Raw genomic sequence first — 72,089 nt, forward strand, 5'->3', positions numbered from 1 at the left:
CTATTGTGCAGGACTTTCTAAAAAAAGAAGACATAGTCAGCAACATACTGACCATCTGCAGAAAAATCTGCACTAATTTCGGCCATTCTTTTAAGGTCCAGAAGTAGTCGAGGATCATTCAGTGTGCTGATACATTACCAGTTAACTCCCTCATACAGGAGGCCTTTAACATTGGAACTCAACTTACCACATGTTACAATGTCTGTTTGAGCAGTACAGATCAATCACAGAGTATGTCCTTCAAGGAGTAGTGGATGCAACTTAGAAAAGCGTGACAATGGAGGTAGACAAATGGACCCTAACCAAATGCCTGACACAAATGCTACTTCCTTTTGAGGTTTTCACACTGAAAGTCAGCAAGGAGGGCAGCATGGTAAGCCAAGCTATCCTTTTGTTGCATCTGCTACACGACTAGTTAAAAATGGTGAAGCAAAGGTTCTCTGGTGACCACAACAACGGAGAAGAGCATGAGTTGGTTGAGTACTTAATCCTTCACTTAGCTGTTAATCCAATGCTGCATAGAGAGATTGTGTCCTCCAAAGAGTACATCTGTGCCACAATAGTTGATCCACTGTACAAAACAACTACTGCCCACATTCATTTATTTTTCAGAAGGGAATTTTTCACTATAAAAGATGTGGATGATTTAGCAACCTAGAGACCTGGAAGAGACACGGCTGGAAGTTAGAGTCCCAGGCAGAAGTTCTGTGGGTGGTGGTGCATGGCCGTTCTTAGTTGGTGGAGCGATTTGTCTGGTTAATTCCGATAACGAACGAGACTCCTCCATGCTAACTAGTTACGCGACCCCCAGCGGCTTGTAAATTGGCATGTCTTGAACATTGGCATGAAGTGTTTGAAATTGGCAAATTTGAAGCCCTGACCAGGATTGGCTACCATCAGGCCTGTAACACGAGAATTTGAATCAGGAAATTATAACCTAGAATTGCCTGTTATTATGTTGAATTTTATACAATCCAAACTACAACGCATAATTGTAGCATCAAAGCAGTAACTTTATTGTGCTGTTTAAATATCCTCTCATGTATGAGGCGGTTGTAAATTTGTGTGTATACTATTTTGTGATTTTGTTGGTTTTGTGTTTTTTGTTTATTTTTGCGTATCTACTGGTATGTTGCTTATGTTTTCATATATGTATGTTTCTTTTAGGTTAGGGGGTTGTACTATATTTTTTTGGGTTGATTCTATGTTGATTATATTATGTGCGAACTGAATGTTTAATTAGCTATAATAAATATCTAAATTGAAATATATTGTATGTTGTATATTTGAAATTAAGATTTCCATTCCTATGTTTGCTATGTTAATGGAGAGTAAACTACGTTAGACTCATAGTAAAGCCTTCAACCTCCAGAGAGGGCAGTGCTGTTGTCTTTCAGCAACCAACACCACCATCAGCAAAAACACCAGCAACAGACGAATCAGCCCAAACTCCTGCAATGACTTGGTATCAAGTGGAAGGGCCTAAGTTGATTGCAGAGGCTAAGGCAATAGAGGCTAAACAAGTGGCAGCATCAATGACCATTCAGAGGATGGCCCAAGACTAGCTGGATGACCCAAAAGAGGTCTATGTGGACCAAAACCCATTTGTCTATTGGCGGGGCAAGATGCATCAAAGGACAGAGCTCAGCACCAATGGCCAGAGCTCAGCAGGCTGGCAATAACATATCGGGCTTATCCGGCAGCCAGTATGTGCGCCGAGCATGTGTTTATTTTGTCACAGTTGGAAGGACCAGTCTCTCTCCTCAAAACATGGAGATTGAACATGATTAAAATGAGCCAACACTTCATACCACATGATTACACTGTTCCTGAAATACCACAGGAGGAGGATAAGAGTGATTGGTCAGACACAAGTGCATTGCCTGACCAACTTCTGGGTGACCCCCTGAATTTAAGTATGACCTCTACTTCCTTGAATAAGTAGGCCCCCATAGAACTTTAAGAATATGGTGTTAAGCTGCTTTGCCAAAAAAAGGATATAGCTAGAGGCACATTATTTTCTGTCTTACTTATGCAACCGCCACCATTTATTCACTTGCATGGCCATCTTGAGGTTGGACCAGTGTCTTCAAGGAGATTGGAGACAATGCCTCCCTATCCTTCTTTTTTTCATTCCCTAGCAGGACTGCCCCAGTAAAGATCATTATTTTACAAAACTCCCAATGTGTTGCTTCATGGGAAAAGAGGAGATACAAATTACAGTGCGACAATTGTGTACCACCGTTTTTGGATTGGAACAGTTAACTAACTATTGCACCAATGATTGATATATTATTGAGTGAGTGTGAGTGATGATGGTTCTTGTAGTGGCAGACAGTGAGGGTCTTTAACTAATCTGTAAATTTGATTTTGATAATTTACCCTGTTTAATGGCTGATGGGTGATTTGTCTGAAGGAGATTGTCCCTTTCACTTTTAGCTAGATTTATTTGCTTGGTCCACTCCTTGCTGTATTTTGCTTCTGGTTCTTCAGAGACTAGACCATTCAGTTTAGTTAACAAAGACAAATCTACACAAAATGCTCAAATCCTTTTGCTTTTCCTGCTCATCAGCAGCAGTGCAATACAGGTCTATCTATTTGGATCGGGAGTCAGACAGATTTGTTCCTCTGAGTCAGGGCTCCGAGTAACAAATGGGACTACCTCAACAGCAAGAAGAAGGAAATTATCTACTTCAAAGGGAAACCTAATCAACATGATGGTGACTCTAAGAGGCGTACTTAGCCCTATGTACAGGAGAGAGGTGGGTGGATTTCGGAAGTGCTGAGTAGTGTGCTCACGGAAATAATGTCAGACTCCTTTATTATATGGTTGTGGTTGTGGGGGCTGTAACTGGAAACATACATGTTATTATATAACATCATCAGGATCACATGATTGAGACCCTTGGCTAACAATTATGACAGTTGAGAGATTCAACAGCTGGGTACATGCATCTACTTGTCTGGGATTGATTGTAAAATGTCTTTCACTTCTCACATATTCATACATGAGTCATCATGAATGATTGCAGCAGTCCATTTTCTTGCTCTTACTCTTGGTCCACTCCCCAGGAAGCTTACCTTCTGTCCTTCTCATTGACTCCACAATATTGTTACTATTGTACAATCCACAGGCCTCCTTTTCCCCTACAAGAAAGGTGAACAATCCACAGCACTCCAGCTTACCTTAACAATACAACCACAGCACTCAGTTTAACAAGACAACTGACAATCATAAGGTCGTGTCTATGAATCTCAGACCAGTCCTTCTTGTACTCCAAAATCTTCTTTTATTGTGAATTGTCAATCCCATTTATATTCCAGTACAATTCTTCATTTCAATTATTCACACTCGCCAGCCAACATATGGTTTGTCACAAAGTGACTTTCTCAAGGCTGCAAAGTACAAAAATGAACATGTGTACATAAGCCTAGTATACCTAATTTTCATCTACCCTATATCATGTTTTGGCAAAATGGTGGAATGCCTACACCAAGTGCGACCATATATCATATTCCAACAAGATAATGGAATGCCTACACCAAGTGCGTGCATTAACATCATCCTATGTTTATAACTTACGTGAAAACAAGTAAGAAACACCCATAGTGCCAACTTAGCCAAAATAATTGTGAGTTCAACCAAGTAAACAGAATACCTAGATCCACCAAACCCTGTGATATAGAGCAGAGAAAGAGTATCTCCAGATCCAAATTACTAACCAGCAAATCGGCAAAAGTCCATTATCATAGGTTCAAATCCGTAATGTAGCTCCTGTGTGCGTCAATATATGTATAGAATCAATTATTTTTCAAAAGCGAGTCTAGAACTGTTTACCATCAAAATAAATAGTGCATCCAAAGTTATAATTCAAGGGCCATTATACGCTCAGTGACCTGTCAATGAAAAAATGTGTCTATTACTGACTACCAACACCTAACGGCAGCATATAATACGTATCATAAAACCCCAGAGTAAGTGGCGTGACTCTAACAAAAATATAACTAGACCACAATAGGTCAAATAAAAAGCCTCTAGTAATGAGCAGAGAACCCATACAGAACATACACGAGTCATTCAGTGATTTTGTGTGACCTCACTTGTATCTGAACTTTAGTATACTACTCTTCACTTAGTCTAAGCATACAGACGCCACGTCTTATCATGTGTGAGTCTTCCTGTCAAGTTCTACTGCATCTTTCAGGAACCATTACAAACCAGATTCCCAGGATGTGCTTAAATAGACTCAGCCACTGCAATTGAAATAGGACTACTAATCATACCAAGAACGGTGGCCATCTTGAAGGGGGGAAATTACACTCAGTACCATCAAAGCAATATCATTAACTACCCCAGTCTTAGTGCAAACAACCAAATTTGTGCTGCAAATTCTACTGCATCTAATTGCAAACCATTACGAACCGGGTCTCCGAAGCATACTTAGGTAAACATGTCTGCGGAAATTGAAGTAGGACTACTGATCATATCATAATGGTGGCCATCTTAAAGCAGGGATATTGTACAAAACATCACCAAACACTGTCTTTAACTAACCCTGTCTTGGTGCGAACCAACCAAAACCATAGGTGCGTGCAGCATGCAGTAAATAAGTGCTATATTATTTATCAACAGTGATGTGATACATTCAAAACAAATCCCAAGATCACTATACAGCATATATATATACCGATCTTAAGAACTACAAATATATATTCTTGTTAGTGTACATCAAAAAACGGGGGTACATTGTCACAATTATACAAACAAATTTCAGGAGAGAAATTTTGTGGAACATGTTGAATGTTCACTTTGGCACATAACTATATTGACGTAAACATTAGCAATCTACTTAATTGCAAATTCATATACCCAAAACATAAGGTTACAAAGTTCACTCAATAAACATATGGAACCCACATATCCAGAATGCACAATCAATTATTCCAGGAATACATGCAATTCCCTATACACATTTAACCCCTGATCCACAGCCCGTAATTTAGTAATCCATCTAGCTTCCCTATTTCGGTCACCAGCTCTCAGATGGCCGGAAATATGTGTAAAGCCATGAAATCTAATGTTAAGGACTTCCAAACTTTGATGCATCACGTGGTAATGAACAGCTATGGGGTAATTATGATTGTTATTACGAATAGCTCTAACATGCTTTTGAATCTGTATCTTGAGTGGACGGATGGTGCTACCCACATATATTTTTCCACATAGGCAGATAATACAATCGACAATAAACATAGTGTTGCAGTTGATGAATTGTTTAACACAGTGGATCTCCCTAGTACTGTAAGAAAATGTTAAAGTTCTATTCAGTGCAAATTGACAGGAGATACACCCTCCATATTTGTAGAAACCCTTAGGTCTCGTAGGCAGCCATATGACCAGTTTCTTCTGTGTGGTAGGAACAATATAATTGGGACACAGTCTCTCTCTCAGGGTAACAGGTGCCAGTGTTGTTCAAGAATGCGGTATACTTATGTACTCACCAAACTGTATCTGGTGACCATGGATTAGTAAGGTCTTGAGCTCTTTGGACAGAATTCACTCCTTAGCTCTAGAAATCACACAATTAGAGTGCCCTCTATTTCAAAATAGCTCCAATAGGTCCAACTCCCGGTAAAAAACCTTATTGTCACTACAGTTGCATCTGGTGCTGGACATTTCCCCATACAGGATTGCATTGATTTGTGCACTGGGGTGTGCACTCTGTGCATGTAAAATAGAATTGCATCCAGTAGGTTTCCTGTACATTTTCGAGAGTATCTTATTCTCCACTACATATAAAGACATATCCAAAAACTCAATCTGGTGCATACCCACATGATGTGTGAAGAGAAGTTTGTAGGTATTATTGTTCAGATGATTTATTAAAACATCCAAATCTGAATTAGTGCTGATCCAAATGACTAATATATCATCTATATATCTTCCCTAATATAGGATATATTGCTAAATGGCTGGTAGACAGTCCGTCCACAAATGTTGTCTTTTGAAATGACCCATATAGAGGTACGCATACGAGGGTGACAATTTCACCCCCATTGCACACCTTGGGCTTGTCTGTACCAGTTACCAGAATGTAAAATACATTATTTTCCAAAACTAGACGTGTAAGATCAATCAACATATTTGTGCGTTCATATAAGATTGTGTCCCTATTGGAAAGTGTAGTGGTCAGTGCCTCCAGACCTTTCTCTAGAGGGATTGATATATACAATGACATCAAAACTAACAAATTTGCATCCCTCTGTCGACTCGACATCTTCTAGCTGACATCAAAAAATCCATAGTGTCATGGATGTAGGCTAGCAAGTTACTTACCACAGGCTGTAAGAACAAATCAATATATTCAGAGATTTGTTCCATCGGTGATCCGATCCCAGATATAATGGGTCTACCTGGGGGACATTTGCCAGTCTTATGCACCTTAGGTAGTATGTCAATACATGGTGTGCATGGTGTAGTGTTAGGCATGTATTTATATTGAAGATCAGAGATGAGGCAATAATTTTTCCAATATGTAAGTCTGTCCCCACCACACGTGTAACTTCTACTAGTGGATAGCCCATAAGATGCACGTATGCTTCCCCATCTCTAAGTTGTCTATCACTTTCTGTCAGTCAAAGAACTTTATTCTGCAATTGCCATAAAAGTGCATACAAAAAACACGTATTATGAATCAATAAATATTATAAAACACAATAAAAGCTATAAAACAAGTTCTAAAAGCACCGTGTAAACATCCGCTCTAAATCCCCTTGGCATGTAACAAATAAATAAACTATAACATAATTAAAAATCGCAAAGCACAAGTTTACAGATATTGTCTCAAAATAGAAATCTCTCACAAACATATAAAGATTAGAATAAAATAGTCCTATTCCTAATACTTAAAGAAACTGTAACAAAATGTAATACAAGGTGACAGGTTTGAATATCTAACAGTCTCTGAAAATATAATAGAGCTTCCTTATAGTGGATAGGTCTAAGATGACATAAAATGGGTAAGATAAAAGTCTTTCTGGGAGCAGCATATAAAGAGCAAAAGAGAACCTTTTTTAAAGTGCTCTGCTTTGACTTGGAATCGCAGGGACAGGGTGGTAGATCCTTTTTCCAGATACACGGTTCGGGAAAGGCTACCTTAAAATGAATCAAATTAAATCTAAAAAAAGTTAAGAGAAAGGATTTTTTAGTACTAGAAAACCAGATCAAATAAGGTTCAAGGCTTGGAACAGTTATAATCCGGGTATATGAGTCAAAAGTTTTCAAATTCAGGGAGCTATGAAATCTCAACTCTGATATATGCTCGTAATAGATTGACTTCAGGACAGACCTAGAGTTTGTGGTTAACAGATGAGGTTCCTCGAACATATACCTAAGCCCTAGCTTCTCAAAGGAGTTTCGCAAAAACGCAAGCCAGGGGATCCTCTTTGAGTTGTCCAAATGTAAACAATCAGAGATACAGTCTTGGACAAGTTTCGCCACAGGATTCAGCCAGCATCTAATCCAGAGCATTAGAGGAGCAATAGAGACCCTATCCTCTAAAAAGCGTTGACCAGTTTCCTCATGGCTGAGGATGTTTGCTATACATTTTGGAACCATCAGTAGTCTATGCAGGAATATATTTTCGACCCTTTGGAGAGAGAGTATTTTATTGTAGCCCCATACTCCTGCTCCGTATAAGACTGCTGCAGCACACTTGGAATTATAGAGTGTTTTCATCTGTGCAAGGGGTCTGTGACCTAATTTACTGGTAAAGCGAAATATCGCTTCGTTGTTCCTGGTCAACTGTTGGAGCTTAAAATTAATGTGTGTCTTCCAGGACAAAGAGGAACTCATATACATACCTAAATAACAGAAATATTTTACCTTATTTAAAGTATGTCCTCCAATAATGAATTGTTTAGACTTTGTATTACGTGGGCCACATGTCATAACAAAAGTCTTAAGGTAGTTTACTTTCAGATCAAGGTTCAACATAAAATTATAAAATAGGTCCAAAAGTCCCTGTAAGCCATTTGCAGTACGGGCGATTAAGACTGCATCATCAGCATATAACAAAACTGGAATCGGTCTCTGGCCCATCTTTGGTACATCCTTTCCATGTTTTACCAGCGAATCGTAAAGCCCATAGATATATATCAGAAAAAGAAATGGCGCTAAAATACATCCCTGTCTTACGCCCCTTTTTGATGGAATAGATGGAGTTCTCTGACTATATGAGCCAGTCTGAACTGAAATTGTTAAATCTGAATGTAGGCGTTTAATAAGCTCCAAAAGGGACGTATCGCAACCTAAAGCTCCCAGAATTTGCCATAGCTTTGACCTATTAACCATATCGAAAGCACTAGTAAGATCAATGACTGCCAAATGAATAGACTCTTTTTTGGCTGTCACGTATTTACTGAGTATCAGATGCAGATTTAGAACTTGCTCAGTTGTGCCAACGCCGGGTCTAAAACCAAATTGAATTGGGGATAAGATCTGGGCCTCAGTCACCCAATCTTCTAGCCGGGATAAAATCACACTTCCTAAAATCTTTGCCGATGAATCAATAAGGGAGATTGGTCTATAACAGGAGGTATCTAATCTGTTTCCTTTTTTGAATATGGGAACAATGATAGTAGATTTCCATGAAATAGGTATATTACTATTTACCACACTATTCAGCACATTTGTGACTAAAGGACACCAGAGGTCAATTTCAGATTTAAAAAGGTCAGCAGGGACCCGTCAGTGCCAGGAGCCTTTTCCTGACTTAGCCGATTAATGGCGCTTAAGACCTCATAAAGGTAAAAGGTAAGGTCCAGGGCCTTAGTATGAGAGTCTAAAATGGAATGTGCAGTAAGATTATCTTCTGTATGCAGGATATCATTGTCATCATTTCCTGGGCAAAATACTTTCCTAAAATGAGTCACCCATACATCCTCTGTAATAAAACAATCATCGGCCTTGGTATTGTTGTCGGAAAAGTAAGTGTGGTTTATCACCTTCCAGAATTTAGAGGTGTCCTTCATGTCAACGGCAACCTGAAGATCATCCCAGGCCTTAGACCTAATTTCTGATTTCCTTTTTTCGAGAGCTGCCTTATACTCGGCTCTAGCAAGTTTAACTAATTGGCGGGAGGGGGGAACTGCTTTAAAGCATCTTTAAGTTTTTTATGAGCAGAAGAGCAAGCAGAATCAAACCATCTATGGGCCACTGGCCCCTTCAGGGGTCTATCCACCTCCAAGTCACGCAAAATATTAATATTAATACTTAATGATTCAAATTCATGAACTATGCATTCAGGTTCTAACTGCTGAGATAGACACTTATTAATAGAATCAAACCTATTTCTTAAAATGTCCTGATTAAAAGATTTTGGATTTATTTTATCCCATTTTAGGCGTAAACCGCAATTTGGATTGTAAACGGTACTAACTCTCAGACTTTTGTTCTTAGGAACCTTGTTAATTTTTTAATCCAGATTAATGCTGAGGGGATTATGATCACTGGCGCAGTGAGGCGTGATCTCAAATTCTTGAATAAGATGATAGTCAGAGGAGCCAATAAGTATATAATCGATAATGGTCCCCTTCGAGTTCCCTGTAAAGGTTGGGATATTACAAGCATCAGCGGCCAATTTCCCTGTAACGTGTACCAGGTCATACTTGCATATGAAATAGTTTAAGGCATCTCCTTCAGTAGTGTGAGTAAAATGAACAGATGACTCTCTGCCTTCATCTGGGAAGGCACACAGTTCCGTGAGTTCCTTGCTACACAGAGGGGTGTTGAAATCGCCCACCCATAGTATAATGAGATCACTATCCTGTAAAACATTTGATGAATCAATAAATTCTGCTGCCTCTTCCAAGTGTCCCATAAGAAGACCTCGGGGGATATTATTATAAAAATTTAGAATCAGGATGTCTTTTTGTCCACTGATAGATACTAGAACAGCCATGAGATAAGGGGAAGACCAGATTAAGGACGCGTTTAATAGAGGGAGATGTAAGGATACCAGAACTAAAAGGCCGCAACGTGCTCTCCCCGATGGGGAGGTTATAGCCGGCTGACACAGAGAAGTGAATCCATTCAGAAGGAGCGTATCCTTAGACCATGTCTCCTGTAAACAAATTATGTCATAAGAAGAAATGAAGCTCCTCCAGTCCGTGTTGTCAATTTTAGACCGCAACCCCGCTATATTCCAGCTAAGCAGAGTAAGTGGTCTAAACCCAAGACATGGGGGGTCATTACAACATTGGTGGTAAAAGCCGCTTACCGCCATGCAGAAGACCGCCAATACACCGCCGCGGCCGCGGAATTCCGTCACAGCAATTATGACCCACAGCTCGGAATCCGCCGAAATTCAGACACCCACACAAGTCCGCCACACCAAAGGTCAGTGATAAACTGGCGAAAACAAAACCTCCACTGTCACGCCAACAGAAACACGCCCATGCTATCACGACCCACGAATCCACGCAGCGGTCTTTCAACCGCGGTATACCATTGGCGGTACACACCGCCGCGCTCAAAATACACACACATCTCAAAAACACCGCCACATTGGACAATTCGAATTACACACACCTGAGACACATACAAACACCACTCCCACACACTCAATACAATATAAAACACACACCCACATCACCCACAAACCACTACGACCAAAAATTAGAGACGACAGAGAGATAGCACAGCAATAGACAACCCCACCACACAGAGGCACACTCCATCACCCATACAATATCCACGCACAAAACACCCCACATCACCACACTCATCAACACATACACCACCCCACACATCACTAACACCACCCCATGTCACGCCAAAGACACCCCAGGTTTTCTGAGGAGGAGCTCAGGGTCATGGTGGAGGAAATCCTACGGGTAGAGCCACAGCTATTTGGAGCACAGGTGCAGCACACCTCCATAGCCAGGAAGATGGAGCTATGGCGAAGAATCGTCAACAGGGTCAACGCTGTGGGACAGCACCCAAGAAATCGGGAGGACATCAGGAAGAGGTGGAACGACCTTCGGGGGAAGGTGCGTTCAGTGGTCTCCAGGCACAACATTGCGATTCAGCGGACTGGCGGCGGACCCCCACCTCCTCCCCCACAACTAACAACATGGGAGGAGCAGGTCTTGACCATCATGCATCCAGAGGGCCTCGGAGGAGTCCGTGGAGGAATGGACACTGGTAAGTCAAATCTTAACTATCATATCCCCCACCCTACCTGCATGCTATCACAAACCCCCACCCTCACCCTGTCCCCTATCACTCCAACTCCTCACTAATGTACTAACAACACAAACCACACATCCCAACACCAAGCATGACACAACTAAGCATGGACACCCAGCACTTAAGCATGCTCACTGCACATACCCATAACAACCCCCCAACCATCATCATACAAGCCCCCACACAGGAATGCTTGCACTGGGGTACACGCACACCCACCCATTGCACACCATGACACACACACATGCAATAATCATGCTCTTATACCCCTGCAGGACCACTACGTAACGTCACCACACAGGAGGGTCCAGACATCTCCACCCCACCCACAGAAGAGGCCCACAGTGACAACAGCAGCTCTGGCCAACTGGATCCAGATGACCAGCCTGGACCATCGTGGGCCTCGGGACAGTCGGTTCCCCTTGCACAGGCGCAGCCCAACACTGACCTTCCACCCTCTGGTAACACCAACACAGCACCCACCCAGCGGTCCCATACCTCCGTACCCAGGACACGTCAATCAGCGGTGTGTCCACCACTACAGGGAACCCAGGGTAACCCACCACCCCAACAACAACAGGGACCTGGGGGCAGTGATAGTGGGCACACGGTCCAGGGGACGGAGGCACAGGAACACAGGGGAACTGGAAGGGCTGCTGTGCGACAGGGGGCGGACAGGCCAAGGGAACCCACTCTCCACGAGGCCCTCTCCTCCATCATGGGAGCATACCACCACTCCCAGGAGACGATGGCTACGGTCCTGGCCAAGTTTCAGGAGACCCAGTGCCCGCAGGACGAACAGTATTTGGGGTTCAGGGAGGAGCTCAGAACCATCAGCTCCGCCCTGGGCACCATCGTAGGGGTGCTGAAGGACATACAAAAGACCATGAGGGACACCGTGGCGCTCAAAGGGGCCCCTGACACTAGCATGGAAGATGAACTGCCCACCACCTCCGCCGGCGCTAGTGGACAGGACGCCCCGCCACAGGACCACCACACCAGCACCCCACCCCCTGCAGACGGACAACCACCCCACAAGCGCTCCCTGAGATCCAGGAACAGGACAGAGCAAGATGACAAGACCCCCGCCAGGAAATGAGACCACCCTGATTGTCCTCCCACTGTCTCACTTTGTTACCCTGTCCAGATTGGAACTGCCCCAGCTCCACTTCCTATGCCCATATGGGCAGTGCACCTGTGTGACTAAAAGACTGGACTCTGCCATGGACATTCCTCCACCATCACCCATCACCATTTTGCCACCCCCTCCAATAATTAGCACCTCAATAAACACCCTTGAACCACAAAACAATCTGGAGTCAGTCTGTGATTTTGAAAATGTGTATTAGCAATGACAGTGACAAAATGCGTTTTCAAATGTAATGCCAACATACCTATGTCACACATCACAAGTCCATGAAGGATGCAAGCAGATGACACACGTTGGTAACCACACCTGTGAAACCGTAATGGAAATGTACAACTCAGTTACCATATACTGGTTGAAATCGACAGACAGGATAGAGGTAGAAGTGTGAAAGTGAATGTAATAGTAAAAAAATTGTTCTCACCTGTGTGTCACTGGAAATATTGCTGTATGACTGACTCCCTGTTGTCTATGTCTTCTTCCTCAGCTTCCTCCTCATCACTGTCCACAGGCTCCACAGGCTCCACAGGCTCCACAGCTGCCACAACACCGTCATCTGGACCATCCTCCTGCAGAAAAGGCACCTGGCGTAGCAAAGCAAGATTGTGAAGCATCAAGCAGGCGATGATGATCTGGCACACCTTCCTTGGTGAGTAGAATAGGGAACCACATGTCATATGGAGGCACCTGAACCTGGCCTTCAGGAGGCCGAAGGTGCGTTCGATCATCCTCCTAGTCCGCCCCTGGGCCTCATTGTAGCGTTCCTCTGCCCTGGTCCTGGGATTCCTCACTGGGGTCAATAGCCATGACAGGTTGGGGTAACCAGAGTCCCCTAATAGCCACACGCAGTGCCTCTAGAGTTGACCCATCACATACGGGATGCTGCTATTCCGCAGGATGTAGGCGTCATGCACTGAGCCAGGGAACATAGCATTTACCTGCGAGATGTACTGGTCTGCCAAACATACCATCTGTACATTCATGGAATGATGACTCTTCCGGTTCCTGTACACCTGTTCACTCCTGCGTGGGGGGACCAGAGCTACATGGGTGCCATCAATAGCACCTATGATGTTGGGGATATGTCCCAGGGCATAGAAGTCACCTTTCACTGTAGCCAAATCCTCCACCTGAGGGAAAACGATGTAGCTACTTACGTGTTTCAGCAGGGCAGACAACACTCTGGACAACACGTTGGAAAACATAGGCTGGGACATCCCTGATGCCATGGCCACAGTTGTTTGAAATGAGCCACTTGCAAGGAAATGGAGCACTGATAGCACCTGCACTTCAGGGGGTATTCCTGTGGGATGGCGGATTGGTGAGATCAGGTCTGGCTCCAACTGGGTACACAGTTCCTGGATTGTGGCACGGTCAAACCTGTAGGTGATGATCAAATGTCGCTCCTCCATTGTTAACAGGTCCACCAGCGGTCGGTACACCGGAGGATTCCGCCATCTCCTCAAATGTCCCAGCTGACGGTGCCTAAGAAGGACAACAGCGACCACAGAGTCAACAAATTCTCAGGTATGTACCCACAGCTACACAGAACACAACACCAAATACTAAACTCCTCCTGTATGTGTGTTGAGTGTAGGACTAGGTATGTGTGACGCAGTAGTAAATGAAGCCATGTGGGCCCCTGAAGTGGCGGCTGCCTGACCTCTAAACTGGGACAATGGGATGTGAGGTAACTGCGTTGGCGTTGTACACCGTCGCGGTAGGCGGTCGTAGACCGCGGCGCAATGCTGCATTGGTTAACATTGGACCCTATGGGTCCTAAGAGCCAATGATGAATTGCACCGGCGGTGATGATATGCACCGCCGCGGACGTCACTGCCGCGGACGTGACCGCCATTTTCTATCTGTTCAATCACTCGATAGCTGATCTTCGACAGGAGAGGACCTACACTGCAAGTGCTGCTGTGACCTCGGTCTGGAAGAGACAATGGCTGCTGCGTCTGGGGAAAGGGCCCCTGCCTTCACTGCTCAGGAGTTGGAGAAGCTCGTGGACGGGGTCCTCCCCCAGTACACGCTACTCTACGGTCCTCCAGACCAACAGGTAAGTATCAAGGGAGCACATTGTATGGGTTATGCCTGGGTGGAGAGGGCTGAATGTCACTAGGAAGGGGGCAGAGTTCTGCGACCATTAAGGACTGTGAATGCATGTGCCACCTGGCAAGGGTAGGGATGGGGGCCAGTCACTTCGACGGTGCAGTTGGTAATGACTTCTCTTCTTACCTTGTACATAACATGTAGGTCAGCACCCACCAGAAGAAGGACATTTGGCGTGCCATCACCAAGGACGTCCGGACCCTGGGGGTCCACCAGAGACGGGGCACCCACTGCCGTAAAAGATGGGAGGACATTCGCCGCTGGAGCAAGAAGACGGCGGAGGCTCAGCTGGGGATGGCCTCCCAACGTGGGAGGGGTGCCCGTCGCACCATGACCCCCCTGATGTTCCGGATCCTAGCGGTGGCCTACCCTGAGTTGGATGGGCGCTTGAAGGCATCACAGCAGACACAAGGGGGTGAGTACACTCTCATTCTGCGGACTTAGCGGGGGAGGAGGGCTGTGGGTTTCCCTAGGCCAGGGCGAGTTCCATAGGCTAGGCCCCTTCGTAAGGCATGGCCCTGTGGCCCACCACCCACCTCTGTATAGTGCCAAGTACAGATATACATACCCCTGTGTCATCTATGTGGACAGATGACACGTATAGCCATGTAGGCCATATCCCAGAAATTGCATCTGTAGAGGCCAAGAGCACGGCGTAGTGCAGGGGGCTGCTGTGTCTGTATTGTCCGGCAACGGTAGCGGTAAGCCATGCACTCAACCTGTCTTTCTTCTGTTTCCCCACCCCTTTTTGTGCTCTCCCTGTTCTTCTGTGCATCAGCATCATCAGGCGGAGGTATAGTGGCACCGGAGCACGAGGGAGCTGCATCCCACATGGCCATGGAGGGCCAAACCACGGACTCCGAATACACCAGTGGGACGGAGGGCGAGGGGAGCTTCACGTCGGTCACCGGATCAGCAACCAGCGACACGGACTCGTCCTCCGATGGGAGCTCCCTTGTGGTGGCGGCACCATCTGTGCCCCCCACTTCTACAGGTACAGCCGCCACCCCCCCTACCAGCAACGCCCTCTCAGCAGCCCCTCAGCCTTCGCTCCGTGCCCGCTCACCCAGGAGGGTGGGCATCACCTTCGCCCCAGGCACCTAAGGCCCTGCCCCAGTCACCTCTGCTGCCCTCAGTGAGGAGGCCATTGACCTCCTCAGGTCACTCACTGTTGGGCAGTCTACCATTGTGAATGCCATCCAGGGTGTAGAAAGGGAGTTGCAACACAGTAATGCATTCCTGGAGGGCATTCATTCTGGTCAGGCTGCCCTTCATCGAACCCTGCAATCTCTCGCCTCAGCACTGATGGCAGCCATTGTCCCTGTGTCTAGCCTCCCCTCTCCAACTTCCTCCACCCAGACCCAATCCCCCGTACCCCAGCCTATCCCAAGCACACCATCAGACCAGCATGCACACACCTCAACACCCAAAAGTGGCTCTGGCAACCACCTCCTCTTCCTCCACTCCCAGACCCCCTCCAGCTACCCATCCCAGTGTTCGTCAGAGACTCTTCCTGAGCAACGTTGACCTCTTTCCCACCACCCCCCCCTCCAATTCATAGGTCCCGTAGTAGCACCTCAGCAAAAAAAAGTCTGGTTCCAGTGGTGCGTGTTAAAGGTCTGTGGAGTGCACTGGCCACCAGGGCAGCCAGTGTGACACAGAGCCAAAGCACTGCCAGTCCACCCCCTGTAAAGCACCTTAAGTTGGAAAGTGCCCAACGGGAGAGGGTGAAGACTCCTGCCGGCAAAACAGCTCACAAGAGTCCTGGGGAGAGTGCCGAGTCAGCTGTGAGTCCTCCCAAGGTGGTGAAGGGGCAGAAGAGGTCTCCAAGGTCTGGTAAGAGCAGCACGGCGGAGAAGGCCGCCATCCTCCCTGCCGGCCGGGACGCCACCGCCAGCAGTATCGTCACTGGTCCGGAGACCACAGCCAGAGTCAGTGCCCTGGAGGGCAGCAGTATCGTCACTGGTCCGGAGACCAGCGCCAGAGTCAGTGCCCTGGAGGGCAGCAGTATCGTCACTGGTCCGGAGACCACCGCCAGCGTCAGTGCTCCGGAGGGCCCCGGCAGCCACAGCCCCGCTGGGCACTGAGGGACCGTCATGCCACACACCGCTGCACAGGTCAGAGACAGCTAAGTCAAGCACCGCTGAACAGGGCAAAGACCGCCATGGCAATGCACCGCTGAACAGGTCAGAGACAGCAAAGGCAAGCACCGCTGAACAGGGCAAAGACCGCCATGGTGAAGGCCGCTGAACAGGGCAAAGACCGCCATGGTGAAGACCGCTGAACAAGGCAAAGACCGCCATGGCACTGCACCGCTGAACAGGTCAGAGACAGCAAAGGGAAGCACCGCTGAACAGGGCAAAGACCGCCATGGCAATGCTCTGCTGAACAGGTCAGAGACAGCAAAGGCAAGCACCGCTGAACAGGGCAAAGACCACCATGGTGAAGACCGCTGAACAGGGCAAAGACCGCCAAATCAAGAATCGTTAGCCCATGTGCAGCTGGGACAGTGACGGAACTGGGACCGTCACGGGGAGCGTGATGCACTCTGGGCACCAGTCCCCCTCCAGAACCAGTGGAGACCTGCATCCACTCCATCTGTCCTGCACAGGATGAAGCACTCGGGGCACCAGTCCCCCTCCAGAACCAGTGGAGACCTGCATCCACTCCGTCTGTCCTGCACAGGATGAAGCACTCTGGGCACCAGTCACCCTCCTGAACCAGTGGAGACTGTGATCCACTTGAGAGACTGTGGCTTTGCACTCCCCAGGATAAAGCAGTGGGCAACCCACCCACTGTAGAGACTTGAGAGACTGTGGCTTTGCACTCCCCAGGATGGTACAGTGGGCAACCCACCCACTGTAGAGACTTGAGAGACTGTGGCTTTGCACTCCCCAGGATACATCAATGGGCATGGAGCCCCGTTGTGGATCTGGCGTGGTGCAGTCATCCGGCTGAGGTGCCCCCCCTTCCCTTCCCCCTGAGATGCCTGTTGTATTTCTATCTGATGCCCCTGCAGTGTTCTCTCCGTTTGTGGACAGGTATCTAGTGTGGGCCTCGCCCATGCATTGTGGGCCCAGTGGTCCACGGACATTGATATGTGCATACCTGCAGTACTAATCGTGATGTATGATTTTTATAATGTTGATATATATCTGTATATCATTGGTTACTGTATTTTGATACATTACAAAGTTTGAACTGATTTCCTTTTGTCTTTGCATTCATCCAGGGGGTTTTGGGTTGTTAATGTGCTGTTTGGAAATGCATTGGTGTGTGTGTTGTAGTGGGTGAGGGTCGGGTTGGGGGTGGGGGTGTTGCATGTGTGTGTCCGTGACTTTTGCCTCTCCCCTCCCCTATGTCGTAGGTGCAGTACTCACCGTTGTCTTCGGCGCCTACGTTGCTGGTGTTCGTAGAGGAGCAGGAAGACAAGAGCAGGGAGTATTTGTAGTTCCGGCTCCATGGTGGCCTCCTTCCTCGTGGAGTGTGTAGAGGTGAGCGTTTTCCCTTTGAAATGTCTGTTTCTGCCGTGTTTTTATCCACAGTGAATCCGCCCCGGAAAAGGTGGCGGATTGGCGGGTTGTGATACTGTGGGCGGTACATTGTGTTCCGCCTGTCTGTTGGCGGTGACCGCCGCGCTGCTTGTCTGTACCGCCGTGGCGGTCGGAGTGTTAAGGTGGCTGTCTATGTTGGCGGTTTCCGCCACGGTCTTAATTCCCTTTTTTTTCCGCCGGCCTGTTTGCGGTATTACCGCAACTTTCACACCGTCCGCCAGGGTTGTAATGACCCCCATAATCTACTTCCTCCATTTTTTTTTAATATCCGACCCTCCTCACTCTGCGGACCATAAGGATCTTATCATTATGATGAAAATTAGGTTTAATATTGGATTTCAGCCAGTGACCAGCTTTCCTGATTAGGGATTGGGTATCTTCTGTTTTGGGGCTCACCAAAGGGGGAACATTTGATAAAACCAATACATACAGATTGCAGTCTGGGGGTAGATGTAAAGAATCTGCATGATTTGTAGATTTATTATGACCCATGGCATGCAACCTAGAAGTACAAAATTCCCTGGTCGGGCCCTGTACAGAGTCGTCAACTGGGTTTCCTTGTCCTGAAACGCCCTGTAGAACAGGCAAGACATTTCTTGCTCCTTGAGATAACAGAGTAGATAAAGGGTTGGTTTGATATGCCGGATCTTGGCTGTGAGATTTATCTGTACTTCCTAACCCTGGCTTGAGAAAATGAGATAAGGTGCTAGTCAGGTCACTGCAAAAGCAATCGAGCTTCCTAGTAATCAATGTAAGGAGTTTAGCCTCTAAGGTTGCACAGAAAGAATTAAGTATAGAGTCAATAACACTTGTGATATCATCAGAAGCATCCTTTCTCAAAAAACATTCAGAGGTGGAAGCCAGGGAAACTGGGGGGCATATTTATACTCTGTTTGCGCCGGATTTATGTCTTTTTTTTTACGCAAATCCGACGCAAAGCTAACTCCATATTTATACTTTGACGCTAGACCTGTCTAGCATCAAAATCCTTTGAGTTTGCGTCATTTTTTAGCGTGGACACCTACCTTGCGTTAATGAGATGCAGGGTAGGCGTTTCCACGCTAAAAATGACTCTAAGGCCTTTGCGCCTTATTTAAACTCCTATGCAAAAATGACGCACAGGAGGGGGCTGGCCTTAAAAAATGATGTGCAGCCTCATTTGCGTCATTTTTTAACGCCTGGTCAGGGCAGGCGTTAAGGGATCTGTGGGCTCGGAAGGAGCCCAGAGGTGCCCTCCCATGCCCCCAGGGACACCCCCTGCCACCCTCGCCCACCCCTGGAGGTCACCCATGGATGGGGGGACTCATCCCAGGTAAGTACAGGTAACTAGAGGTAAGTATATATTTTTTTAATTTTTAAGTGGCATAGGGGGGCCTAACTTGGGCCCCCCTACATGCCACTGTGCCCAATGGCCATGCCCAGGGGACAGAAGTCCCCTGGGCATGGCCATTGGGCAGTGGGGCATGACTCCTGTCTTTGCTAAGACAGGAGTCATTTCCATGGTGGTTGTGCATCATAAAGTGACGCGAGTCAGGTGAGCGTCATAATTTTGACTCTAACCTGACTTGCACCATTTTATGACGCACAACCCACATTATTTCCTAAGCCAGCGCTGCCCGGTTCGCATCATTTTTTTTTACGCTCACCAGGCAGCAGCGCCGGCTAGCGTCATTCCATAAATATGACACCCGGCTGGCGCATTGGAATGGGGTTAGCCTGCGTTATATTTTTTTACGCAAAACTGCGTTAGCGCAGTTTTGCGTCAAAAAGTATAAATATGGCCCTGGGTCTTTAGCACTTGAGACCGAAGGGGTGGGTGTTCTCCTATTAGGGCCCAGAGCTTTATTAGTAATTTTAGACTTTTTCCCGGCTCTCCTCTTCTTCAGGGGAGGAGAGTCAGCCTGAGAGCGGGAGCTTTCCAAAGGTGGTTTATCAAATGGAGTAGAGGAGTTGTTTAAGTCTGTGAGAGGAAATATATCTTGGTCCGACTGTAGAATACTACAAGACGGGGCCGGTAGTGAGGGCCCGGGTCTTAAATTAGTGTTTATATGAAAAATAGGTTCCAAAGGGGGCTGCTGAGCAGTGCTTTGGACAGCCCCAATCCTTTCCTGTACTTGCTCTAGTTCAGATTCAATGGCCCCCATCACTGTAGATAGGTAGCTGGTAATGGAGGACTGAAGAGAGCTGGACCCACCTACCCCCTTTTGCAAATTTATCTTTCTCTTCCCCATTATAGGTGACTAAGCACCTTTTTCGACTTTAAAAAGAGAAAGTTTTACCACAAAACCGCAGAACTGGAGGAAGAAACGTTAGAGGGGGGGCCCAGCCCGGCCTCTTCCGGTCGATGACGGGCAAAGGACGGGCCCGCCGCGTGCGTCCCGCGAGCGGGAGCGCTGAGTAGAAGTTTAAAGGGCTCCTGCCCTTCCTTTCTGCCGCCTCCGATAATGTGCGTCCCGCAGGGCGGGAGCGCTGAGTAGAAGTTTGAAGGGCTCCTGCCCTTCCTTTCTGCTGCCTCCGATAATGCGCGTCCCGCAGGGCGGGAGCGCTGAGTAGAAGTTTGAAGGGCTCCTGCCCTTCCTTTCTGCCGCCTCCGATAATGAGCGTCCCGCGAGCGGGAGCGCTGAGTAGAAGTTTAAAGGGCTCCTGCCCTTCCTTTCTGCTGCCTCCGATAATGCGCGTCCCGCAGGGCGGGAGCGCTGAGTAGAAGTTTGAAGGGCTCCTGCCCTTCCTTTCTGCCGCCTCCGATAATGCGCGTCACTTTCTGTCATATAATCTGATTTATTCCTCAGAACAACATTGCCTCCTTTGTCCGCTTCTCTAATCACGATGTCCTTATTCTGGGTTAACGTGTTCAATGCTAAGCTTTCCCCTGGACTGAGATTATCTCTGTTCCTTTCCTGTGACCCTTATGTTTGTCTTCCAAACAGTATAAATCCATAATGATTGCTTTATAGAAGACTATATGGTTATCAGGAAAGAGAGTAGAAGTATATAGGGATTTGGATCTTAGTCCACCATCCATCTCCAAGTGGACCGGATATTAAGATGTTCCATGATGCTCTGTATACTGGGTGCATCTGTGTGTTCTAATGAGAGAACCATTTGGATGTCCTGGATATCCTTAATAGTTCGATTGCGTTTGGGAATCAAACCCCTAGTCCTATCTGTAATGTCTGGTTTATCCATGAAATATTTCTGTAACTTCAAACGTCGAACAGATTTGAAAAGATCTATATGTATATCCTTACAGTCTGGTCTGGAAGCACAACAAAAACCCAGGCCTTTACTTAAAATATTTATTTCATCAATAGCTTCATAACATTAGAAAGCTTGATGACTTGTACCGCATCCACATTGTTCACAGATTCCATATGGGGAACGGATAATATTTGGGAACATGCTTTCATGTTCTCAGGTTGCGTGAAACCAATCTTGTGATCATTCCCTCCCTTCTGTCTAAATCTTTTGTACTTTCCTCCCCTCCTGGTTTTGTGTTTAAATTCAAATTGTTGTAATTCTGTTGAGTTCCTTTTCTGTCTCTCCAGTGCTAATAAAAAAGAAGAACTGGTATCCCCAATTTCATTGACTGTGTTGGTAATACCCTCTTCTTGCAAATCAGCCCCCCTACTAAAGATGCTGGAAACATCCGTCACGCTATTCAAGGTGGACGTATTGACTTTACTAGTCTTAGACTGTACATTAATTCTAACATCATCAAATTTGTGAGAAAACGTGAAAATAGGACCATTACGATAGTCATTGTCATCCCTCCTCAGTTTCCTCAATGTTCTATGTTTAATAAAGAGTTTGTGCACATCGAGAACCTCCTTGAAAATATTGTAATTCTTCTATATTTCATCTGGCAAATTCATTCTCTTAATTTCTTGTTCCAAATCTGCTATATCCGCTAGAAGTTTGTCCCTCCTCCTCTCAGCATGTCTAATAAGAATATTCATCATCCAAACTGAGGATGATGCAATTAGGTGCTCCTATTCCTTTAGGAGGTCTGGGTCCCGATCATTACCTTACCAGACTGGTTCATCCAGGCACTCAAGAATGACATTCTGGGAATTTCAAGAAGAATGCAGATGCACCACCCATTTTGGCATTTATATAAAGTGTCATTTTTCTTTTAACAATCTTAATTTTTAGAACTATGTGGGCTCACTCCTCCATAATTTGTACTTTTCAAACCTTCATGACAGAACATTTAGATATATAATAACTTGGGTCTCTGAAGCTGAAGGACTATTGTTGCATTTAATTGAGCTGTTGTTCCTTCTGTTCCACCTACAACTGATTTGATGATGGTGTGCTGCTCAACCATCAACCTGATGAATATTGTTGTTGTGCAGAGTTTGTCTTTGTCACACCTTTCCCTAAATACCCATTCCCATCCATTCATCAAGTCCTTAATCTTCTTCCCCCAGGCTGTATTATGGGTTTAAAGTGTGACTTATGAATTTACACAATAAATGAATCACACACTTGGTGTGGCAGATGTTGTGAAAGTGAAACCAACTCACTTTGGGATCTTCTCTTACATGAGCAATAACACATGGCAGCCTCACTAATTCACCCATGAATAAAAGGGATGCACATAATATAACATTATTCATCAACATCATCATTAAGACCTTGTTTATTGTGTTCTTCAGAGCTTACCCATCTCCTGTTGACTCCTCCTGTATCGAGAATTTCATAAGTTTTGCTTTAATTGTTTTAGTAAATTAATTGAATACTAGTTCTCCGTTGCTCATAAGTTACTACTGCTAGTTTTTGTACCAATATCAGGTCTTTGTGTCACTGTGGCAGCCTGGTCTCAGTCTTTGATAAGTTATGATATAAATAACCCACTAACTCTGAGTTTGCTTTCAATTTAGTTGCCCCTTATATCTAATCCTTCTGAATAATCCTTCCATTGGAGTTCATCTAGTTAGGAGTTGTTCCTCCTCTGGATGTCTTCACTGTGAGCACACTTGCCTGCTACTACTACCACCAACAATGGGAATTCACCTAGGGAAACCCTGCAATAAGGTTCTTCAAGATTGAGAATAGTAGCAGCCATAACTTCATCTATTCGAGAGAGCTTAGAATCAAACTGAACTAGTTTAGTTAGTAACTTCTACTGAAGATTAAGATTTTAGAAAATAGGCATACGCATAGACATACAATAGGGTAATAGGACAGAGACATAACTAACCGGCATACACTTTGATAAGTCCCTGGGTGCTGCAAAAATGATTAACGTTAACATCCTCAGGCAATAAGACAGACCGAGTCTACACTGTGTTGTTTCCACTCTGGTAGTGAGGTATTTGTTTGGATATAGGCAAAGTAAGTAACCTGGCAAATATTTATATGTCAAGGGACTTCAGAATCAGCCAGGGAATCTCTAGTGGGAAAAGTCATTGTACAGTATTTAACTGCTCAGAAGGTTGCTCCTTGTTAATTAAAAAACTAGGATGCGCTAAAAGCAGTGCAAAAACACCAGACAGACTGCCATCATATAAAGTAACTTCTCATTTGCTCTCTTTACAAATAAAACACACCCCTCCACCCATGACAGGCCCGCCCTTCACCCTGAGCAAATTAAAACATCTCCCCAGTGTCCAAGACCAAAGGTTCTTGCCCCAACTGCCCATTCTGATGCCCATCCTCTCCACCCACAGCAAAAGTCCCTCTGTCCAAAGAGAATATGAAAAAAAGAAGGCTCAGAGGGCCCTGAGCTGGCTATGGCTGCTTGTCACTTCACTACAGAGTAGCACCTTCCCCCACAGGACGTGATGGAGGAGACGGTCTGTGATTGATGAGGATGATGATGATGATGATGGGAGGGCAGCAGTGGTGGCTCCCAGCTGCTGGTGGCACTGCTGATGATGTGGCTGGGATAAAGGCTCTGGCAGCTGACCAGAGGTAGGGGGCCAGTAGCATGTACCTCTGCTTCCTCCTCCTCCACAGCCACAAGATGGCAGTATTCAGCCTGGTTAGCCTCCATGCTATGGTCCCACAGCTGGGCAGCTATTGCCTACCGTGATGGTGGACTAGCAGGAGTAGCTCTATCAAGAAAAAAGTAAAATACACAATTTGTAAATAATGCTCAGTGCAAATACTTGTTTATATAATGTTGCAGTAGCAATACAGTGCTGGGTTGCTAGAGTCATTAGCAATTTTGATGTGATTAGTTACAGGGCCAAGTTTTTCCCAAACATGCATTACATAAAGCATTGACTGTGATGAATAAATTCATAATACCAATTCCACAACAGCCAAAGTGTTGTTTTTTTCATTTAAAGGATTTCAAAGTAAAGAAAAAACTAAACAGACATTTTGGCCCTTATTATAACATTGGCGGTAAATGCAGCTTACCGCTGCGGTGACGGCCGCCAACATACCACCACAGTGGCTGATATCCATTCACCATATTATGACACACACACACAAATCTGACAGAATACTGCCAAATACTCAAATCCGCCAGCCAAAATGTCAGTGATAAAGTGGCGGTACCAACACCCATACCGTTACACCAACAAAACAACACCCACCGCCTTCTGACCCACAAATCATCACAGCAGACATTCAGTGGCGGTAAATCATTGGCGGAACACACCGGCGCGCTCAGAACGGACATCCAAATACAAAACAACACTACATTGGCCAAAACCTAAATCACACACCTGACACTCATACACACACCACAACAGCACCATAAAACACAAACCCACATTATCCACAACCCTTTACGAACACCAATCATTGCCACCAGACTGAAAGCAAGACCACTGAGACAACTACATACACACACCACAAACACCCACACATCCGTCACGCACCCCCCATCCCACACCAGCCACATTTCTCAACACCCTCCCACCAACACACACCACACAACACCCATGTCCCCACTAAGGCACCCCCGTTTCACTGATGAGGAGTTGAGGGTCATGGTGGAGGAAATTGTCAGAGTAGAGAGACAGCTGTTTGGAGCACAGTTACAGCAAATATCCATTGCCAGGAAGATGGAGCTATGGTGGAGAATCATGGACAGGGTGATCACCATGGGACATCATCGAAGAACAAGGGACAACATCAGGAAAGGTGGAACGACCTATGGGGGAAGCAGCGTTCCTGTGACAGCAAGGCACCAGCTCGCCATACAGAGGACTGGCGGTGGACCCCAGTGGACTGGCGGTGGACCCCCATCACAGCATGGGAGGAGCAAGTCTTGGCATTACTGCATCCTAAGTGACTCACTTGAGTTGCCGGAGGACTGGACACTGAGTCAAGATTTACTACTTATCATCCCATCATCCCACATTCCTACATGCCATCACACCCCCTCACCCTCACTCCCATTACTCCAGTACATCCCACACACTGCACCTACACATATGACTAACCCTAATGCCTAGCCCTGCATGCTATACCAATGCATGGACAGCCCTCCCAGCCCTGCATGGACACCCAACACAAAAGCTTGCACAGCATGGAGAACTAACAAGCCCACAATACATCGCTATACACAAACAAAGGCGGCAGGGCAAGAGCAACGATAGAGGGGAAGCCAGTGATGAACAATTTGTCACAGACATGAGGCATAATACATCACTTACATCCCCACAGGTGCACCAGCCAATCTCAGTGGAGAGGAGGTGCCATGTCTAACCAGTCCCCCAATGCAAGATGCCCCCCAGTGATGACAGTAACTCTGGACTTCAGGATCTGGATAAAGTCCCTGGCCCATCAGCGACCACTGGTCAGTCGGACACCCCAGCCCACTCACAGTCCACCACAGAGCCTCCCCATCAGTATCCAACACAACAGCACCCACCCAGCATCTCCACACCTCTGTCCCCAGAACACGTCAATCAGCAGTGTACCCACCTGTACAGGGATCCCAGTCCACACCTCACCCACAAGACATTCAGGGTCCTGATGTCAGTGGCAGTGGGCACACCATTCAGGGGAAAGAGGCACAGACCAACAGGGACACTGGGAGGACTGCTGTGCGCCAGGGGGAGGACAGGAGCAGGGAACCAACTCTCCAGGTGGCACTCCCCGAGACCCTGGGAGCCTACCAACATTCCCAGGACACAATGGGCCAGATCCTTGACAACGTGCAGGAGAACAGGCGGCTGCAGTAGGGACAGTATCAGGGGATCAGGGAGGAATTGCAGGCCATCGACACTACCCTGATCTCCATAGCAGTGGTGCTGGCAGACATGGCCAACATCATGAGGGAGGCAACAGCACACCAGCGGCCCCCTACCACTAGCCAGTCAACTGACCAGCCCTCCACTTCGACTGCAGCTAGTGGGCAGGAGGCCCTGCCACAGGACCCACAGGCCATCAGAAAACCTCCCTCTGCAGAAGGTGAACCACCCCGCAAATTTTCCCTGTGACCCAGACAGAAGTCAGAGACACTTGTCAAGACCAAGACCACGGCCAGGAACTAAGACCCTCCTGAATATCTCCCTTGTGTTCCACCCTGTCACCTTGTCCACTTTGGTGTGTGTTGTGCGTGTGTGTGTCACTCTCCTTTTCCTCCCTCCCTCTGTTGTATGCTAGGCGGCTGTACTCACCGTCGTCGTCTTCGTCGGTGTTCCAGGTGGAGCATGGCGTAGAAAAGAATCTGGAAGATCTGTAGTTCCAGTTCCATGCGGGTTGATCTTCTCTGTGTCTCTAATGGTGAGTCTTTGGTCTTCTGTATTGTGTTTCTGCCAGGCGTTTGATGGTGTTGGTACTGCCACGGAAATTTTGGCGGTGTGCTGTGTCATAATATGGTGGGCAGTACCTTGTCTTCCGCCTGGCTGTTGATGGCTACCGCCATGGTCAGTGGTGTTTACACCCTGGCGGTTGGTGTGGTACATTCGCTGTCTATGGGAATTATCACCGCCATGGTCATAATTTGACGGTAATTACCGCCAGCTTGTTGGTGGTATTACCACCACTTTATCACTCACCATCAATGTCATAATCAATACCTTTGTGTGTTAGAAGAAAAATTACCTTTCAATAATTAGTAAGGCATACATGCAGCACAATAATAGGATTCTTGTTGGTCAACATTAACCACTTCGCTGCCAGGCCTTTTCCCCCTCAGGTGCCAGGCCTTTTTTTGGCTATTTTGGGTAGTTCCCGCTTAGGCCCTCATAACTTTTTGTCCACATAAGCTACCCATGCCAAATTTGAATCCTTTTTTTCCAACATTCTAGGGATTCTAGAGGTACCCAGACTTTGTGGGTTCCCCTGAAGGAGACCAAGAAATTAGCCAAAATACAGAAAAAAGTTAATTTTTTTCAAACAAATGGGAAAAAAGGGCTGCAGAAGAAGACTTGTGGTTTTTACCCTGGAAATGGCATCAACAAAGGGTTTGCAGTGCTAAAAATCCCCCAGGTTTCAGGAACAGGCAGACTTGAATCAGAAAACCTAACTTTTCAACACAATTTGGATATTTTACTGAGACATACCACATTTTTACTATTTTTTGTGCTTTCAGCCTTCTTCCAGTTAGAGACAGAAATGGGTATGAAACCAATGCTGGATCCCAGAAAGCTAACCATTTCTGAAAATTAGACAAAATTCTAAATTCAGCAAGGGGAACTTTGTGTAGATCCTACAAGGGTTTTCTACAGACAATAACAGCTGAAATATAAAAATATTGAAATTGAGGTGAAAAAAACTGCCCTTTTTCTCTACGTTTTACTCTATAACTTTTTCCTGCGATGGCAGATTGGTGAAAGCAATATACCGTTACATATGCTGGACTCTTGTGGTGGTGGGGATATATAGGGCTTGTAGGGTCATCAAGAACCCTAGGTGCCCAGAGCCAATAAATGAGCTGCACCTTGCAATGGGTTTTCATTCTATACTGAGTATACAGCAATTCATTTGCTGAAATATAAAGAGTGAAAAATAGGTATCAAGAAAATCTTTGTATTTCTGAAATGAGCACAAGATAAGGTGTTGAGAAGCAGTAGTTATTTGCACATCTCTCAATTCCGGGGTGCCCATACTACCATGTGAATTACAGGGCATTTCTCAAATAGATGTGTTTTTTACACACTGTCTTACATCTGGAAGGAAAAAATGCAGAGAAAGACAAGGAGCAATTTCACTTGTTTTGCTATTCTCTGTTCCCCAAGCCTCCTGATAAAAATGATACCTCATTTGTGTGGGTAGGCCTAACGCTCACAACAGGAAACGCAACATGGACACATCACATTTTTACATTTAAATCTGATGTGTTTTTTGCAAAGTGCCTAGCTTTAGATTTTGGCCTCCAGCTCAGCCGGCACCTGGGGAAACCTACCAAACTTGCAAACTTGTAAAACTAGACACCTAGGGGAATCCAGGATGGGGTGACTTGTGGGGCTCTCACCAGGTTCCGTTACCCCGAATCCTTTGCAAACCTAAATATTTGGCCAAAAAAACACTTTTTCCTCTCATTTCGGTGACAGAAAGTTCTGGAATCTCAGAGGATCCACAAATTTCCTTCCACCCAGCATTCCCCCAAGTCTCCCGATAAAAATGGCACCTCACTTGTGTGGGTAGGCCTTGTGCCCGTTACAGGAAATGCCCCAAAACACAATGTGGACACATCACATTTTCCCAAAGAAAACAGAGCTGTTTTTTGCAAAGTGCCAAGCTGAGGATTTTGGCCTCTAGCTCAGCCGGCACCTAGGGAAACCTAGAAACCTACACATTTTTGAAAACTAGACACCTAGGGGAATCCAAGATGGGTGACTTGTGGGGCTCTCACCATGTTCTGTTACCCAGAATCCTTTGCAAACCTCAAAATCTGGCCCAAAAAACCCTTTTTTCTCACATTTTGGTGACAGAAAGTCCTGGAATCTGAGAGGAGCCACACATTTTCCTTCCACCCAGCATTCCCCCAAGTCTCCCGATAAAAATTGTACCTCACTTGTGTGAGTAGGCCTAGTGCTTGCGACAGGAAATGCCCCAAAACACTATCTGGACACATCAAAATTATCAAATACAAAACTACCTGTTCTTGCAGGGGGGGGCACCTGCGTTTTTGGTCCTGGGCTCAGCAGCCATCTAGGGAAACCTACCAAATCCAGACATTTCTAAAAACTAGACACCCGAGGAAGTCCAGGGAGGTACGACTTGCGTGGATCCCCCAAGGTTTTCTTTCCCAGAATCCTCAGCAAACCTCAAATTTAGCTAAAGAAATTAAATGTTTCCCACATTTCTGTGTGGGATCACCGCACCGGGAAAAAATTCCTACCACCCAACGTTCCCCTCAGTCTCCTGATAAAAATGATACCTCACTTGTGTAGGTGGGCCAAGTGTCTGTGACAGGCCAACAGTCATGTGCCCCCATGGGTTGCGACCCTTGCCCAAGGGGCTGCCCCCCCAAACAAAACACACACATACACACACACCAATTCCTGGTGTCTAGTGGTTTCGGCACCCCTTGGGGGCAGATAGGCCTAACAAAGATAGGCTGACCTGCCCCCAAGTGGGGCAGAAATGGCCTAAATGCAATTTGCCCCCAAGGGGCCTTGCCTAAGGGGTTGCTCCCTATAGATTAAAAACATGAAGTAAATAAATAAAAAAATATATCCCTGGTGTCTAGAGGTTTCTGCCCACTGGGGGCAGATCGGCCTAATTATATTAAGCCGACCTGTCTCCAGGGGGGGCAGAAAAGGCCTAAAAATATTTTGCCTCCCCCGGGGAGCAGCCCTTGCTCAAGGAGCCACTCCCCTTATGCGTAAGCATGAAAAAAAATCCCTGGTGTCTACTGGTTTCTTCCCACCCTGGGGGAAGTTCTACCTAATTATATTAGGCCGATCTGCCCCCAGGGGGGGTAGAAATGGCCTAAAAATAATTTGGCCCCACAGGGAGAGACCCTTGCCTAAGGGGTTGCTCCCCACATACAAAAAAATAAATAAATAAACAAAAAAATATATCCCTGGTGTCTAGGGGTTTTCTGCCCCATAGACCTAATTATATTAGGCCGATCTGCCCCCGTGGGGCAGAAATGGCCTAAAAATAATTTGGCCCCCTGGGGAGCGGCCCTTGCCCAAGGGGCCGCTCTCCATATATGTAAGTATAAAAAACAAATCACTGGTGTATAGTGGTTTCTGCCCCCAGGGGGCACAGAAATGGCCTAAAATGATCCCCTCCCCCCCAGGGAGCGACCCTTGCCTAAGGGGTCGTCCACCACATATAAAAAAAAAAGAAATAACAAAAAAGAAAAAAAGAAAAAAAAAATTAGCCCTGATGTCTAGGGGTTTTCTGTCCCCCCTGGGGGCAGATCGGCCTAATTATATTAGGCTGATCTAAATGGCCTAAAAATTATTTGGCCCCCTGGGGAGCAGCCCTTGTCAAAGGGGCTGTTCCCCTTATGCATAAGTAAAAATTCCCTGGTGTCTAATGGTTTCTGCCCCCCCTGGGGGCAGGCCGATCTGCCCTCAGGGGGGCAGAAATGGCCTAAAAATTATTTGGCCTCCTGGGGAGCGATCCTTGCCCAAGGGGCCGCTCCCCTTATTGAAATATACAAAAAAAAAAATCCCTGGTGTCTAGTGGGCATTTCTGCTGCCCGATCGCATCGCGATCATGCAGCAGAAATGCTTTGAGAGACATGAAAGGAAAGGAAAGGTCTTTCCTTTCCATTCAGTTTGGATCTCAATATGCCGCAAATGCATTTTAGGAAACAAAATTTGCTAAGACTCCTGATGAGAAAGGCTAAATATTGAGGGAGGGAAAATGTTGTTTGGAGAGTCACCCCCAGTGTAGTTTTACAAGAGATTAATTTTAGTAGGTCTTCACTGCTCACCAACAAGGACTGCCATGCGAAGAAGACTAGATCCCATGATTATCAGGTACTCAGCACAGTGGAGGACACTGCGATCCTGGAGGAGGAAAGTAAGTCAAATCTTTTTTAGCCTACACTGTCAACAAAAACATTATCAGAAAGCTGATAACCATTTATAGTGTATTGTGTTCTTTGCAGCAGCTTAGAAAAGGGTGAATCAATTCATTTTTATTTTCATCATACTAAGGCACTCTTATGCTGTCAAGCAGGGACCATGTATTATGTGTGACACATTAAGAGAGTTATGCTTTTTAGGCCCTCATCATGACATTGGCGGTAAATCCCGCTTACCGCCATGGTGATGGCAGCCAACATACCACTGCTGTGGTGGATATCCGTTTGCCATATTATAACACACACACACACCAATCTGACAAAATACTGCCACATACACAAATGTGCCAGCCCAAAGGTCAGTTCTAAAGTGACAGTAGGAACACCCATACCATTACGCCAACAAAACAACTCCCATCATATCATGACCCACGAATCACCACAGCGGACATTCAATGGTGATGAACCATTGGCGGTACACACTGGCGCACTCAGAATGTACACCCAAATACTAAACTTTACAACATTAGCCAATACCAAATACACACACCTGACACTCATACACACACCACACCCACCCACACACAACACTATAAAACACACACCCACATCACCCACAACCCTTTACGAATACAAATTATTGCCACCAGACTGACATGAAGACAACTACGACAACTAGACACACACATCCATACATCCTTCGTGCACCCCACTTCGCACACCTAACCACAGTACCCAACACCCACACACTTACACACATCGCACAACACCCATGTCCCCACAAAGGCACCCCCATTTCACAAATGGGGAGTTGCGTGTCATGGTGGAGGAAATAGTCAGGGTAGAGCCTCAGCTGTATGGGGCATAGGTACAGCAAATATTCATTGCCAGGAAGATGGAGCGATGGCGGAGAGTTGTGGACAGGGTGAACACTGTGGGACAACATCCACATACAAGGGACGACATCAGGAAGAGGTGGAACGACCTATGGGGGAAGGTACGTTCTGTGGCAGCAAGGCACCAGCTCGCAATACAGAGGACTGGGGTGGACCCCCACCTTCTCCCCCACAGCTCACAGCATGGGAGGAGCAAGTCTTGGCATTACTGCATTCTGAGGGACTCACTGGAGTTGCCGGAAGACTGGACACTGGTGAGTCAACATTTACTACTTATCACCCCCATACCTGCATGCCATCTCACACCCTCATTCCCATCACTCCACTCCATCCTACATAGTGCACCTACACATATGACTGACCCCAATGCAAAGCCCTCCATGCTTCACCAATGCATGGACAGCTCTCCCAGCCCTGCATGTACACCCATCACCAAAGCATGCATAGCATGGAGAACTAACAATCCCACAATACATCACCATACACAAAGGTGGCGGGGCAGCTGCAACAATTGAGGGGAAGCTAGGGATGTACAAGATGTCACAGACATGACTCATAGTACATCACTTACATCCCACAGGTGCCCCAGCCAATCTTAGTGGAGAGGAGGTGCCACGACTAACCAGTCCCCCGACAGAAGATGCCCCCAGTGATGACAGTAACTCTGGACTTCAGGATCTGGATGAACTAAGTGGCACATCAGGGACCACTGGTCAGTGTGTCACCCTAGCCCACTCCCAGTCAACCACAGAGCCTCCCCCATCAGTATCCAACACCACAGCACCCACCCAGCGTCCCCACACCTATGTACTCAGGACACGTCAATCAGCGGTATGCTCACCTGTGCATGGACCCCAGTCCACACCTCACACCCAAGACAATCAGAGACCTGGGGTCAGTGGCAGTAGGCACACCGTTCAGGGGACACAGGCACATGGCAACAGTGACACTGGGAGGACTGCTGTGCGCAAGGGGAAGGACAGGCCCAGGGAATCGACTCTCCAGGAGGCACTCACCAATGTCCTGGGGGGCTACCAACAATCCCAGGACAGGATGGGCCAGATCCTGAACAACTTGCAGGAGAACAAGTGGCTGCAGGAGGAACACCATCAGGAGATCAGGGAGGACTTGCAGGCTCTCAACACCACCATGATCTCCATAGCAGGGTTGACGGCAGACATGGCCAACATCATGAGGGAATGGACAGCACACCAGCAGGCCCCTACTACTAGCCAGTCTATTGACCAGCCCTCCACGTCCGCTGCAGCTAGTGGGCAGGAGGCCCGTCACAGGACCCACAGGCCACCAGCACCCCTGCCCCTGCAAAAAGTGAACCACCCCGCAAATGTTCCCTGTGACCCAGACAGAAGCTAGAGACACATGCCAAGACCAAGACCACCGCCAGGAAATGAGACTCTCTGATTGTCCCCCTTGTGTCCTACCCTGTCACCTTGTCTACTTTGAACTGCCTTTGCTCCCCTTCCTATGGCCTCTTGGACACTGGACCTGTGCTACAAACAGACTGGAACACTACCCTGGACTTTCCTCTACCATCACCCCATTCCATTGCACTTTTCAGTCAATTATCTGCACTACAATAAACACCTTGAACACAATTTGAGTGACACCATTTTATGTGTTGAAAATGTGAATTTATGGGAACAGTCACATCTAGTGCAAATGATCAGAACACTGTGATAGCATACAAATAAAGACCTGTAGCTGTCCACAGTAAACACATCAGGACACTGTTGTCATATGACCAACATATGTAGAAGGACAAGCCATAGGTGACAGTAGGTTAAGATGCAAAGGACATGAATGCCTTCATGCTACAGCCACACAGAAAACATCAATAGTCAGAGTAATGGTCAGTTGCACTGTCTCACCTGTGTGTCATTGGAAGTTTTGACGTATAACTGATGTTCTGTTGGCCACATCCTCATCCTTTAGCTCCTCCTCATCCTCACAGTGCTCAGGGTCCACTGCTGCCACAGGGGCATCTCCAGTACCCTCCTCCTGCAGAAAAGGCACATGTAGTCTGAGGGACAGGTTGTGCAACATGCAGCATGCCAGGGATCCACCTGTCATATGCAGGCACCTGAACCTGGCCTTCAGGAGGCCGAAGGTCCTCTCGATTATTCTCCTGGTTTGCCCATGTGCATCATTATAATGGTTCTCAGCCCCTTTCCTTGCATTCCTCACAGGGGTCAGGAGCTAAGAAAGGTTTGGGAGCCAGAGTCACCTGCAAATAGTGAGGGACAAAGTTTAGCCTTACACAATCCTATGGGGATAACACTTGAAGGCATTCACTGACATACAGTGGGTGGGGACTCTGGCTTACCTACTAGCCACACCCTGTGTCTCTGTAGTTGGGCCATCATATTTGAGATGCTGCTATTCCTCAGAATTAAGGTGTCATGCACCGACCCAGGATACTTGGCAGTGATGTGGGAAATGTACTGGTCCGCCAGGCACACCATTTGCACATTCAGTGAGTGGAAACTCTTGCGATTACTGAACACCTGTTCATTCTGGCGGGGGGACAAATGCAATATGTGTACTGTCAATCGGCCCAATAATATTTGGTATATGTCCCATTGCATAGAATCCGGCCTTCACAGTGGCCACATCTTCTACCTGGGGGAAAGAAATGTAGCTGCACATGTGTTTCACCAAGGCAGACAATACCCTTGCCAGCACGATTGAGAACATTGGCTTTAACAGTCCTGCTGTCAAGCCCACTGTAACTTGGCAAGAACCAGTTTCCAGGAAATGGAGCACAGATAGAACCTGCACAAGAGGGGGGGATCAAAGTGGGATGACAGATAGCTGATATCAGGTCAGGCTCCAATTGTGCACACAGCTCTGTGATTGTGTCCCTGTCCAGTCTATAGGTGAGTATAATGTGCCTGTCCTCCAGTGTAGCCAAGTCCACAAGAGGTCTGTACACAGGGGTTTGTCTCCATCTCTTATTCATCCACAGCGGTAGCAATCTATGGGACAAAAGAATGAGGAGCCAGTCACAAACTGAACATTGTAGCCAGTACAATGCATGATGTGAATTTGAAATGCATAAGTGGCATTTGTCATGTATGTCCAATTGTGAACTGTGATGCAGTTATAATCCAGGGCCTGCCTACCCCCCGAAATGGCATCCGCCTGTCCTGTGTGGAGGGACAGGTGGAAGTGAGGTAATTCCGCTGACGTGCGCCGTTACGGGATGTGGTTGGGAACCACCGTGCAACTCCTCATTGGATAATATTGGCTCCTATGGGGTACAGTGGCCAATGGTGATGTACGCCGGCGGTGACGGTATGCACTGCCGTGGACGTCACTGCCATTTTCTATCTGTTCACTCACTTGCTACCTGACCTTCAACAGGAGAGGACCTACACTGCATGTGCTGCTGTGACCTGTGTCTGAAACCTACCATGGCGTGTGTGACTGGGGAAAGGGCCCCTGCCTTCACCTCAGCGGAGTTGGAGAGACTGGTGGATGGGGTTCTGCCCCAGTACGGACTGCTGTATGGGCATCTAGACCAACAGGTGAGTACACTGTGAGCACGATGCATGGGGCATGAATGCATGGAGAGGTGTGTGTGAAGGCCTTGTGTAGGGGGGTTGGTGGATGTCCCCTGGGCGGCATGCAGCTTGTGTGCTGGGCACTGTGTGTGAAAATGGCGATGTGAAGGGGTATGGTGGGCCATAAGTGTAACAGGCAGGACAGTCTGACTAATACCTTTCCCTGTGTGTATTTCTGTGCAGGTCCGCGCCCATCAAAAGAAGGGTATGTGGCGTGCCATCACCAAGGACGTGCAGATCCTGGGGGTCTATGGCAGGCGGAGCACCCACTGTCGGAAACAGTGGGAGGACCTGAGATGCTGGGCACGGTAGACTGCAGAGGCCCAACTGGGGATGGCCTCCCAACAAGGAAGGGGTGATCGTCTGACCCTGACCCCCCTGATGGCCCGCATACTGGCGGTGGCCTATCCGGAGCTGGATGGGCGCTAGAGAGCATCACAGCAGCCACAAGGGGGGTGCATGCAGTGCTCATCATTACAACTTACGCCTGGTGGGGTGGTATCCGGGTGGAGGATGTGTGTCTGTGGGTGCCCCTAGAACAGGCCTGATATTGCAGAGTAGGTCCCATGTTGGGTATGGTTCTGATGTAATATTCCTCCTCCCTAGCTTGAAGGCATCCACTACTGGGCAGGGCTGTGTGGGTCCCAGGTATGCTGCAATTGGCGGTATGTGTCCCTCCCCATGCCCTGGTGGCTAGCATTGTTGCTGGTAGCGCATTGCATAGTGCGTAGGCCTGTTCCCTGTGTGTGAGGGTGGTATGTACGCCAACGGTGGTGATGGTGAAGCCATTCGCCCAGTGTATCCTTTGTCTCCCCCCCTTTTTGTTTTGTCATCCTGTCCTTACATTAGCATCATCTGGCGGAGGAGCAGAGGCACCGGCGATGGAGGGAGCTGCATCCCAGAGGACCCAGGAGGCAATGTCCACCGACGGTGAGGGCCCCAGTGGGACAGAGGGCGAGGGGAGCACCATGGCAGTAACTGGAGGGGACAGTTCGGTCACAGATACCGCCTCCGAAGAAAGCTCCCTGGTGGTGGCGGACACTTCTGTGACCACCCCAGCTACAGGTACAGCCGCCACCCCCATACCAGCACTGCCCTCCCAGCAGCCCCTCATCGAGTTGCCAGTGCCCGTTCACCCAGGAGGGTGGGCATCTCCTTCGCCCCAGGCACCTCAGGCCCTGCCCCTGTGAGCTCTGCTGCTCTGAGTGAGGAGGCTATTGACCTCCTGAGATAAATCTCTGTAGGGCAGTCAACCATTGTGAATGCCATCCAGGGGCTGGCAGCCCAAATGCAACAGACAAATGCATTTCTGGAGGGCATTCACACTGGCTTGGCGGCCCAACAGAGATCAATCCAGGCTCTGGCCTCCTCTCTGATGGCAGACATTGTTCCTGTTTCCATCCTCCGCCCTCCAACTTCCTCCTCCCAATCCCATTCCCCTCAACCCCAACCTATCCGAAGCACACAGGCAGACAAACATGCACACAGGACAACACACAAGAGTGGCACAGGCAAACACAAGCACCACACATCATCCCACAGGCACTCAGACAAACATCATCCAGATACAGACATACCAACATCCACTGCCTCCACTGTGGCCCCCTCCTCCTCCTCCTCCCTCCCAGTTGCATCTACACTCACACCTGCATGCACTACATCCTCATCCACTACCGCCATCACCAGCAGACCTAGCAGAACACACACCTCACTGACAGACACCACCACAACAGCCATGCACACATCCCCAGTGTCCTCTCCCACTGTGTCTGTCATCCCCCCTCCCACGGTACACAAACGCAAGCACTCAGACACCCAACAGCCATCCACCTCACAACAGCATCCAGCCCATGCACCTGCACCCAAACACAGCAGAGAGACACCTCCCACAACCACTCCCTCTTCCTCCACTCCCAAACCTTCTCCCTCTTCTCGCCCCAATGTCCCTAAGCAGCTTTTCCTCTCCACCATTGACCTCTTCCCATCCTTCACGTCTGGCCAGGGTGGCTAAATCCCAGGCAAGCACCTCAGCCACACAGTCCATAGGCCCAGTAGTGTCTACACCCACTCGTGGTGATAAAGGATCCAGGGCACCAGGCAGCCTCAAGGAAAGGGTGCCTGCCCCAAGTGCTACCCAGAAGGGTAAGGAGCACTCCCCAGCTCCTGCCCTGAAGAGCAAGGTGCCATCCCCAGCTGCTGCCAGGAAGGGCAAGGATCCTGCCCCAAGTGCTGCCAAGAACAGCAAGGAGCCATCTCCAGCTGCTGCCAGGAAGGGCAAGGGGCCTGCACCAGCAGGCAGGAAGGGCAAGGGGCCTTGTGCTGGGACTCACACGGAGCCCCCAACAACAACCATGGTTATACAGCCTTCCAAGGCTGCAGGGGATGTGTAGGAGCTTCTCCCCACAACAACCACCAGAAGCAGCACCACCACCACCACCAGCAGTGGGCAGCCATCCGAGGCTGCAGGAGATGGGCAGGAGCTTCCCCCCACAACCACCACCAGCAGCAGCACCATCACCACCAGTAATGGGCAGCCGTCCGAGGCAGCAGGGGATGGGCAAGAGCTTCCCCCCACAACCACCATCAGCAGCATCAGCAGCAACACCACCACCAGCAGTGGGCAGCCGTCCGAGGCTGCAGGGGATGAGCTGGAGCTTCCCCCCACTACCACCACCAGCAGCACCACTACCACCACTGAGCTGCCATCACCACCGGCGGACAGACTGTAGACCTGCCTCATGGGCTGTTATGCGGCCTGCCCCCTTCAAATCCTGTGGGTATGACACCCAGCTGAGAGACTGTGTCCTTGCACTCCTCAGGATCTGAAGCACAGGGCACGATGCCCCCTCCAGAAACAGTGGGTATGACTCCCATTCACCCCATCCTCCCCAGGATCTGAAGCACAAGGCATGTTGCCCCCTCAAGAGCATGTGGGAAGGTCACCCACTTGACAGACTGTGGCCTTGCACTCCCCAGGACCAAGCACAGGGCATACTGCCCCCTCCAGAGCTTGTGGGCAAGTCACCCACTTGAGAGACTGTGGCCTTGCACTCCCCAGGACAAAGCACAAGACATGTTGCCCCCTCCAGAACCAGTGGTGTTGTTCCATCTTCCGGCTGAGGTGCCCCCTGTGGTGCCTGCCTATTTTCCTACTGATGCCTCTGCAATGTTCTCTCCGTGTTGGTGCAGGGGACAAGTGGGGCCTTGGACTTTGTCATGTGGCCCTGTGACCCACGCCCATTGAGGACTGGGCAGTGTCCCTTGAACTGTACATATGTATATACTTTTAGATTGAATGTTTGTATTTTTGCTGTATTTATATTATTGCAGCCACTTTCAACTATTTGTGTTGTACTTGCATTATTCCTGAGGGGTATGGGGTCAATATGTTTTCTTACTGCATCTGATTGTGTGTATGGTGTTGGGGGTGGGGGGTGTGTGTTGCATGTGTGTGTCACTTTCTTTTTCCTTCCCCCTTCCCTGTGTGCTAGGCGGCTGTACTCACCGTGGTCGTCTTTGCCGTCGTTGGTGTTCGTGGGGGGAGCAGGACGTAAAATATCATAGGAAAGATTTACATCTCGGGCTCCACGGCGCCGTGGTTGTTCCCTGTGTCTCCAAAGGTGATTCCTTTCCCTTCTGTGCAGTGTTTTGCCAGGCTTTTGCTGTCACTGGTACTGCCCCGGAAAGGGTGGCTGTTTCAAGGGTCTTAATATGATGGGCAGAACATTGACTTCCGCCTGGCTGTAGGCAGCTACCGCCGTGGTGCCTGTTGTTTCCACCCTGGCGGTCGGTGTGGTAAAGTTGCTGTCTATATGAGATCTTTCCGCCATGGTCATAATTTGGCAGTAGTTACTGCCAGCCTGTTGGCGGTATAGCTGCCACTTTATCACCAACCGCCAGGGTTGTAATGAGGACCAAAGTCTTCTACCATAATCTCAGCCTGTATCATCTGTTTAACTTAAAGGATACACTGGTTGTTTGATGCGTGAGACTGTTGGGACACGTCTACTGTGCAAAGTCCAAGTCTGTGAGATCTGTGTAATCTCAGTGGTAGCTCTGTACCCTTGCTAGGACACTGAGGGCTGGGATTAGGCACTTTAATATACATGTGAAAATATTTTATGTTAACAGAGATTTGTATTACAATATATTGTTTAACTGGGCATATGTATTTGTACATAGGTATACTGTCATGAACCTCAATTCTCCTGGAGGGCACACCCCCCATAGACCTCCTATGCCCCAAGGGAAACAATACGTAGTGGATCCTCTTAAAAAAAAACAGAGAAAGGCCAGGTATCTGTCACCCCTCACCACAATGAGTTGTGCTCAGATAGACAAGACTTATTAGCAGTGAAACAACCATGTCAGAATAACTCTCTGCTTCAATGGGGGTGTTGTTTGTAGATACAGCTTCCCACCCTGGCCCCTAGAAACAGTAGACACACACAGTTATTGTTATTTTACATTAAAACGCTAATTATTATGCACTATTCATACTTAAATATTAAATATCAGAATGACAGTAATTATAATGGTAATCTCAGCAGTAATAATAAAAAACAAAGTGAATATCAGAAATACCCCCATTGCTTTACATCACACTTTCCTGCTCTCTCTATTAGTTTACTCATTTCTTTAGCTAATATCCACATCAAGTCAAAATCATCTTTGTTCGACTATTGCAATAAAGCAGTAAAAACATAGGCAGCATTTAAATTACAGTAATACATTTTAGCCAGCAAAAAAAAAAAAAAACATTTTTCATTGCTAACAATATTTAGAACCACAAGGGGGAGGGAGCACTCTGCCTCTCATCCCAGCACAGTTCACCCCATTTCATCCTGGTAAATGCAGTATGCTTACTTTAAAGTTGCTGTAGTTTTTCACCAAAGATGGTGCAGGTAGTGCTGTTATCTCTAGACAAGTGTTTTTGGGTATAGCCCTTTATCAGTAGAGAGCAGAAGTAGTAGACAGCACGGAAAGTTCATCTGGGATTGCTGATAGGCTGCCGAAGTCTTTACAGGTCACAGTGTTAGCGCGTCTGACCTTAATAAGTAAACATACAAGGGAACGCAAATAGGTTGATGAACCTTTTGACTCGCAATTAAGATGTTCTTACCATGGCTTCAGTACATGCCAATCAATAATCAATAACCAATACACAATAACAATAATCATCAACAATCAATTACAATAGTAAGCAATGGAGTCAGTAAATGTCACGCACCATGACCTTTCAGTCATGAATAACCACACCTTTTAGTAAAAGTTAGAATATTTATTTCCCTATATCAACAATGCTAAAGTCATGTAGATTAATCTCAAAATCAAATGAAACACATACAGAAACAATACTGGCTGTCCAAAGCGGCAAAAGAAACATAGGGGGTTATTCTAACTTTGGAGGAGGTGTTAATCCGTCCCAAAAGTGACGGAAAAGTGACGGATTTACCACCAGCCGTATTACGAGTCCATTATATCCTATGGAACTCGTAATACGGCTGGTGGTATATCCGTCACTTTACCATCACTTTTGGGACGGATTAACACTCCTCCAAAGTTAGAATAACCCCCATAATCTAATCAAAGCTTGAACTACAACACATTCTAAGGTTATGGTACAAATTAATAGCAAAATCATCTGCGTCAAAGTGATTACATACATTCGAATTCAGTAGAGAAATTCATCAAGCATTTTTCCCTATTAGCACCATTTCATTAGTAAGGATCCTTAACTAACATCAGATTAGCATCAGCATGTTGGGCTTCATGCAAAACAATTTAGCAACACCAATTTGGAAAACATCTAACTATGGCTCTATCAAAACAGTGCAGTTGGTACCTGGAAAGGAAAAGCAATATGCATAATTTTCAACAGTCTAATTCATACCTATCCTCAGTGTGAATCAGCAAGCAGAATCATTCTTCATCCTCAGGACATCAGTCGATCAGCAAGGCATCAGGATTCAGCATCAAAGTTCAGAAAATACAAAGTCTTTAAGCCTTAAAGTTAAGCACGTCTCTTGTCAGGACGCAAAATGGGCAAGAATGAGCCTGTATTCTTCCTGTGCAGTGCATTAAATCAAAGCTAGTAAAACTATTTCCCAAATCCCCATTAGTCAGTCAATCAATTGCATGTTCACACATTGTCCAATAAAGCTAAAACTCCAAATCTATGAATTCTAATATTACTTGGTGCGCATGTTGTTGATTGGTTGTCCTGCAATGTCCTCATCATCCGGCTTCTCAGGTAACAATATTGTTGCAGGTTCTACTCCAGTCAGTATCTCCATTGTTCTCCTCCTGAGAAAGTCAGTCTCACACGCATTACAAGCAAAATGTTACATTAGCAAGAACAGCATCTTCTCATGAGAACCTTTGGTTATGAGCACATTTTAACAAAGCAAAAGGAAAATCACAGTTTAACTCTCTAAGACAGCCATTTTTTAAACGTTAAGAAATACAGCTTTGACATGAGGACTGGCAAGTAGGCCAAGACATTCGCTAATTTAAGGCCTACAATTAATAAAGCTAGGCCATAGCGTATAACCTTTAATATGACATAATACTACATTAGTCAAACATATATTCAACGTTTCACAATATTAAACTACTAGTAAGTACACTTTGTGAACATTGACGGACACTCATTGTAATCACATTTTCAAATGCGTGCATTATTTTTCTACATTTTTATATTTTCTACACAAACCCCTTATTCAGAATACATGAACACTCATTAATAATTTTTATTAATACACCTGCGCTAGTAACAGTACCACTGCACAGGCACCCAGGTGCATCCCAGGTGAGCTTGGCAGCTCGGTGGCCCAATGGAGCCTTTTAAACACAAGAGTTGAAAACTAACTGACCTGGCAATAGATTACCCCAATTAAAAAAATAAACACATGAAATTCTTAAGTAACATGCAGACAGATGCCCCATAATGCTTCCTTATCAACAGTGAGTATCTAGTATAATTAACTACTGCATGATAGGTGCACGAGGAGCCTAGTTGTTGCAGGAAGACTAGGGCTATATTATAGTGTCTGATATTTGCATCTCACTAGATTTAGGCCAAACAATTTTTCATAGGAGGCATATATAATGTTCAAAAATGCATTAAATGTGCTGTCCACAAACGGGCAATTAGGGAGATTTGGAAACCCTGCATGGGAAAAAGCTATTAAAAATAACTAATAGTAAATAATAGACGGATAAGATAAAACCGATATTTAGTGTTAAACATAGAAGTTAAATAACAATTCAATTTTAGAAGTCCATAATTATTGCCTGTCTGCATATTCTGAATGTCCCTCACACAGGTTTTAAGTCGTAAGTACAAAAATAGGTTTCTGAGCAGACCATAGCAGCCAACTGCTATACTTTCTGAAATAGAAAAAAGTTCTGGAACCCCCAAGGCAGTGCTTAATTTGTGCTTGTTTCCGGTGCAGAGCACCGGCACTTATTTTTGAGTGCCGGCGCTTATCTTTCTGCCTTAAGCATTAGCTGTGAGCAAAAGGTATATATGGGAAAGACAGAGGAAGAGAAAAACGAAAAAGCCTCACAATGGGAGAAAACAGAAAGCTGCAAGAGTGAGCAGAAGGGGCAGGGAGTGGCTATAAATGGATTGAAGAGGCCCGATCAGGCTTTAGGATTACACTGCCTCAGAGTATTCCGTGTTCGCCCATTTAATTGCAGTAGTCTCGTGTTTAAGAGGAGGGCTTTGAGCACCGGCACATTTTTATTTACAAATTAAACACTGCCCAAGGTGTTAAAAAAATTAAATTTACAGACACTAACCATGGAATAGCAGGTGTGTTTTTTATTGAACAACTGTCTGCTAAAATCTCCCTGGAAAAACTTGCTTCTGGAGTGCCCCATACTCCCAACCCCAATAACAGAGGGCTAGGTTTGATTGTATCTTCCAGACACCCCATTATCAACATATATCTCATCAGTCTCAAGTTATTGCACTAGCTAAATAGTCATAAGAATCCTCTAATCATGCAAGTATCTCTAAATACCATTCGGTCTACAATAGAGGTGTGCAAAACTTATGTAATTTAGTGTAGCATATTTATGTCAAGATTTTGTGATAGTATGGAAAAGACATATTGCACTCACAAATGATTGAGTGAAAATTCAGCTCAAAAATATAATTTCAAGTTGAGTTCCGATCGCTAGTGTTCAAATCACTGTCACTCACATTCTGATTTGTAGTTTGGCAAAAAAAAATTACCCAACAGTCCACTCTGGTAAAAAAATCTACCTGAACTGTTTGTTGACCACCCACCGATGTGGCATAAAGGCAAAATCTTAGTTATTTTGCATTCTTTTTTACCCGAAATTACCAAAATGACACCAGTCACGAGTCTAAAATTTGGGCCAGGCCGGGCTAGTCTGCTATCAGATAGTAGTACTTCAGCGTGTCCCTCTAACAATTACTCCTCCTGTCTGTCCCCACCCAAATCTTAGGTACTCTTTATACACTTTCCTTCAATTATTTCAAGGGGGAAAGAAGCCTACTGCACAGCTTCTCATCTCATCACTCTGGATACACTAGCAGTGCTTCTGTAACTGAAGCAAGAGGAATACAACCAAACATTACAATTTTATCTCCTTGCAAGCCATATTTGTGGAAGGCTTGATGGCCTCGCAGCTCTCATCATTGTGTGTCTTCCAACAGCTTTCTGGAGAATGGAAAAATTCAGTTCTCTCTTTTGTTAACATGACTAATGTCAGCTTACAACACCGAAAACAATGTTTGAAAATAATATGCCTATCTCGCATACACTGATAACATTATCTATCAACGTATTTTTTTCTAGGCCCTAAGCCTGACATGCACACACTCTAAAGAGTTAGGAGCAGATTTGTGGAAAGTGGCACTGCACCGAGTGCAGCAACACTTTCCCTGCGCCCCTTAGCACCCCCCTACCGCCACCATGTGTGCGCCACATTTAAAATACAGCGCACTATGGGGCAGGGTAGGGGGCAATAGCGTCATTTCTCATGACGTTATTGATATATTCTGCAGGAATAGTGCCAAAATGTTGGTGCCACTCCTGCAGAGTACATATGGCCCCATCCTAAAGAATGGAAGCCCCCTTTTAATGCCTACTCTTGAGCAGGCATTAAAAGTCTCTGAGATTTCCTTATGTCATTTTTCTGGCTCCCCTAACGGGGGAACACACCCTTTGCATATATTATGCCTGGTGCAGGCATAATATAGCTCAAAGGGTTACAGAGTGGTGCCATGCATGCATTGCGTCACCCTGTAAAAACGGCGGAGGTATTTCAGCCTCGTTGGGCTACATTAACGTAAAAAATAATGACGTCAATGTGGCGCAAGGTGGCGCTAGGTTATTATAAATATGCCCCTTGCTGCTGTCATGCTGGCATACAAACAAGCTTAGCTTGTAATTAACATGTGTTTATTACCTGGAAAGCCCTGACACAAACAACAATACATTCAGTGTACGGGAATGTGATTGATGACACCCAGATATATTCTGACTGCATCATTTGCATATCATGTGTCCCCCCTAGTTAATATTTGTTTGGAAACTAGAATGTACTTTTATCCAATCTAACAACATTCTATCAATCTTTTGAACTTTCACATATCATTTATTTTCTTGAGTGTTATCCCTCGCAGTAATGCTTGCAAGTGGCAGAATTAATTTTAAATTACTTCCGATGATCTCATTGGGGAATAGGGCATGTGGTGTCATTTCCTGAGATGCCTTCAGAGGGTCAAACAACATGGGCATTTTGCTGAATCAACGCCCATGTGATACCCCTTCTCAGTCTTGTAGTGTAGGGTTGGGGCATCGACATGCATTTCCCAAACTGGCTAACTTTATTAAAATGTCTGTGCAAGAAAGTAGAATGTGCTCCTATTTTTAATCCTTTTGTTAGGTTTGCTTGCCATGAGCTCTCATCTTGATGAGGTTGGCACTAGTTGAGAGAGCTTTTAATGATTTGCAACTGAGTTCAAGAGCATCTCAGATGTTCCATTGATTCTACTTCCCTTCTGCCTGTTCCTAATGTTTTTCTTCCTAGGATGGTCTGGATTACTCTTTAATTTTTCTGATGTACTTTTGATTACAATATTAGAAAATAGCTTTTGTTTAGAGCAATAAAACAGATAACCAAGGGTTATTTTAACCAATAAAAATGGTTTTCGATAGAGGCTTCACCTGCAGCTGGAGGTGGTGAGCAAGAGGGTCTGCTGGGTTGCAGAGACCAGCCGTAGGCTAACGGGTGTGAGGACAATCTAAGGGTTTCAATGAAGAGAGTGGTTGGCAGGTGAGAGGCTGAGCATAATACTGGAGAAGATGAGATTGTATAGAGGGTGAAGCTGGCTAAATATTTGAAGTAAACTCTCCACTTGTGAGTGGTGGAATTCAGATGTGAATTAGTTTATATGATGGAGTAAGTAGCAGGTTTGAAACAGAATTAAAATGGTGAGTGCACAACTTTTTCTTTGTGTATCAAGGACTTGATATTTTGTGAAAGAATCTGAGTTTAAGGACATCAGTGGTCAGTTTTTTGTTATGCCATGAGTTCTGAATGTACACTATACCAGCCACATCCTGTCCTTTAGGGCTGAGGGGCTACCCCCCCAACGTTTGCCCCTCATGAAGAGTGCCTGTCAGGCTGACCTTTGCTCAGCCTGACAGACACTCTTCATGTTCAGATCAGGCAGCCAGGAGCGAGACATGCGTGATTTGCACAGACTCCTGGCTGCCTGAGCTGAACTTTGCTGGGCTGAAGAGGTCACAGCTCTTATGGGCGTGACCTCCTCGGCTCAGCAAAGGAGCCTTGAGGCCCTCCCCCTCGGTGACGAGGGGAAGCGTCACCCATTGACTTCGACCTGGGCGCTTCAGGCTTAAGCCCTGAAGCACCCAGGGTGAGTGTCAATCAGTGACACCTCATCACAAAGTGGGATGGGGTCAGAAGTCTCACTTACCCCATCCCACTCTGTGACGAAGTTGGGACTGCTGCCTTCCCTTATTGGCTGACCTAAGGTAAGCCAATGAGGGAAGGCAGCAGTTCCAACCCTCCTAGGACCTCCGAGCTGAAGGTAAGTGTGTGTGTGTTTTTTAAATTAATGTTTGGTGCGTGCGTCTATGTTTGAATGTCGATGAGTGTTGTGAATGGATGTGCTTACGTATGTGAATGAATGAGTGTGAGTGTGCTTCCCACCCGCCCCCCTACCCACCCCCACTACATTATACCATCATTTAAAGCACCAAATGAATGTCTTGGATTGAGTTGTCTAAGGCATTCTTATTCAGCGTGGCCGGAACTCACGGAATTTCACTCTGTGACCAGAACTGCTTTGCCATCTGTGGGGCAGGGCCACCCAACTGCCTTGTGCTTATAGTGTGACACAGCCTTCCTGATGCATTGTTTGGGGAAGGGAGGGGGTTCTGACCCTCAAGGTTAATAGCTGCCTCTTGGGACCACAACAACCAATAGCATTTGTGCCTGGATGCACATGCTAGCTGACTGTGCAGCATGGCTGCCAAATTGTCTAGCGCTTATAGCTCATCACAGCCCTCCTGTAGCGCGGGTCATGCCCGGGCCGTGCCTGTGCAAAGGTGGAGTCAAGGGTGGGCCCATCTGTGCCCTTCTGCGGCCAGACAAGGTTGGGCTGAGCCACCCCCGAAACATCGGTCTTCAACTTGAGGTGAGTGGCATCATCCTTTTTCCCCTTGTTCTCCATGGCTGACTGTGTTTTGTGCCACGCTGTTGTAGTCGCTTTTCATCTACTTTGTGGTATCTATTTTGTGTCAATGCTGCTTAAAGAGGAGAAGTAGGCACTTGGCCCAGTCATCTATCAAAAATGTATCTGATCATGGAGTGGGCAGGGTCTGGTTTCTTCCCATTTCCCCCCTGTTTGAAAGGATCTAAATTTCAAGTCTTCAAGTCTATAGCTCATTTATCAGCTTTGGACAATTTTGATCAAACATCAAGGCATGAGAGGGTCTTTGATCTTATCTCCCCCACCGAAGTGACCTTGATAGACAGGATGCTACAGAGGGCCATGAGGGTAATATTCACCAAGATTGAACTGACACAGAGAAGACTTCCTATGGGCTCTGGGCTCATTCCACTAACTTCACCTATGACCACTGAAGCTTGTGCACCCAATGCAGCCCCCAATGCTTCCCTCTGTGAAGTGGTTGGGGGTCGAGCTCAACTCGTGCTCATCCTCTGTAGTGCATTCCATCAAGGTGCATCCCAAGGTGTGCTCTCAGACCTCCATAGTTCTAAGTGGTCTAGATGGACACCACAGAACAAACTTGTTGAGACTGGTGTTCAAGTCAACCCTCCTATGACCACCTCCCTTGCAGACCGCTCCACCAGCATAATAATCAAAGGGGGGCCTGTCTAAACAATTGTGGACAGCTCTGTTTCTGGAGGATTGTTTTGCCAAAGTTAGAGACATTGTACTTGTGGAACTTCCCCCAATCTTAGTGTGTATACTAGCAATCGAACGAGGTCTTAAAGGCATTAAACATATTTTGACTGAAGAACCTAAGGTCCCTAGGTCAGTCTCTCCAGGTGGGCTGGGTGGTGTGCCTAGACTCTCCACTATTTTGGCAATCTCAGGGCTTGTAGCACTTGCCAGCAATGCATCAAATAGTTACAACCCAGTTGCGACTACCTCATTTTCCTTGCAGACTAGAGTTATCATGCCAGCTGATAGCCCAATACTGACAAAAGCCACCAAGGGAGAGTCTATGAGTCGAAATGAAAGTACCACAGGGAACTCTGGGTTATATGGTTCCACGCATAGTCTGGGGGTGGCCAACTTTATGTATTATTTGAAGACCTACGTTCTGCATTTAAACTGGTCCCTAGGCCTACACTATGGCAGGTGCTAGCCGATATGGTTTTCCCCAATTATCTCCTTGCAATCATTGTTAGACTCCATGAATATAACTATACCCAGATTTGATGTGGTCAGTTGGGAGAAGTGAGTGAGCTGTTTGTTTGTCAATAGAGGGGTTAGACAGGGCTTAATCAATCAATCAGCTTAATCAATGTGACAGTGGTGCCCTAAGCTTGGCTAACATAAAGGTTCCCACTCTAATGTTTCAAGACAATACACTTCTATTGTCTAAATCACCAATGGGGCTCCAAAAATTCCTAAATAGTTTTGATAGTTTCTGCAGACAGAGGGGTCTGGAAATTAATGTAAAAAAAAAATACATGGTGTTAAATCCTTGCCACACTTCAAGAACTAAGCCTAACCTAAAGGGCACTCCATTGTAATGGGTTCACACTTTTGGTTATTTCGGGCTCACCATCACAGAACAATTAGCATGGCATACCCATATCGTAAGGCTCAAACATAAACAACAAATTGAGGGGCGATGGTGAAAGCCTATTGAGGTACCCAATTTCACACTATTTTAACTGGTGATTCAAATATACAGTCATCAAGCCCTGATCACATCCTTTTATGGCACAGAATTATGGAGGCACAAGGACGTAAAAGCTATGGTGTTATCTGAGAACTGACTCTTATGGCAGTTGATGAGACTTCCTGCTAGCACCCCACTGCTCCCTCTCAGGCTGGATATGGGGCTCAGATTGATATCCAATGGGATTGGAGTGAGACTGGAGAAGAATCTGAGCCACTCCTGACCTCCATTCCTACTGGCAGGGGTTTAAGGAGGTGTTTAGTATCCCAAGATCAGGAGACCTTCCCTGGCTTAAGTATGTCAAAGAGACCCTGAAAAAGATAGGGAAAAAGAGACTGTGTGATGACCCGATGGTTGCACCAACTATTCTAAAATCAGAAATCAAGAGATATTATGGCTAGTAAAAATGTATTTCACTCCTGGCTCAGTCATCTCTGGGTTCACTGACTGACACTTTTCTCCTGATGAATAGAAAGTAGAGCGGTATCTAGGTGAGATTAAACTTGTATTGATCGGGAATCTTTATACCAATTCAAATATAGGTCCCTGTTGTTATTCTTATTTAATGCCAAATGGACCCGCAGTCTTAGAACAGCTGGGTGGGTGTGTCCATCTTGTGGAACCACAAAGCAAATGATAAAGCATACCCTCTTTTTTGTCCAGTGAACAGGCATGGTTAATTCCTCTATGCTGAAATCTATGTGCTAGGCAGCATAATGAGGCCCTACGAATCCTGCAATCAGATACCAGTCAACACATAGTTTTTGCTGTTTCATGTTTTTTTGCTATTCTTGTGGTGTATCAGGCAAAAACATAGCTCACAATCAGCTGACCCAAGTTGGACTGTGGTAGCACAACCCTACCCCTCCTTCCCTTTAAAATAATATTTCATTTTATAGAGATGAGGAGAATAGATATATCACTTAGCTAAATGTACTTCATATTATTATGATAGTGCCTACTTCTAATCTCTCCTCTTTTAAAGAATACTGCAATTTATCTGTCCAATGGGGCCAGAAGTACTGATTATTTTCTTTGCAGCTTGTAGCGCTTTAGTGGATGAGGAGTACAGATCATAGAATATTTTTATCTGATTTGACTATTAATTGTGCTGAATATTGAAATGTTATCTTTTCCTAATTGTTTTTTATATAGGGACTGTATTTTATTATGTGTTTTTAAAAGTTCTGTTTTTGCTACTATTGTTTTTATTTTCACTTTTATGACAGTGCGCCAAAATAAAGCTTATTGAATATGAACACACTAATGTATACACAAAAGGTGATGTGAGGAATGCTTACAAATAGTCTACCCACTGGCAGGCTCTCAGCATTCCATCCCTTTGTTTTACTGCCACTGTAACCATCTAGACAATGGGCCTCGTTATGCAAATCAGTACTGACTGTGCATCCAACAGCAGTGCATCCTAAGCAGCCAGGTGAGGTTCCCTCTACAAGGTGACACAAGAAACACTATATTGGTTTTAGTTTGTCAGGTTTTGTGTAACTCAATAAAATAACATAAAGCTTATTAGCACATAAAATCAGTTGTGCCCCCCTTTTTTTTTAGGTGTGTACCCATTGATTGCTCTGTACAAACCTTGCCATAACCGCAGAAGGATAAACATGCTAATGTCTGCCAAATGTCATGTGGATTTGCCAACTAATGGTATAGGTTTAAGCAAATGAACATCTTTTAATTCCCCCTTTTAAATTTTCCCTCCATTATAAATCTGAATAAATGCACAAGACTCAATTTAATGCTAAACATGATAATTATCTGTCAAATTTATTGAAAATTCATCAAACATTGCTAAGGCTATAGACAAATGAAAAATACACATTTCCATCTGTATACCTTAACATGTGACCTCTTCATGCGCAGTTTAGAATACTTTTTAAATGTTAATTGTTCAATATCACCTGATTAGATATACAACAAAGCAAGAAAATGTACTTCTTTGAGTAAGGTTCTACTCACATACTAAGTTTTGTGTAATTCTGTTCAGCTGTTTTCTTTATGGAGGAGCAAATAATCAGATGATAGTTAAAACATGAAATGTCACTTATGGGACCACCCGCCTCCTGTTTTTTGTCCTCCACTTACCAGATCCACAAAAATCTTGCCATGAGGAATCCAACTTGGACACCCTTTTTTGGAACGTTTTTTGCAATGTCTAAGTATTAAGTAATAAAAATAAAGCTTATCAATGGGTACTCTAGTCTAACCATAACTACAGAAGGCACTACCTCTAAGAAACCGTTCATGTCAAAATTACAACTCCCCATATAGGACTCATCCTGAAATGCATAGCTTGCTGCAAAATTAATATGGCACACACTAGAATGAATGTACTATGTGTCAAAATAATTATGATACCTGGCAGAATGAATCTGAATTGAACCAAAACAAATTTGAAACCTGGCCGAGTGAACATGCTACTTAGTGATTATTATGAATAACACACAAACCAAATTGAATGCGAAATATACTGAAATATATATCAATTATACTGAAATTAATATGGACCTGACTGTAAACAAAAAAACAATCACTGAAATGAATACAATATTCTTCAAAAAGAATGGCACATTTCTTGAAATGACCAACATATGCCAAGAGGAATATGACATACACTGAAATGAATATGACATTGTGAACTAAATATAAGGGACTGAAATGAATATATTATATTCTGGAAATAAAATAATGCACATTGAAAATAATATAATGTACACTGAAATGAACATTAAACATGTTGTAATGAATTTAAATTGCATTGAAATTAATATTTCCCAGATGGCAATAAATATGAGACATGTAGAAATGAATAGGAGCTGTTTGAAAATGAATATGAATTGTGTTGAAATGAATGTAATCCCATTGAAATGAAGTTGGCATGCCTTCAAATGAGTATGACCAAAGCTGAAATTCTCATGATGTTTGTTAAAATGAATATAGCACAACTTGAGATTAATATAACACATACTCAAATGAACATGATATATGTTAAAATGGATAAGTTCCATCTTAAAATGAATGTTACAAGTGTTAATATGAATATGACATCCACTGACCTAAATATAACATGATTGAAAGGAAGATAAGACATGTTAAAATGAATATGACATGAGTTGAAATGAATATGACCTTCATTGAAATGAATTTAGCATGTTTTAAAATGAATACGAGTAAAGTTAAAATGAAAATGATGACGTTCATCCCAATGAATACAACTTGCATTAAAAGTAATAATATATAGATTGACATGATTATGATGTGTGTTGCAATGGATGTAATTCATGTTAAAATTAAGATGTGTTAATATGAATGAGGCCTCCATTGAAAAGATGTGATAGATGCTAAGATGAATATGACATGCATTGAAACAAATATGAGCTCTACTGAAATGAATCTACATGTCTTAAACTGAATATGACCAATGCTGAAATTAAAATGAAACTTGTCAAAATGACTATGTTATGCTTTGAAATTGATATGATACACAGCAAATAAATATTGCATATTTTGAAATGGATATGACCCATGTTAACATTATTATGACAGGTGTTAAGGTAAATATAACATCCATTGAAAGGAATGACATTCATTTAAAGGAATATGTCACATGTTAAGATGAATATGAGCACCTTTGAAATGAATATGACATCTGGTGAGATTAATGTGGCCCACTTCAACATTAATATGACATTCTGTAACATTAATAAGAAACTGTTTGAAACAAATATGAACTGTGATATACATATAACATGCTTTGAAATGAGTTAAGCACATATCGAAATGAACATAATTTTTTATGTGTCCGTAGAGGTAAAAGGGGGTGTTAGAAATTAGTTCTCCAGGTGATAGTGGTTTGCACCCTCTCTGAGTAGGGACTCTCACTCTAATCAGGGTAAGGGAGTCACACAGTTAATATTACACCTGCTCACCACCTTGGTGGCAACATATCCCATCTCAAACAAGTACCTTAGATCCTCATCGTATGGTTCACATGGTCTGACACATCTACATGGCTAAATATGAAAGCAAAATCAGCAGACAATGAGTCAGTGATGGGTGATTTTATTGTGAAGCCACGACTAACAGAAAGTATACGTGACATGAATCAAACAAAAAAATAAGAAGGGTTCAGTCATGGTGAATGAAATCATTGGCGTAGATGCCAAACCATTGAATTTCAAAGTCCGGAGTACTCCTCCCATTTCAAATGGATGGTGGTTCTTGATCAGTCCATGAAGTGAATGTGCAACATACAAAGAAGGACCTTAAGGAAGAGTGTTTTTGCTGGCAATGGTGGGTGCCTTGCCATCCACACCTCCTGGATTCTTTGCTGAACATCCCCACTTTTGAGGGGTCAGCTGCCACAGAGGCAGGGTTGTTTGTGACTGGTTGTTTCCTCTGGTAGCGCCTCCCTTTCTGTGGCTAACGCTGATGCTAATGGGCCTGCTGTTGATGAGCCAAAGGAAGGGGAAGATTGGTTTTGAAAAGCCTGCCCAGGGTTGTGTGTATACCCCTCAACACCCCTGTTAGGGAGGCCATGTTGTAATTGTGGGCCTCCATCTGTTTACACATGTCCCACTGCATGTCCCTCTGTAGCTGCTTGATTTCACAGAGTTTGGTCAACACATGGCCCATCATGCCTTGGGACTCCTGATAGACCCCAAGACATGGCTGAAGGTGTCCTGGCTAAGACCAGCCCCAGTGGCCTTACCCCATTGGCCCACAGCATCCCTCCCATGCCCTTGCCACAGGGTGCCCTATCCAACTTGTTGATAGACCCTCATTGTTAGAAGTGTTGTGCTGCAACTCAGGATCTGGGACTGGGGGGCACAAGATGGTGAAAACTGTGGTAAGTACACAGTTTGGGGGGCAAATGGTTTCCTGTGATGTTGAAAAAACAGGGCTGGGAGGTGACGTTGTGGGCACAGTAAGTCTCACTGTTGCCATCTGACCAGGTTGCCCAGATGAGCCACAACCGTCCTTCATGTCCCAAGTCCAGGAGTTTTGTTGTCTCTGAGAGCTTCATCCAGAGGCGCTAGAAGTAGTCTGTTCTGTGGGCTCCATGTGCCCAGCGGCAGATCCACCTGTTGATGAAAAACATATATTGTTTCTCACTGAATTGTGACATTTACCTCCAAAGGTTTTGTGTTACAGTAAGAAGAGACCTTGGACAAAGTTAAGTTTCAGGTAATCCAATTGTGCCAAGTAATCATGGTATATGGTAATTTGACATGACATGTGAAGCATGCCAATGCAATTTGACTCAAGCAGCTGATGAGATACGCAGATCAGTGGCACTTTGGAAGATGGCTAGAAAATTACATTTTACCACCAGTGCAGCCAACACAGTAGAGAGGAAAGATATGGCTTTGGAGGCCTAGATAAATGGGATGCAAGCAAACCCAGGACTTTGTTGTTTATGTGGCTGGAGTCATCATGTGTACAGTGCTGTGTCAATGTGTCTGCTGCCAATACCAATATGGTGATGCATTTTTATGCCTTAGGAATACTTAGGCGGTCATTCTGACCTCGGCGGTAAAAGGCTCTTACCGCCGGTCAGAAGACCGCCATTCTGCGGCCGCGGTAAACCGCCACGGTCATTCTGACCCACAACTGCCAAGCTGCCAAAAACCCGACATCCACGGAAGGCCGCCTCATCAGCGGTCAGCGATAAACTGGAGATGACCAAACCTCCACCGTCACGCCAACACAAACACGCCCATGCCATTACGACCCACGAATCCACACGGCGGTCTTTTAACCGCGGTATTCCATTGGCGGTACACACCGCTGCGGTCAAAATACACACCCAGCTCCAAAACACAGCCACATTGGACAATTTGAAATACACACACCTGATACACATACAAACACCACTCCCACACATCCAATCAACTATAAAACACACACCCACATCACCCAAAAAAAAACACTACTAGAAATTCGGAGAGAAGGCGAGAGAGAGAGAGAGAGAGAGCACAGCTATTGAAAACCCCAACACACACAGGAACACAACATCATCACCCACACTACATCCACGCACAAAACACCACACACCACCACACACACCACACTCATCACCACAAACACCACCCCACACCACCCCATGGCACCCCAAAGACACCCCAGGTTCTCGGACCAAGAACTCAGGGTCATGGTGGAGGAAATAATTAGGGTAGAGCCCCAGCTATTCGGCACACAGGTGCAGCACACCACAATAGCCAGGAAGGCGGAGCTATGGCAAAGGATCGTCGACAGGGTCAACGCTGTGGGACAGCATCCCAGAAACCGGGAAGACATCCGAAAGCGCTGGAACGACCTACTAGCACCCCAGGTGCGGTCGATGGTGTCAAGACACAACATCGCTGTGCAGAAGACTGGCGGCGGACCCCCACCCACTCCACCCGAATTGACAGCATGGGAGCAAGAGGTCTTGAACATCCTGCATCCTGAGGGCCTCGCTGGAGTAGGCGGAGGAATGGACTCTGGTAAGTCTAATCTCAACTACCTTACCCCCCAACCACCAGCATGCCAACCCACACCCCACCCTCACCCCCAACACCCCAGCACACATCCTCCCTGCCAATGTCTCACCAGCACAACCCACCCAACACAACACCAATCCCTGAATGCCAACACCAACCATGGACACCCATCACCTAAGCATGACCACTGCGCATACCCATCCCCCCCCCACAAACCACCCTCACAACTCCTCCCACAAGGGAATGCCAGCACTGGGGGACAAGGGCACCCCCAAATCGCACGCCATGGCACACACAGAAGCAATAACCATACTCTTTTACCCCTGCAGGGCCCGAACGCCAACACACCGGCCAGGAGGGTCCAGATTTGTCCATCCCGCCCCCAGAACAGGCCCCCAGTGATGACAGCAGCTCTGTCGACCTAGAACCTGATGACCAGCCCGGACCATCGGGGACCTCTGGACAGTCGGTTCCCCACACACAGACACAGGCCACAGCAGACCCAACCCCCTCTGGGAATACCAGCACAGCTCCCACCCAGTGGGCCCATGCCTCTGTCTCCAGGACGCGTCAATCAGCGGTGTGTCCGCCACTACAGGGCACCCAGGCTGACCCACCACCCCAACAACAACAGGGACCTGGGGGCAGTGGTAGTGGGCACACCGTCCAGGGGACAGAGGCCCGGGGAAACAGGGGAACTGGGAGGGCTGCAGTGCGAGAGGGGGTGGACCGGCCAAGGGAACCCACTCTCCAAGAGGCCCTCACCACCATCATGGGAGCATACCACCACTCCCAGGAGACGATGGCGACGGTACTGGCCAGGTTCCAGGAGATCCAGGCACAGCAGGAGGAACGGTACATGGGGTTCAGAGACGAACTCAGGAACATAGGTTCCGCAATGGGGACCATCGTCCTGGCCCTCAACCAGATAGTCACCACATTGCGGGACCATGTGGCACCCCAAAGGGCCCCTGTCACTAGCCCGGACCACGAACACCCTACCACCTCCGCCGGCGCTATTGGACAGGAGGCCCCCACACAACGACAGGCCACCAGAACCCCACCTCCTGCTGAAGATCAACCACCCCGCAAGCGGAACCTGAGATCACACAAGAAGACAGAGTAGGATGCCAAGACCCCCGCCAGCATAAGATACCCCCTGATGTCATCCCACTGTCCCACATTGTCACCCTGTCCAACCTTGAACTGCCCCTGCTCCATCCTTCCACAGGCATATGGACAATGCACCTGTGCGACTGAGAACTGGACTCTGCCATGGACATTACTCCACCCCCACCCATCACCGTTTCACTATCATGGACCCATATGCAGCACTTAAAATAAATCACCAATTGCACTTCAAAAATCAGGAGTCTGCTTGTATTCTTTACAAATGTATTACACATAACGGTGCAATAATGTTCAGTCACATTGTGATGACAACATACCAATGTCTATAAGCATTAGTCCATGGGCAAACAAAGCAGCAGTCATGCTGTGGGTCATACAGCTCTGAAAAGGGAAGGGAAAGTCAAAAATCAGTTAAAAGGAACTGGGGGAAACACAGAAAGTAGAGATGCAGGAGGGCAGAAGTAAATGTAAAATGGCGTGGGTGATTCTTACCTGTGTGCTACTGAAAATACTGTTGTATAACTGTGTCCCTGTTGTCCGTGTCGTCCCCGTCGTCTTCCTCCTCTTCACTCTCCACAGGCTCCACAGCTGCTACAACACCTCCATCTGGACCATCCTCCTGCAGGAAAGGCACCTGGCGTCGCAATGCAAGATTGTGAAGCATACAGCAGGCCACGATGATATGACACACCTTCTTTGGTGAGTACATTAGGGATCCACCTGTCATATGCAGGCACATAAACCTGGCCTTCAGGACCCCGAAGGTCCGTTCTATAATCCTCCTAGCTCGCCCATGTGCCTCATTGTAGCGTTCCTCTGCCCTGGTCCGGGGATTCCTCACTGGGGTCAATAGCCAAGGCAGGTTGGGGTAACCAGAGTCACCTATTAGCCACACACGGTGTCTCTGTAGCTGTTCCATCACATAAGGGATGCTGCTATTTCGCATGACATACGCGTCATGCACTGACCCAGGGAACTTGGCATTTAGATGGGAGATGTACTGGTCAGCCAAACAGACCACCTGGACATTCATCGAATGGTAATTTTTTCTATTTCTGTACACCTGCTCATTGTCTTTTGGGGGTACTAAAGCCACATGGGTCCCATCATTGGCACCAATGATGTTGGGGATATGTCCAAGGGCATAGAAATCACCCTTCACAGTGGCCAAATCACCCTCCTCAGGGAAAACAATGTATCTCCGCATGTATTTCATCAGGGCAGACAACACTCTGGACAAAACCTTAGAAAACATAGACTGAGACATCCCTGATGACATGGCCACTGTTGTCTGAAAAGACCCACTTGCCAAAAAATGGAGTACTGACAGAACCTGCACCAGAGGGGAAATCCCTGTGGGTTGGCGGATGGGGGACATCAGGTCAGGCTCCAGCTGGGCACACAGTTCATGTATAGTGGCTCGGTCAAGTCGGTATCGAAGTATAATATGTCGTTCTTCCATTGTCGACAGATCCACCAGCGGTCGGTACACAGGAGGATTCATCCTTCTCCTCGCAAGTCCCAGCGGACGGTGCCTAGGAAGGACAACATGGAGCACAGAGTCAAGCAACCCACAGGTACGTTCACCCAGCTTGCACAGTACACGAATCGCTATGCATTGAAAGGCATGTATGAGTGGCAATGCAAGGCCTAGGCCTGTGTGACGCAGTAGCAATTAAGCCATGTGGGCCCTTGTAATGGCGGCTGCCTGACCTGAGAAGTGTGACAGTGGGATATGAGGTCAACGCGCTGGCGTGGCACACCGTGACGGTAGGCGGTCGAAGACCGCAGTGCGAAGGTGCATTGGTTAACATTGAACCCTATGGGTCTCAGGAGCCAATGACGAAGTGCGCCGGCGGTCGCGGTACGCACCGCGGCGGTACGCACCGCCGCGGGCGTGACCGCCATTTTCTATCTGCTTAACCACTCGAGACCTGACCATCCACAGGAGAGGACCTATACTGCAAGTGCTGCTGTGACCTCGGTCTGGAAGAGACAATGGCTGCTGCGACTGGGGAAAGGGCCCCTGCCTTCACTTCAGAAGAGTTGGAGAAACTTGTGGATGGGGTCCTGCCCCAGTATGCGCTACTCTACGGTCCTCCAGACCAACAGGTAAGTACACTGGGTGCACGTTGAATGGGCTATGCCTGGGTTGTGTATGGTGGATGTAAGATGGTGGGGTGGGGAGCGAATGAGGAGTGCAAGGCACGACAGATGAGAGCATGTGCCACATGGCAGGGTCGGGGAGGGGAGGGCAATCACATCTAACATGCAGAAAAATGTTGAAAATTCCTTTCCCACCCTGTACATGTCAAATAGGTCAGCGCCCATCAGAAAGTCGACATTTGGCGTGCCATCGCCAAGGAAGTCCGGGCCCTGGGGGTCCACAACAGACGGGGCACCCACTGCTGAAAGAGGTGGGAGGACATCCGCCGCGGGACCAGGAAGACCGCCGAGTCACTGCTGGGGATGGCCTCCCAACGTAGGAGGGGTGCCAATCGTACCTTGACCCCCCTGATGTCCCGGATCCTGGCGGTGGCCTACCCCGATTTGGATGGGCGCGTGAGGACATCACAGCAGACACAAGGGGGTGAGTACAAGCACATTCTGCTATCTTTACACGCAGTGGAGGCGTCTGGGTGGGGGAGGAGGGCTGTGGGTGACATTAGGCCAGGGCGCTTTCTGTAGTGTAGTCCCCTCCTTTAGGCATGGCCCTGTGCCCCCGCCCCCCACCTCTGTAGGGTGCCAAGTACAGCAATCGATGGTCCAGCATCACCCATGTGCGCATTTGTTGTCCATAGACCTGTTGGCCTAGTCACAAGTACTGAGTAGTGTACCCCGATTGCGCGGCGTAGTGCATGAGGCTCCTGTGTCTGTCCTCTCAGCCAACGGTGTTGACAATGCATGCACTCAACCTGTTTTTATTTCTCCCCCCACCCTTTTTCTTTATCTTCTTGTGCATGTGTGCATTAGCATCATCAGGCGGAGGAGAATTGGCATCGGAGCACGAGGGAGCTGCAACTCACAAGGCCCCGGTGGGCCATGGTACAGACACCGAGGTCACCAGTGATACGGAGGGCGAGGGGAGCACCACAACGGGGACCTGTGGTGACACCAGCGACACCGACACGTCCTCGGAAGGGAGCTCCCTAGCGGTGGCAGCAACATCCGGGCCCCCCGCCTCTACAGGTACAGCCGCCACCCAGCGCACCAGCTCCGCCCTCCCAGCAGCCCCTCAGCCTTCGCTCCGTGCCCACTCGCCCAAGAAGGCGGGCATCTCCTTCGCCCCAGGCACCTCAGGCCCTGCCCCTGTTACCCCTGCTGCCCTCAGTGAGGAGGTCATTGACCTCCTACAGACCATCATTGTTGGGCAGTCTACCCTTTTGAATGCCATCCAGGGAGAAGAGAGGGAGGTGCATCGGAGCAATGCATACCTGGAGGGCATTCATTCGGGTCAGGCTGCCCATCAACGATCGTTCAATGCTCTGGCCTCAGCACTGACGGCAGCCATTGTCCCTGTTTCCAGCCTCCCTCTTCTAACTGCCTCCACCCTGTCTCTGTCTCCTGTTCCTCAGCCTATCCCATCCACACCATCAGACCAGCCTGCACACACCTCAACACCCAAGGGCAGCTCATCCAGACTTAAGCACCACAGATCACACAAGCATTCACCCAAGCAACACCCAGATGCAGACATGCCAACAGTCACTACCACCTCTGTTTCCCCCGCCTCCTCGTCTCCCTCCTCCCTCCCTGTGACGTCTCCACTCACACCTGCATGCACACCACCATCAGCCAGTACTTCCATCACCAGCACACCCTCCAGTACAGTCCGCACACGTGCAGTCACCACCCCCACTGCCATTTACACGTCCCCTGTGTCCTCTCCCACTGTGTCTGTCACCCCCTCTTCCAAGACACACAAACGCAGGCAGCCACCCACCCAACAGCCAACCACCTCACGACAGCCTACGTCACAAGCACCTGCACCCAAAGACAGCACACCTGACTCTCCTACAACCACATCCTCTTCCTCCACTCCCATACCCACTACACCTACCCTTTACATTGGTCCTAAAAAACTTTACCTCTCCAAACTTAACCTCTTTGCCCCACCTGACCCACCCCCTCCATCTGCTATGAGTCCCAAGAGCACCTCAGCCACCACCAGCCCTGCTTCAACTGTCACCATTGTGCACGGGTTTTGGAGTCCACCCTTTCCCAGCACTGATACATCGGCCAGCAGCAAGGGGACAGCCAGCCCCCCCCCTGGAAAGAGGACCCGTAAAATCAAGGGCCGCCACGAGAAGACTGACACGGCTGCCCCCAAGGAGCAAAGTCCTGGGCCGTCACCTGCCACAACATCCAGGGGAGGCAAGGGCCAGAGAGCCTCATCGAAGGAGGGCAAGGGCAGCAGGGCGGAGAAGTCAGCCAGCAGGGGCGCGGACCAGGAGGGCCCCACAAGCCCCATCCCGGGTGTGAGGGAGGACACCCACGGGCCCAGGACTCCGTCACAGAAGGGTCCAGCAACTGCACGGTCAGAGGGCGACTAAGCAGGGAGTCCTGGCCAGGTCTGGCTCCCTTGAATGACTGGACAAGCACCGCTGAAGAGGGCCCCGCCGTGCAGAAAGGCACTGCTGAAGAGGGCCCGCCGTGCAGAAAGGCACCGCTGAAGAGGGCCCCGCAGTGCAGAAAGGCACCGCTGAAGAGGGCCCCGCCGTGCAGAAAGGCACCGCTGAAGAGGGCCCCGTCGTGCAGAAAGACACCGCTGAAGAGGGCCCCGCCGTGAAGAAAGGCACCGCTCCGCTGGGCCCCGCCGTCTCAAGCACCGCTGGGCCCCGCCGTCTCAAGCACCGCTCCGCTGGGCCCTTCCTGTCAAGCACTGCTCCGCTGGGCCCCGCCGTCTCAAGCACCGCTCCGCTGGGCCCCGCCGTCTCAAGCACCGCTCCGCTGGGCCCTTCCTGTCAAGCACCGCTCCGCTGGGCCCTTCCTGTCAAGCACCGCTCCGCTGGGCCCCGCCGTCTCAAGCACCGCTCCGCTGGGCCCTTCCTGTCAAGCACCGCTCCGCTGGGCCCTTCCTGTCAAGCACCGCTCCGCTGGGCCCCGCCGTCTCAAGCACTGCTCCGCTGGGCCCTTCCTGTCAAGCACCGCTCCGCTGGGCCCCGCCGTCTCAAGCACCGCTCTGCTGGGCCCCGCCGTCTCAAGCACCGCTCCGCTGGGCCCCGCCGTCTCAAGCACCGCTCCGCTGGGCCCTTCCTGTCAAGCACCGCTCCGCTGGGCCCCGCCGTCTCAAGCACCGCTCCGCTGGGCCCTTCCTGTCAAGCACCGCTCCGTTGGGCCCCACCGTCTCAAGCACCGCTCCGCTGGGCCCCGCCGTCTCAAGCACCGCTCCACTGGGCCCCGCCGTCTCAAGCACCGCTCCGCTGGGCCCTTCCTGTCAAGCACCGCTCCGCTGGGCCCTTCCTGTCAAGCACCGCTGGCCCATTGACAGTGCCGGTTCTGTGTCGAGCTAGTGTTCACGCTGCACTCGGGGCACCCTGCCTCCTCCATTACCTGTGGAGTCTGTAATCCACCTGATGGCCTGTGTCTCTGCACTCCCCAGGATGGCACAGTGGGCAGACCACCCACTGTAGAGACTTGTGAGACTGTGGCTTTGCACTCCCCAGGATGGCACAGTGGGCAGACCACCCACTGTAGAGACTTGTGAGACTGTGGCTTTGCACTCCCCAGGATGGCACAGTGGGCATGGTGGACCCTTCGTGGATCTGGCGTCGTGGACTCATGTGGCTGAGGTGCCCCCCCTTCCCTTCCCCCTGAGGTGCCTGTAGTTTTGTCATCTGATGCCCCAGCAGTGTTCTCTCCAACGGACTCAGGTCTCCGGTGTGGGCTTTGCCCATGTGTTGATACACTTTGGCCCACGGACAGTGGAAATTTAAGTGACTGTGCAGGACTTATTGCCTATGTTTATCGGTTTAACAATGTTCTTACTTGATTTTTTACAATTCATATTGCTATTTTACCATGACTTCAAAGAACCTCTTTTATACATAAATTTTGTTTCTCACTTTAATTATGTCTTTGCATTATTCCGGGGGGTTTGGGTGGTGTCCCTGTGACTTGGTGCTCTGCATTGGTGTGTAGATAGTTGGGGGGAGAGGGTCGCATATGTGTGTGCCCGTAAGCTTTCCTCCTCCCCCCTCCCCTGTGTCGTAGGTGCAGTACTCACCGTTATCGTCTGCGCCGGCGTTCGTACTCGTGGTAGATGAGCAGGTAGACAATAGCTGGTAGGATGTTTAATTCGGGTTCCATGCTGTTCTCCGTCCTCGTGGAGTGTGTATAGGTGAGCGTTTTCCCGTTCGTAGTCTGTTTCCGCCGTGTTTTTATCGGCGGGGCTCCCGCCCCGGAAAAGGTGGCGGATTGGTGAGTTGTGATAGTGTGGGCGGTACATTGTCTGCCGCCTGCCTGTTGGCGGTGACCGCCGCGCTGTTTGTGTGTCCCGCCGTGGCGGTCGGAGTGTTAAGGTGGCGGGCTCTGTTGGCGGTTCCCGCCAGGGTCAGAATTCCATTTTTTGGACCGCCTGCCTGTTGGCGGGTTGGCCGCCGCTTTATCACCGACCGCCATGGTTGGAATCACCCCCTTAATGTACACACTGGATAAAGTGTCGTTCCTGTCCTCAATAGTTTCATCTTGGATTAGCAAGCCAAGATATAGCTAGGTAGACAGACGCGCCTCTAATTTAAGCATGACCTGTATCTTGATCACTCCAAGATGAGTAAACTTCAATTGAGAGTTCACAAACAAGGGTATTTGGACAAGTGGCCACTTGGCTGGTGTTTGGGGTTACTGAAACAGGGCCAGTTGTGATTTGCAGTCAGATCACTCTCTTCACTATACACACTTGACAAATGGAACCCCTCAGGTGAGTACACTTCAATTAAGAGTTCACAAATAGGGGTATTTGGGCAAGTGAACACTGGGCTGGTGTTTGGAGTTACAGAAACAGTGCCTCCTGGGAGGTGCAGCCTGGTCACTCTCTCTACTACACACACATGACAAATGGTATCCTCTCAGGTGAGTACACTTCAATTGAGAGTTCACAAGTAAGAATATTTGGACAAGTAACCACTGGGCTGGTACTTGGAGTTATTGAAACAGTGCCTCTTGGGAGTTGCAGTCTGGTCACTCGCCTTACTATATACACTTGACAAATGTTATCCTCCCATGTGAGTGCACTTTAATTGAGACTTCACAAACAAGGAGATTTGGACAAGTGACCACTGGGCTGGTGTTTGGAATTACTTGAACAATGCCTATTGTGCATTGCAGTGAGGTCACTCGTTCACTACACACACTATACTAATGGCATCCCCCCAGGTAAGTACACTTCAATTGAGAATTCACAAACAAGGGTAGATGGACAAGTGACCACTGGGCTGGAGTTTGTAGTTACTGAAACAGTGCCTCCTAGGGTTGCAGTCCGGTCAGTCCCTCTACCACACACACTTGGCAAATTGTATCCTCCCAGGTGAGTACACTTGAATTGAGAGTTCATAAACAAGAGTATTTGGACAAGTGACCATTGGGCCGGTGTTTAGAGTTACTGAAACAGCGCCTCTCAGGAGTACCAGTCAGGTCACTCTCTCTACTCCCCAATACTTGACAAATGTTTGGTATTACATATTTGTATGCAGGATGCATTTAGGTTTGAGCATAAGTTTACATTTTGGGACATACCATGAATCCTGGAATGTGTTTTTATTATTGTGAGATTTCAATGCACCATTCTGACATATGGCATGTGATGGGCCTTGGTAGCTGTGATGTTGGATCCAATTATACAGATTGATAGAGTTGCAACTCAGATACTCTGGGTATTGATTTTATTTTAGGTACATGAGCACGACATTTGCAACAGCTGAGCTGTGAGCATGCATAACATTGCAGTTTTGTGACATTATTTGTTATGTGACTTACCGGACTACCCTCCCCCAGTACTCATGTCAAGCCCTGAGGATGCAGAATGGCCAAGACCTCCTCCTCCCAGGGAAAGAGTCTTAATGGAGCACTAGGAGAGCCACTGCCAGTCTTCTTAGCCTCCAACTGCTACCTGGAGACCAGGGATCCGACCTGGCCCTTGAGGTCGTTCCACTTCTTCCTAATGTCCTTCTTGGTGTGCAGGGTGGTGTCTACAGCATTTACTCAGTTGACTATCCTGTCCCACATTTCCATTTTTCTACTGAGGAGTGTTAGACTTGGGCTCCAAACAACTGTGGCTCTGCTTTAATGATTTCATCCACCATGACTCTCAACTCATCCTCTGAAAATTGTAAGATTTTGGCCAGTGACATGCCTGGAAATTAAAGGGGATGACAGTGACTAACTAAACAAGTGAATATGAGGAAAAATAATAGACAATGGGTGTGAAAGGTGTAAAATGGGTTGGAGAAAAAAGGTCTGCCTTATGACAAAAAAATGATGAAATTATGTGTGGTCTGTTTTGCTGTGCTGCAATGGAAATGCAAAGGATTGTGGTCTGTGAAGGAGTTTGTTTTATGGTGTCCTTTGCAGGTGAGTCCACTTGGCCAATATGTGTCAGCTGTGTTGTTTTTTAATTCATCCAGTGTCCCCTTGTCTGTTACTTTGCTGAACTTGGACCACGGTGGTCGACTGCCATTGGCTGCCTGCCGCACGGGACCACCACATCAACTGTGTGTTTGTAATTGGCTCGGTGTTTAGCCAGGGCACCGACGTCACTGGAAGTCAGACCATCTAAATCCAAGCCTCCGCGCAGCTGACGGTCTGCCATTTTTGCTTGGTGGAAGGAGGTCCTGCCTTTATAAATCATAATATGGTGGTCTGTGAACCGCCAGCGTGGTGGTCTTATTGGGACCACCAATTTGGCAGTCTGGCAGCCTAACCGTCAAACTTGTAATCAGGCCCTAAATCTTAGTATACCACTTAGAAACACAATAGCTCCAAATGGGGCTTTCACAATGTCTTGACGGAGTCATTCCCAACAGTCTGATGCCACTCCCGAGAGAGTGTGGGCTGGTCACGGAGTCGCATGGACCACAGGTACAGTATCTTGGAAAGTGAGGAAACCAAGAGGTTGCACGGAGTCCAGTAGGTGAGGCGTTTTTGAATCCGGTTCAGCGTAAGTTCCTTACTGCTACTGGGGAAGGGAGGCATCAGATCCTTACCGCTAGGCAGGGGAGACGTCGGTTCCTTAAGGTTGCAGGGGAGGTGATGCTGCATCAGTGGCAAGGTGTTGCTTCCATTCAAAAAGATGGAGTTGATGAATCCAGTGGGTCAAGACATGAGGCGTCGACTTCACAGTGTCGCAATCACACCATGGAGCCACAGGTACTGCGGTGGAGTCGGAATTGGGTGTCACATGCATCAATGACACTGCACTCACACTGTGGCGGGACATCTCAGGCACTGCGGTGGCATCGGGCCTACAACATCTGTCTCGTTGTTGTATTCAGTGGGGACCATGGCTAAGGTCTATGTAGCTGTGCGGAGTCAGACAGTGACGCTGGTTCTGAAGTCTTGGTGTACATGGTTTCTTCTTGGTTGTAATCAAAGTCACTCCCAAGGGCCCAGGAACTGCATTTGGCACCACTTGGCAAGTCTGGACTCTCAGCAAGAGAGCCCAGGTTCTGGCAGATTAAATCTTTGATGTCCCTGAGACTTCTTAACAAGATGCAACTCAGTCCAAGCCCTTAGAGAATCTTTGGAAGCAGTGTGTAGAAAGCAAAGTGCAGTTCTTTCAATCCCAGGACATAAGCAGCAAGCAGCAGGCCAGCACAGAAAAGCAACAGGTAGAGTGGCAGTCCCTTCTACAGCATCCAGCTCTTCTTCTTGGCAGAATGTCCTCAGTCCAAAAGGATTCTAACTTTGTGGGGTCAGAGGTCCCGGACATATACCCATTTCTGCCTTTGAAGTAGGCACGCTTCAAAGAGAAGTCTTTGTGGTACACAATTAGTGCTGCAGGCCCACTAGTAGCATTTGATTTACAGGCCTTGGGCACACATGGTGCACTACACTAGGAACTTACCAATAAATCAAATATGCCAATCCTGGATAAACCAATCATCCATACAATTTAGACAGTGCACCTGCACTTTAACTCTGGCCATCAGTGGTAAAGTGTCCAGAGTCCTAAAGTTAGAAAAAGTTAAATGCAGCACATAGTTAAAAACACATATTAATTTTAGTTAATTCATTTTTGTTCATATCATATCCTTTCAGAATATGTCATATTAATTTCAATATTTAATATTAATTTTAAAGCAAATCAACAACAGTTTAATGCAAGCCATACGCATTTAAACAGGGGTCATATTCATTTAAACATGGCTTGTGTTCATTTCAATATGTGCTGTATTCATTTCAAAACATGCTACATTTATCACACATAGTTTCATTTTCATTTCAGAAAGTGTCATATTAATTTTAATGAATGTCATAATAATTTTTATGTGGGTCATATTAACTTAACCGGATGTCATATTCCTTTCAAAGTGGTTCATATTCATCTTACTGTGTCATATTGCTTTTAATGAATATCATATTCATTTCAATAGATGTCATATTCACAGTAACACCTGACATAATACATTTAACATGGGTCATATCCATTTCAACATAGGTCAAATTCATTTTAATATATGCAATATTCATTTTGATGTGTATCATATTAATTTCAGAGCATAACATATTCATTTTGACAAGTTTCATTTTAATTTCAGCATTGGTCATATTCAGTTTAATGCATGTTTACTTAATTTCAAAGGGGCAAATATTAATTTCAATGCATGTCATATTTATCTTAGCATGTGTCATATTCCTTTCAATGGACGTCTCATTCATATTAACACATCATATTAATTTTAACATGAATCATACCCATTGTAAAACATATCATAATCAAGTCAATGTGTATCATATTACTTTCAAAGCAAGCCATATTCATTTTGATAAATGTAATGTTAATTGTACATTATTGCCTCCATTATGACATTGGCAGTAAATCCCACTTACCGCCATGCTGACTGCCACCAACTTACCCCCACCGCCGCGGATATCCGTTCACCATATTATGACACACACCAATCCGTCAGTATTCAGCCACATACACAAATCTGCCAGCCGAAAGGTCAGTGATAAACTGGCGGTATCAAAACCCACACCATTACGCCAACAGAACTACGCCCATCACATTATGAGCCACGAATCACTATGGCGGACATTCAACGGCGGTAAACCTTTGGCGGTACATACCGCTGCGCTCAAAATGGACACACACAAACAAAACAATACCACATTGAACAATTCAAACAACACACACCTGACCTCCATACACACACCACTCCCACACACCCACACCACTGACACAACTAGAGCCACACACTATTCACACCAATACACCACTCACACACCCCACATCACACACCCCAACACTTTACCCAACACACTCTCACCTACACACCTCACACAATGCCCATGGCACCACAAAGACACCCCCCGTTTAACAGAGGAGGAGCTAAGGGTCATGGTGGAGGAAATTATCAGGGTGGAGACACAGTTTTTGGAGTACAGGTGCACAGATATTGATAGCTAAGAAGATGGAGCTATGGCGGAGAATTGTGGACAGGGTCAATGCCGTGGGACAGCACCCAAGAACTAGGGATGACATCAGGAAGAGGTGGAACGACCTACAGGGGAAGGTATGTTCCATTGCAGCAAAACACCAGCTCGCTGTACAGAGGACTGGCGGTGGACCCCCACCTCCTCCCCCACAACTAATAGCATGGGAGGAGCAAGTCTTGGCAATCCTGCATTCTGAGGGCCTGGCCGGAGTAAGAGGAGGACTGGACTCTGGTAAGTCAACTCACTATTTCTATCACCCCCCTACCTGCATGCCAACACACACCCCCACCCTCACTCCGATTACTCCACTCCATCCTACACACCCCACCATCACATCTCACTCATCCCAGTGCCAAGCCCTGCATGCTCTACCAATACATCAACACCACTCACAGCCCTTCATGGGCACTCATCACTAAAGCATGCACACTATAGAGAACTAATCATCCCACCATATACCAATGTACACAAGTGAAAGCTGCCAGGGCAAATACAACCAAAGAGGGCAAGCCAAGGATGCACAATATGTCAGACACAGAAACCATAACACATCACTTACATCCCCACAGGTACCCCAGCCAATGTCAGCGGAGAGGAGGTGCCAGCAATATACAGTCCCCCAACTGAAGAGGCCCACAGTGAAGACAGCGACTCTGGTCTTCAGGACTTGAATGACCTACATGGCCCATCACTGACCTCTGGACAGCCAGTTACCCCGGCCTAGTCACACACCACCACAGAGCCTCCCCATCAGGAAACGCCACCACAGCACCTACCCAGCATGCCCACACCTTTGTCCCCAGGACACGTCAATCAGCAGTGTGTCCACCTCTACGGGGACCCCAGGCCACACCTCATATCCAAGACATTCAGGGACCTAGGGTCAGTGGCAGTGGGCACACGGTTCAGGGGACAGAGGCATAGGCCACCAGGGAAACTGGGAGGACTGCTGTGCACCAGGGGGAGGACAGGCCCAGGGAACCCACTCTCCAGGAGGTACCTTCAGAGATCCTGGGAGCCAATCAACATTTCCAGGACACGATGGGCCAGATCCTGGACAATGTACAGGAGAACAGGTGGCTGCAGGAGGGACAGTACCAGGGGATAAGGGAGGAATTGCAGGCCATCAACAACACCCTGATCTCCATAGCAGGGGTGCTGGCAGACATGGCCTATATCATGAGGGAGGCAGTCTTACACCAGCGGGCCACTGCCATTAGCCAGACATCTGAACAGCCTTCCACCTCCGCTACCGCTAGTGGACAGGAGGCTTTGCAACACAGGACGCACAGGCCACCAGCACTCCCCCCCCTGCAGAAGGTGAATCACCCCGCAAACGTTCCCTGCGCTCCAGACAGAAGCCAGGGACACTTGCCAAGACCCCCGCCAGGAAATGAGACTCTCCTGATTGTCACCGATGTGTCCCACACAGTTAACCTGTCCACCTTGAACTGCCATTGCTCCCCTTCCTATGTCCCCTTGGACAATGCACCTCTGCTACAAACAGACTGGACCAATACCCTGGACTTTCCTCCATCATCACCCCTTCCCATTGCACTTGCCCCTCTATATTTTAACACTTCTATAAACACCCTTAAAAAAAAAGAAGTTTGGACTATGTCATGTAGATCAATTATGTATTCATTGAAACAGGTACAAACATTTCAATTCAACTGTACAGAAAATGAGCATAGATTAATGACCTGCAGCTGGCTGCAGTGCTCACACCAGGTGTATATGTGAGGTCACCAACATCTGCAAAATGAATTGCCAGAAGGAACATTAAATGAGCATAAAAGTGGGAAATATCAGCATGCCAGTGCCAAATTCAAACAAATGTCATTGAAATGTGAAGTAACAGTGTCCTACCTGTGTGTCATTGGAAGTATTGTCTGATCACAGATGTTCTGTTGTCCTCATCCTCATCCTCTGCCTCGTCATCCTACTGTCCACAAGGTCCACTGATGGTACACAGGCATCTCCAGCCTCCTCCTCCTGCAGGAATGGGACATGGCGTCTGAGGGCCAGGTTATGCAACATGCAGCATGCCACCACTATCTGGCAGACCTTCTTGGGTGAGTAGCACAGGGATCCACCTGTCAGATGGAGGCACCAGAACCTGGCCTTCAGGAGGCCAAAGGTCCTTTCAATTATCCTTCTGGTTCACCCCTGGGCTTCGTTGTAATGTTCTTATGCCCTTGTCCTGGCATTCCTCACAGGGATCAGCAGCCATGATAGGTTGGGGTAACCAGAGTCACCTGAAATATTGAGGGACAACATTTAGCCACACACTATCCCGTATGGCCCACACCATACCCATACACCAACATCTACTGGGAGGGAACCAGGGCTCACCTATTAGCCACACCCTGTGCTTCTGCAGTTGGCCCATCACATTTGGGATGCTGCTATTCCTCAGGACAAAGGCATCATGCACAGGCCCAGGATACTTAGCATTGATGTGGGAGATGTACTGGTCTGCAAGACACACCATATGTACATTCATGGAGTGGAAACTCTTCCGATTTTTGAACACCTGTTCATACTTGCGGGGGGCAAATGCAATATGTGTTCCATCAATCACCCCAATTATGTTGGGGATATGTCCCATTGCATAGAACTCGTCCTTCACTGAGGCCAAATCTTCAACCTGGGGGAAAACAATGTAGCTGCACGTGTTTTTCATCAGGGCAGACAACTCTCAGCAGCCGGGAAACACACATGGAAGTTTCCTCACTGTAATATGACAAATTGTCAGAGTGCCCTTCCTTAGAAGAAACCATGCCTCCAGACTAGGTGGTATAGGATATGTGCAGAAGCCCAGTGAATAATTGAGTGAGTAGATCCTCATCATTAGATACCTGTGCATAAACACTATTATTCTGAAATAATTTGTCTGTTTGATTGGAGAAGATTTTTGCACAGTCCTGAAGAAGCGCCAAGCGATCTTTTAAGACGTGAGTAGGCGCAAAACATGTTGACTTACTTAATGGTGTCAGAAGCAACATTCTAAACCACATTATTGAAAGAGTAAAGGGTCATTGTTTCCCTTAGACTCTCTTTCAGTTTTTAACCTTGACCATCATCCTCCATTATTAAGTAAAGGAAGTTCCTGAGGAGAGTTGAGTCAATTTTATTTTCACTTTTCTTTCTCTCCACTGTTTTGTCTGTTCTACACAGAAGTTTGGCTTAGTGACCCCATTGTGGGTCCCATCAGACATTGCAGTACCACTCTGGTGTAGAGCAAGCCTGATGATGAGACCTGAGGGCCCTTGCTTCTGATGTATTTCCACTCTAGACACCTTTGGAATTTACTTATTGGTATTTGTTTTTGGAACAGTGTAACTTTTTTTGTTTAACGTGTTATGAATAGGGAGTACGTACACTGGACCAGTTAACCTCCTTGTCCCCAATTTTTGGTGAACAGACAACACTTTTGTCAGACTTTTGAGAACATTGGCTGTGACATTCCTGCTGCCAAGCCCACTGTCACTTGGAAAGGACCAGTTGCCAGGAAATGGAGCACAGATGGCACTTGCACAAGAGGGGGGATCCCAGTGGGGCGACGGATAGCAGATATCAGGTTAGGCTCCAACTGGGCACAGAGCTCTGTGATTGTGGCCCTGTCAAGTCTATAGGTGAGGATAATGGGCTGGTCCTCCAGTGTTGCCAAGTAAACCAAGGGTCTGTACACTTGGGTGTGTCTCCATCTCCCATTCATCTGAAGCGGTAGGAATCTAAGGGACAAAAGAGTGAGGAGCTGGTCACAAACTGAACAATGGAGCTACAACAGAACTTTGCATCCTGTTCACTTGTAATGGGTCATTATGATTTGTCCATTATGTCCTAATATCACCAGTGACGCAGCCCCCCAGCTGAAATGGCATCTGCCTCTCCTGTG

This window comes from Pleurodeles waltl, chromosome 11 (assembly GCF_031143425.1).
Source record: "Pleurodeles waltl isolate 20211129_DDA chromosome 11, aPleWal1.hap1.20221129, whole genome shotgun sequence".
NCBI lineage: Eukaryota > Metazoa > Chordata > Amphibia > Caudata > Salamandridae > Pleurodeles > Pleurodeles waltl.